The 53,821-nt window shown below is 34.4% G+C and overlaps 1 protein-coding gene, 1 long non-coding RNA gene and 2 pseudogenes across 2 annotated transcripts; 2 read left to right on the plus strand and 2 right to left on the minus strand.

Moving 5' to 3' along the window:
* Nucleotides 1–1,842: 1,842 nt before the first annotated feature.
* Nucleotides 1,843–18,033, minus strand: LOC134237062 (phosphoinositide 3-kinase regulatory subunit 4-like; annotated as a pseudogene).
* A 7,800-nt stretch (nt 18,034–25,833) lies between these two features.
* Nucleotides 25,834–28,365, plus strand: LOC134237064 (uncharacterized; annotated as a pseudogene).
* A 1,158-nt stretch (nt 28,366–29,523) lies between these two features.
* Nucleotides 29,524–34,861, minus strand: LOC134237065 (uncharacterized). Its single transcript, XR_009985753.1, has 6 exons — nt 34,776–34,861; nt 32,159–32,324; nt 31,826–31,940; nt 31,477–31,622; nt 30,500–30,637; nt 29,524–29,694 (listed from the first exon to the last, which is right to left on the minus strand). It is a non-coding gene; the product is annotated as an uncharacterized LOC134237065 (long non-coding RNA).
* Nucleotides 34,862–37,377: 2,516 nt separating this feature from the next.
* On the plus strand, nt 37,378–51,173 carry LOC134237063 (uncharacterized). The gene is made up of 2 exons (XM_062719146.1): nt 37,378–39,024; nt 49,476–51,173. The coding sequence occupies exons 1-2, from the start codon at nt 37,408–37,410 to the stop codon at nt 51,171–51,173; spliced, it is 3,315 nt and encodes a 1,104-aa protein (XP_062575130.1). The 5' UTR covers nt 37,378–37,407.
* The last annotated feature ends 2,648 nt before the right edge of the window (nt 51,174–53,821 follow it).

Raw genomic sequence — 53,821 nt, forward strand, 5'->3', positions numbered from 1 at the left:
TATACTTTATACTTCCAAGAACATTAGGAACAAACACACTCAGTATGGTGCCTAAAATATTAAATAAATATTATAAATTTTTAACTGAAAAAAAAAACTTTCAAGCTGTAACATTGAGAGGTTCTGTATTGTGACTTTATGACAGCTCTCTCATTGTATAGTTCTATAAAAACAATTTATATGCAACTTGTATAATACATTGTTGTATACAGATATTTTAATACAAATTTTCATTAAAAGTGCATCTGTGAAACAATAAGCAAAATCCATGAGAGTTTCATAACTGAGCAGGACAATTAAATTGCAATTATTATAATTATTCTGGGCTTTATAGAGAAATACTTCCATATTCAATGATAATTAGTAGTAGACAAGCATCCTCCTAATTAAATCAATTAACTTTAACAAAATATAGTAACAATCAAAGAACAAAACAAAAAGAGTATAAATTAAATACTGTACACACAATTGATAAGGCAAGTCATTATGAATTGAATCAATGTTGAATTAATATGAAGACAATTGAATCAAGACATGTAGAAATCAATATATAAAAATACCTGGAAAAGATTTACAAATTGATAATAAATCTGTCCACTAAATCTCAAAATAGCTCTCCGGTCTGTCAATATATAGCTACAGTTCTGCAGATAATATAGGCCTAAAATCTATAAAAATAGATCTCAAGTTAGTTTGTTTAAAATAAAATAAGAAGGGTTTAGGTTCATAAAGGCAATTAAGAATTTTGTGTCTCTGTAGGTGCTAAAAGCATATAAATCCTATGGACAAAGTGTAAAGTGTTAATTTTTATAAATAGTATATATTAAATGCTTAAAAATATTAAATAATTGAATATAATCAGAAAGGTCCTGTCACATAGGGTTGTCATAAGTTGAGGTTTAACATCAAAGTCAAGGGCTTAATTGATAGAATTTTTTGTTAACATTTAACAGAAAGTTAATGTACAATTGTATCTCAAAGATAAATGTTCACAGTTAGACTAGACCCAACTTGCAGTAATTTGAAAAAGAGAATTATTCAAAATTTTTGTTAAAAGGGAAGTCCAATGATGTTCTAGACTTATGAAAACATTGTTAATTATCCAAGTTCTCAACAACAAATGGATATCAAATAACCCAGTGGAAGCTTCAAATTCGGTATGACGTATAAAAAATTTAAATTAACACAATTGAGAACTTAAATTTAAGTTCATTTACAAAATAAGTTTACATACAAATAAAAGTGACCAGTTCCATTTACACTAGTTCTACATTTTACTGGTTTCCCTGCTCTTCATCTGGATCTCGTTCTAACAACTGACTCTTCAGAATCAGCGGTTCTAGTCCGTACTCCCGTGGTAACATCTGGTTCTAACAACTGACTCTTCAGACTCAGCGGTTCCAGTCAGTCCTCTGGTGGTAATATCTGGTTCTAACAACTGGCTCTTCAGACTCAGCGGTTCCAGTCGGTCCTCTGGTGGTAACATCTGGTTCTAACAACTGGCTCTTCAGACTCAGCGGTTCCAGTCTGTCCTGCGGTGGTAACATCTGGTTCTAACAACTGACTCTTCAGACTCAGCGGTTCCAGTCGGTCCTCGGGTGGTAACATCTGGTTCTAACAACTGACTCTTCAGACTCAGTGGTTCCAGTCGGTCCTCCGGTGGTAACATCTGGTTCTAACAACTGGCTCTTCAGACTCAGTGGTTCCAGTCTGTCCTACGGTGGTAACATCTGGTTCTAACAACTGACTCTTCAGACTCAGCGGTTCCAGTTGGTCCTCCGGTGGCAGCATCTGGTTCAAGCGCTCCATCTTGGGGACCAGGTTCTGCATGCTGTCCTTGACTCAGTTAAGAATGGAGAGCGTCTCCGAGATCCCCTGAAACTGGTCCGCTTGTTTGTTGTATTTCTTCTGCTTGTCCCGCATCACGCCCAGTAAATTAATTCCACAATCAATCTACAAACAGAGATCAGGGAGTGCAAATTTTCTTTTGACTTTCACAAAATTTGATACAGAAGGATTTGTTTTCATATAGGGTGAATTCACCATGCATCGGATACCCTTGTACTTCAACAAGTTCTAGCAATATCGCTACTGATGGAAAATTATCAAAATGGAATTTAAAATTTAGTTTGTGATTAAAATATCAATTTGGGACACAATTATATGCCCTTTATTGAGAAAATTTCCTCAAAAATCGAGTTTTTAGGAATAACTCAAAATTCACCATGGATCGGACATTGTTTACCATGCATCGGACAGACGGTATTTTGACCGGAAAAATTTCATACCTTAATCAAAGTGCTTTAAAATGCTTGATATGGATATATTTTTTTCTTTTATCTAAGAAATAACCCGCAACTTAAATTTAATTGACGATATCGTTGCACAAATGTAGAACGATTCAAGAGACCTCACTCTGCCTTAGAAATGCTTTAAAATGCTTATAATGCGGTAATTTGCGCCTTTTTTCATGGTTTATCATACTCTGGTTTGTAGAAACAAATTGAGTCAAATTCCAGATGTCATATATCGATAACGTATTTTGACTGAAAATATAGAGTTTTTATTTTCTTTTTCCGCAAAAAACAGCTATCAGCTGGGTTCTGTATGAAAATGGTAAAGCTTACCTTTGCATCGGAAAGTGTCCGATGCAAGGTTAATTTGTGTCCGATGTACGGAGAAACGAACATACTAGTGAAAACCAGCTCTAAAAAGAATTATACGAACATTGAAGTGAAATTTCTTTAAAATTTATGTAAAATACTAATCTTTAACTTTATTCACCAAAGTCTGACTCGTTCCGTTGAAGTCGAATTTTAAGAACGATAACTCTAAAAATCGCAAAATCATAAATTTCTGGTTATTCCCCTTTGATGATTTAAAATATGACGTAACTTCAAGGCCATTCTCGGGGTATTTTTATCACAACAAGATAATAATAATCGGTATCAACAAAAAAATTAAATCTTCAGATTTAAGACAGAAACAAATAAATACACGGAACTCTTAAGTTGAAAGAGAATTTATTGTCTAAAATTGTCCGAAGCAAGGTATGTGTCTATGTGCATGGTGAATTCACCCTATTCTCTGGCTAAGGAAATTTTGAAGTTTTAATTTTCCCCCAAAAAATATAGTAAAAAAGTGGACATAAAGTAGACCCATCTAAGATTTCTCTACAGGAATTCACTTTATGAATATCTTATTCTAAACAATTTTAACACACTGCTAAATATACATGTCCACTACTACTACATGCATCCTGTCAATAAAATTACCCAATTTAACTGTTGAAGTTGTGTACAATTATATTCTATAACTGTACTGAATGAAATAAACTCTTATTATATAAACTTTATAAAAATCTGTAATTAAAATAAGGCTTCACAAATACTTACATTTATTAAGGGTAGATGTGAAGAGAATACAAAGAATTGAGGTATTATAAATACATATGAATGTATTAAACAAAGTTCAGTAAAAAAATCAGTTCTAAACCCCTACCTCTTTAATCCTTACACACAGAGAATTCTGGGTCGGGGTCTTTCTCAATCAAGTCACAGGTCGGCAACGCCTATGATGTTATGTTTCTAAGTACTCGTTTCTGTCGATCTTTTTCTCTTGGAGTAAGTGGTCGATGACGATTGGACATTACGTGGTGATCTTTGACTCGGTCAGGATTTCGTGGCTGATGATGGAAAATTATGTGGTGAGAGTGTAGGAGAATCTATAATATCAAACCAAATTCATTTAAAAAATCAGTTCTATACCCTAGCTGCAGAACTGTAGCTCTTCGAAAAAACAAGAGGCCCATGGGCCACATCGCTCACCTGAGCATTGTGGCTAAAAAAAAATGAGAAATTGGTATAGTATTCATTAAAAAGTTTAAATCCAAGAGTAGTCCCATGACCAATCATGGCTTTGCTATTCTTGAAAAGATGATTTTTAAAGAATTTTTCTACATATGCACGTCTATGTAAAACTTTGGTCAGCCATTGTGGCTGCGAGGATTCTTCCATATGAATGATCAATTTTGGCTTTGCTTTTCTTGGAAAGAAGATTTTAAAAAAGTTTTCCTAAATATTTCTATATAAAACTTTGGTCGGGCATTTTGGCCCCACCCTACCCAGGGGGTCATGATTTGAACAAAATGGAATCTACACTACCGAAGATGCTTCCATATAAATATGATGAATTATGACTTTGCTATTCTTGAATTAAAGATTATTAAAGAATTTTCCTATATATTTCTATGTAAAACTTTGATAGGCCATTTTGGCCCCACCCTACCCCGGGGGATCATGATTTGAACAAACTTGAATCTACACTACATATTCCTGAGGATGCTTCCATAAAAATATGATGAATTATAGCTTTGTAATTCTTGAGAAGAAGATTTTTAAAGAATTTTCCTATATAGTTCTTAAAGTAAAACTTTGGATGGCCATTGTGCCCCCTCCTACCCCTGGGGGTCATGATTTGAACAAACTTGAATCTACACTACCTGAGGATGTTCATTTAAATATGATGAATTATGGCTTTGTCATTCTTGAGAAGAAGATTTTTAAACAATTTTCCTATATAGTTCTTAAGGTAAAACTTTGGTTCGCCATTGTGCCCCCCCCTACCCCTGGGGGTCATGATTTGAACAAACTTGAATCTACACTACCTGAGGATGCTTCCATATAAATAAGATGAATTATGGCTTTGTCATTCTTGAGAAGAATATTTTTAAAGAATTTTCCTATATATATCTATGTAAAACTTTGGTTGGCCATTGTGGCCCCGCCCTACCCCCAGGGGTCATGATTTTAAAAATAAGAATCTACACTACCTGAGGATGTTTCCCTATAAGTTTCATCTTTCCTGGCAAAGTGGTTCTTGAGAAGAAGATTTTTAAAACATCCCACCAAATTTTTCATTAACTCCCAATGATCTCCCCTTGAATGAGGGTGTGGCCCTTCATTTGAACAAACTTGAATCCCCTTCATCCAAGAATGCTTTGTGGCATGTTTGGTTGAAATTGGCCCAGTGGTTCTTGAGAAGAAGATGAAAATGTGAAAAGTTTACGACGACACTGAAGCGACGACGACCGACAACGGACAAATTTTGATCAGAAAAGCTCACTTGAGCCTTCGGCTCAGGTGAGCTAAAAATAAAAAAAAATAAAATGAGATTCTTTTCTTTTTGACTCTATAGCCATCTGATTCTTCTTAACTTAATGATTACATGTAATAAAACTTTCTTTGCGGTTTCCATGTGACCGATTCAAAATGTATATAGACACTGACCTGATTAAGACTAAGTGTGGGTGTAGGACTTGCCTACATGCTTTTTGTCTGGCCCCCGTCTCTACGTCCCATATGGACACCTCATTATTTCCCTGGGTGGCTGAGATCAGCCGGGACTGCTCCTGGAGTCGCATGATCAACCTCCTTACTCGGGCACCTGTCCATAGCAATATAAGTATCAATATAAAACCTTAGTAATACCAATAATACGGGCACCTGTCCATAGCAATATAAGTATTAATATAAAACCTTAGTAATACCAATAATACGGGCACCTGTCCTTAGCAATATAAGTATCAATATAAAACCTTAGTAATACCAATAATACGGGCACCTGTCCATAGCAATATAAGTATCAATATAAAACCTTAGTAATACCAATAATACGGGCACCTGTCCATAGCAATATAAGTATCAATATAAAACCTTAGTAATACCAATAATACGGGCACCTGTCCTTAGCAATATAAGTATCAATATAAAACCTTAGTAATACCAATAATACGGGCACCTGTCCATAGCAATATAAGTATCAATATAAAACCTTAGTAATACCAATAATACGGGCACCTGTCCATAGCAATATAAGTATCAATATAAAACCTTAGTAATACCAATAATACGGGCACCTGTCCATAGCAATATAATTATCAATATAAAACCTTAGTAATACCAATAATACGGGCACCTGTCCATAGCAATATAATTATCAATATAAAAACTTAACAATAATGAAGGGCATTTTTTTAATTATGAAAGACACATTGATCCCTACCTGTAGGATGGACTATGGAGTTGATGGGAAGCTGGAATCTCACGTCCCAACAGACATGTGTCCCACTGCTAGTCCCCACAGCTACCAAACACTGGGAGTGGTGTACAGCAAAGGAGGTGATCAACCCAGTAAAAGTCAACCAACACTGGGAGTGGTGTACAGCAAAGGAGGTGATCAACCCTATAAAAGTCAACCAACACTGGGAGTGGTGTACAGCAAAGGAGGTGATCAACCCTATAAAAGTCAACCATTAAACAGAATGCAGACAATTAGCTGTATGTTAAAATCTGGTATGATGGTTAAGTTGATTACCAACAACAAGAAATCTGTGAGCCAATGCTCACTAGTAATACCCCCGCTCTGATGTAATTAAGATTAAGCAGTATCATGTTAATATACACAAGTTCAATTATAGGCAGATGCACAAAAAATATGAAGTTGACATCAGATTCATATCAAAATTAATCCCACCATATGGCATGCCTCAACAAAGAGTGTAATATAATTTCAAGCATCTGCTATGAATAGCTAATGAGAAAACTATGACGAAGATTTGTTATGTACATGTATGATACTGACAGATGCACAGACAAACAGGAAGTTGACATCGGATGTGAACAAAAAGTGTATCCCAATGTATGGCATGCCTCAGAGAAGATTGTGTTAAAATATCAAGCATCTTTGATGAGTAGTTGCTGAGAAAACTGCGACAAAAAATTGTTATGTATGAAACAGACAGACACACAGACAAACAGGAAGTTTTTTTTTTTTTTTTTTTTTTTATTAAAAGCATATGCAATATACAACATAGTGGATATAAATTGTAACATACATCACAGTTAATGTTTTTTATGTTCATATCAGAGTAGTTATTTTACTTCTATAGAGAAGAAAAAAATATATATAAATATATCATACGTGTCATAGGTATATAACAAGCATTTTGTTTTCTTTTATAACATTCACAAATTTATCTGTTCAGTAGTTATATTACTTCTATAGAGAAGAAAAGAAAAATATATAAATATATCATACGTATCATAGGTATATAATAAGCATTTTGTTTTCTTTTATAACATTCACAAATTTATCTGTTCAATTTAATGCAATTATTCTAAGAGCGTATAAACATAGAATGTATAATACATAGGGAGAAATAAATAAATATTGAATCCAGGTAGCAAATGGAGTCCTATTCAACACCAGCACTGTCCATAATGAGGACCCCTAGCTACCACACATGAAGACTGGTTTCTTCTTGTGTTGGATATGTCATTGTCTACACCATAATTTTTTTTCATAAACAATTTGCTAAGTCATTGTACATGTTGTTTCTTATTTTACCAGTTTTTTTCACAATAGAATTTTGTAAAACAAGCCAATTTTTAACATAAGATTTCAAATTTTCTTCTGACATTCTTTCATTATTGAATCGACTCTTCATTTTATATTTATAGATGGTAAAGCAAATAAATGAGATAAGATTATTCAAAATACATGTTTTCTCTGATAAATCACCAAAAAATCCCAACATAACACGTTTCCATGAAACATTAAATTTTAAGAATATACTAATTTTCCTCCACAAATATGTTGTAATTGTACAAGAAAATAAAAGATGTTCACTATCTTCTGATACATTACATAACTCACACATTGGTGATACATCTTTATTCCATTTACTTCCACTTATATTAGTATTTAACAGACAGTTAATCAGTTTGTAATTGAATTCTGCAATCTTTTTGTCATACATATTACAAATTTTTGAAATGTATATATTCTTCCATAATGATTTATCTTCTATGTTGAAATACTTATTCCACTTATTCTCATATATTGAATTCTGAAATTTGGATTGAACTAAGGTCGAATAATAAAAATCACTTTTTAGAGATTTGATTGATTTAAAACAATTGTTTCTAAACAAAAACGAGTCATTATTATGAATGTTAATATAATTGGCATAGGCACAATCAAGCCTTGATTTAAAAGGTCTTAATGTCTTTTTTAGCATAATATATTCACAGTAAATATAGTTTTTACATTTTAATTTATCCCAAAAGTAATCTATTGCATGTATTTCACCATTTTCATCAAAAAGATCTTTTACATATAATATACCACTCTTGATCCATTGTTCAAAACATAATGTTTTAGAATCATATCGGAATAAATTATTGTGCCAGATAAATTGGGATAAAAATTCTTCCTTCAGAATTTTGTTGTTTTGTTTGATTTTTTTGCACTTATTAAACATTGAAAATACTTCCACATAAAACTGTGGGAAATTAGTCAATTCCCAGAATTTTTTATCATTCAAATTGCAACTCATTGTTTTAATGATATCATTTATAGATAAATTACTATTTTCCAATAGACTATTTAAAGTAAAGTGTGTGATTGTATCTTTATCCAATATTCTTCTTACCCACGAAGCTTTCGCAGCAGAAAATTTACTTTCAATATCAACGATTCCTATTCCTCCTTGTTCAATTTTACCAATCAATGTATTTCGTTTAATCCTCTCTCTCTTTTTCCACAGAAAGTTAAAAATGATTTTTGAAGCTCTTTTAAAGAATTCTTTATCTGGATTAGGTAAAATAAACGCATTGTAAACAAGCTTTGATACCGCTAAAGTATTTATTATTGTACATTTTCCAAATATTGTTAAGTTGCGTTTTCGCCAAACACTTAAGATTTTTTCAAGTTTTTCAAGTTTACTTAGCCAATTTTTTTCATAACACACGTCTTTATTATGACCTAAATATATTCCAAGAGATTTAACACTTTCAGTTGCAATTTTTACACCGTATAGGTCGTTATTATTGCAATACTCATCAATTAAGGAACCAGTTAAGATACATTCAGTTTTAGATAAATTAAGTTTCGGACCAGCAACTTTACTAATATGGTGAATAATATTAAGAGTAGTTGCCAATGAATTGGTGTCTTTTAAGGCATTTGTGCAGTCATCAGCATGTTGGACTATCTTAATATTTTTTGAGGCATCCTCATTAAATGATAGGCCATGTATATTTTCATTATTTCTAATTTGGATAGCAAGTATTTCTAATACGAAAATAAAGAGAAGCGCAGATACCGGACATCCTTGACGTATTCCCCTTTTCATTGAGCAAGATTTTGAAATCCAGCCGTTATTTTTAATTTTGAAGGTAGGATTATTATAAAGAGTTTTGATCATATCAATGAAGTCTTCTCCAAAGTTGAATTTTCGTAATGTTTTAAACATGAAGTTATACTCAACAGAGTCAAATGCTTTTTCGAAATCTAAGAATAACAATATGCCATCAAGATCGTGATTCATACAGTGCTCGTATATATCAAGTATCAGTCTCGCATTTTCTCCAATGTACCTTCCTTTGATATATGCACTTTGTTCTTTTCCTATCATTTTTTTAGCAACAGGCTGTAATCGTAAAGCTAAAATCTGTGCAAAAATTTTATAGTCCACATTTGTGAGACTTATAGGTCTGTAATTTTTTAATTTATCTTTTTCACCTTTTTTGTAAATAAGGGAGAGTATTGCGTCTCGTTGTGAGAATGGTAGAATTCCGATCTCAATACTTTTGATTAAACATGAGAAATATATATCTTTAATATCATTCCAAAATATTTTATAAAATTCTGCTGGAAGTCCATCAGAACCAGGAGATTTGTTATTTTTCATATGATGAATGGCGTCCTTACACTCAGACATGGTCGGTAATTTATCGCAGTTATTTCTATCATTTTCACTAACTTTAGGACATTCAATATTTTCAAGGTATTTTTCAATATCTTGATCACAGATTTTTCTACTCTCATATAATGCATTATAAAAATCGACTAAAGCTTTCATAATATCTCCATTTTCCATAAAGACAATATCGTCGTCATTAGTAACTTTATTGATCGTATTGTCGCCCTGTTGCTTTTTTTCTAAATTTAAGAAATATGCAGTACTTTTTTCGCCCTTTTCCATCCAGATAGCTCTTGATCTTATGTAAGCCCCTTTACATTTTTGTGCATATAATTCATCAATTTCATTTTCAAGCTGTCTTTTATATCTCATATTTATATGCGAGTAGGGTTTATTTTCCAATATTTTAATTTGATTCTCAATGAAATCAATTCGCTTTCTTTTGGATACAGCATTTTCTTTAGAATAGGCTATTGTGAAATTTTTAATTGATTTTTTCAAGCATTCCCATTTAGAAACCGGATCAGGATCATGAATTCTAGATATTTCTTGTTTAATAAAGTTTCTCATTTCATTGCAAAATTTTTCTTTGTTGAGAAGTGACGTATTCATTTTCCAATAACCACTCCCTCTAATATTTTCTGCGGTACAAAAATCAAAGTATAAACCTAAATGGTCACTAAATCTTGTCCCGTCATAATTAGGAGCTTTTCTTAATAAAATTTGATTAAATCTATAGCATAAACTTTCTGACGTAAATACGTAGTCAATTCTAGATTTTGGATTATTTTCCCAATCACACCACGTGTACCCCTGTTCGTTATTTTTATCACTAAAGGACCAACAGTCGATCAAATTTAATGATTTCACAAAGTTTCTAAGAGCCTTTACATTTCTATTATTTTCGATGATATCTATCTGACAGTTAAAATCTCCACAAACTATTAAGTTATCTAAGCTTTTAGCATATTTATTGACCCATTTCAACATTTTATTTAAAAATATGATTTTGTCATTTTCTTTATTTGGCACATAAAAATTGGCCAAACTTAAAATTTGTTCAGATAATTTAACATTTACCAATAATTTTCTACCGTCAATCGAAGAATGTTTATCTAGTATTTCGATATCAAGATTCTCTTTAAACAAAATAGATACACCTCTACTATATACTGAATCAGAAAAACTATGAATTTTATACCCAAACCAACGTGAATTATAAATTACTTCATTTGCTTCAATAAAATGTGTTTCTTGCAAGAAAATTATATCAAATTTTGCATCTTTAATCCATTCAAACAACAAAATCCTTTTACTATAAGTATTTAAACCACGAGCGTTTATAGAATAGAATGTTAGTAAGTTTGTACTCATTTACATAAAGCTATATTTGCTAAATTACCCCTGGTCCTTTACATTTCTCTTCCTGTTTGAGTTTCTCCTGGCCTCCCGAATGAAGCCGTCCAGATTTGTCTGATTTTCGTCTGGGTTCTTATTTTTCGGAAGTGAGGTACTTCTGAGTCTTTTTGTAAGTTTTGATGTTATCCTACCCAGAATCTGTCCTAGCCGGTTTTCGCCCGGCCATTTTTCCGGATTCGTATGGAGGGTAGCATCTGGATATAGCCCGGTTCCCCAGAATATATCGTTAGTTGCTTCGGCGAATAGTGTTTTAGCATCTGAATTTTCCAGTTTCTCGCGAATTAGTTCCGGTACCTGAGTAGCTTTAGCATGTATGATCTCCTCCATTACCGTTTCTTTTTGATCTTGCCACTTTTCTGGGATCTTCACTTTATCTCCTATTCTCTTTGCCTCAAGAGCTGTGGGAGCAACGAGGAAGTCACGTGACGGTCAGGTAGATGGACGCTCTTTTTACCTGCTCCGGTTTTTGACAATTCTATAGTTATTTGTGGGATTTTAAAACCTTATTTTGTGTACTAAACAACAGAAGAGGTATTGATAAACAAATTCAGCCAATTTCTATGCGATTTTCCGATGTGATTGTGAAATTTTGCATTTTGTATGTGTGTATACAATTGTTTACCGTGTCGCGGAGTTCACGAGTGAGAACTTCTCGGGTAAGCCTTTTGTTAACAATCATGACTTCAGACGTTCCAAACATAATGCTCAAGCCAATTTATCTGAAGAACAAGGATCTTCAATCTGATCAGAATAACAGGGTTACTGATTTTGATCTCTATGAGGCGATTCACGATAAGATCGGAGATAACATCCACTGTAATTCAGGCTTGGGGTCAATTACTTTGAAATGTAATTAATTACTTTCAAATACATTGATAATTTTGTCAATTACTTGCAATTACAATTACATTGATTTTATCAAATGTAATTAATTACTTTCAATTACTTTGACAAATGTAATTAAATACATATCAATTACTTGAGTTTTACTTTTAAAAAAAAAATATAAAGATTTTTTTAAATAAGATTTTTTATATAGTGAAGTTTTATTCAGTGTTTTTGTTTTCCTTGGGTATGATAGGGGTTCACACCTGGTCAAAATTAGGGCGCCTAGACCTTTACCTTTTGCCTTGGGCAGTGTGACACACTGTATAAACAAATTAAGTATTATGAGACCGTTAACTGTTTGATTATTGTACAAACACAAGCCCATGCCACACCAGTGTGGTGTATGACAAGATCTTTTTTATTACTTTCTCAAATCTATATTTTCTAAGAAAATAAATTATATTTCACACACAATCAATGAATAGAATACAGGTAAATCTAAAAGGGGATGCACTTATTATACAGTCTAATTACTGTGAAAACAAATTAGCTATCTAAACAATCATTGCTATTTAAAAAAGTATTTGCAATTGAGAATAGGTAGAATATTGAAATTTTTAAAAAGTAAAAATAGGTAATATAAACCCATTAGTATAAAAACTATGTACCAGTAAAAGATACTTTTTCTTTATAAACTTTCATTTTGAAAAAAGTAATTGAAATGTAATTGGAAAGTAATTGAAAATACATGACCTTTTTTGAAATGTATTTAAATACATTCAATTACTTGTAATTGAAGGCTAGCTCAAATACAAATTACTTCCAATTACTTTGAAAAATGTAATTAATTACACCAAATTACAATTACTTTATTCAGTTACCCCATCCCTGCACTGTATTCAGCGAGATAGAGACCTTTGGCGTGTGTATCTTAAGTGTATAGAGAGTAGGACAAAATTGACAATTGAAGGATTCGAGCTTCGTAACCTTTCTATACAGGTATATGTCTCAAATCCCTATACTACAGGGGCAAATAGCCCGAATGATCCAGTTCTTAAGGTCACAATCAGCGGCTTGCCATTATCTGTTGATGACAAACAGGAAGTTGATATTGGATTTTAGCAAAAATGAATCCCACCATATGGCATGCCTCAGAGAAGATGTTGTTAAAATTTAAAGCATCTACAATTAATAGTTTCTGAGAAAACTGCAACGAAAATTTGTTATGTATGAAAAGGACAGATGCACAAAAATGTATCCCACCATATGGCATGCCTCAGAGAAGATTGTTTTAAAATTTCAAGCATCTACGATGAGGAGTTGCTGATAAAACTGTGATGAAAATTTGTTACGGACAGACACACGGACACACAGACACATGGACAGACACACAAGGGTAAAACAGTATACCCCTCTTTCCTTTGGAGTGGGGGTATAAAAATGTAATCTGTTCCAAATATTAACATTTCAGATAGGATCTTATGTTTAAAATCTTTTCTAATTTAAAAGATGATAACACAGATAATTTCTCAAATTAAAAGTGATTTCAAATCCTTTTTAATTGACTACCGTGTGTATGACTTGATTGCTTTGCCTGATTTGGGATCCTTTCTGAGCTTCCAGACTTCCTTATTAGAGCGAAGTTAGTGTCCCACTAAGAACTCATTGACTGTAGCATAGGATAAAACAGACTGGGTACCTGTAACAGGTCAGAACCCTTCAAGAACTCATACACCAAGATATCCTACATTCAAAATTTGAAAAAAAAAAACTTTAAGACAACATTCTAATGCAATTGTTTTGTAAAACACTCTTTGATTGGCTAATGCACTGATGTTTGAAGCAGTAAAACGAGCATTAACAAGCGTGAAAGCTTTTTCATTGTGACGTCATAATAGAGCGACGCAAAAATACAATGCTCCGTGACGTATTTCATGTAACAAAATTCAACAAAATAAGACGTAAACAACAAACAAAATGCATGGATTGCATTAGAATGGGAATAACTAAACTTTTAATTTGGTATTTGCGACCGTTAATGCTGATTTAATGGTTGCAAACATCCGTTTTACTGGCTCCGCTTACGCGTCGCCGGTAAAACTCAGTTTGCGACCGTTAAATCAGCATTAACGGTCGCAAATACCAAATTAGAAGATATTTATTCCCTAATTTAAACGTTTTCTTTTGTTCTTCATAATTCTTTTCCCACTTCACACAATATATAAAATTGCCTATTTCATAATACATGTACATTTCTAAATAATCATGCATGTAAAGATACTTATATTTGTACAGTGCTGTACCTGTATCAAAGTATGTGAGATCTACAATGTTTCCATAGTCAGACTTGTCCACATTAATAGCTTTGTTCCAAGTGGTCTTTCCTGTCTCTATCCTGTTAAAAAAATCAAATCAATAAAAGAAACAATTCATTTATTTCTAACTTCAATATATATAAAAAACACTACTGACTTGTAAATGTTGATTGCCCCCATGTTGGTGAATGTGGCCAGAGAGAGAGAAGATCTAGGAGCTTCACAGAAAACTTAACCTTTCACTTCTCTACAGGTCAAACAAAGCAATAATCAGCACTTATAGGTATCTATATTCAAGTATAAATCAGATAATTTTAAAAAATCACATATTTTTCTTTCATCTTAAATTTTTTTTTTCTGACGATTTCAAGAAAATTGGATATTCATAAAAAAAAATCAATGACATAATACAGTGTATATCAAAGTAATTTGTTATTTTACCAGGTACAGAAGTATAGACCAATCCATAGACAAATTCACACTTTACAAAAGTTGCTTCCCTTTGTGGGGTCAACCAAAAGGTCAAAAGGGAAAGAAACAACATTTCTCCTCTTTATGCTACCAACATTTGGGTGGGCTATGATGAATCCACTGTGTTTCAACTGTTTTCTTTGGATGTGTGGGTAGCCCCAACATGGGGCAATCAGTGTACACTATGCAAAGATTCTTCCCAGTCAAATGACAAAGTTACAAACCTGAAAACTACAAAGGGTACTGTGAGGATTCTATGGGTTTATCCCCTAAGATGGCGGTCAAGGGATATTTATACTTTTGAAAAGTGTGGATTCAACTATTCTTGGTGGTCTGTTTAGGGCGGTTAGCAACACTGTTTCCCTCCAGTTTTTCAGACTCCCATAAATTGACTGTACCATCATTGGAGGTCGTGGCAAAGAATACATGGTCTTGAAAAACTTGAATCCTGCTAGTAGATAACACATTCTTTAATTATGTACATGAACTAGTATATAATAAAAAATCATTTGGCTAAGGCAGTTAAATTTCAATAAAGTCATTGCTGAATAGTATTACATAGAGAAGACAAATGTTAGTGCTTAGAAGAGTTATTCCCCTTGATGATGCACTTTTCTTTTTATACAGGTCATTAATCAGTACTTTCTGCCCCCCCCCCCTACCTGTTGACTGCGGCCCTGTGTTTCTGGAGGTGGGCCACCAGTACCCCCTTGGGTTTCCAGTTACTGGGTGGGGGTCTCCTCTCCCAGGGTTTCCAGTTACTGGGTGGGGGTCTCCTCTCCCAGGCTATCTCCAGTAAGTCTTTAGACTCGGTTGATTACAACTCCCGCTCCTTGTGGACAATGTTCCTCAGGACTATCTTACACTACAGGGATATTTTGCTGTAATTCGAAACATTGTATTTTTTTAGGATTAAATGTTTCAAATAGCAGTAGTATTTTAGCACTAAAACATACAATACAATACATCTACATGTATATCACATGTTTATCAGCACAGTAAATTAAAATTTTTCAAGCAAATGAGATACTTATACATGGAGATTCTTACTGGTGGGGTTTTTGTCTGTGCCTTTCTCTGTCAGAGATCATACTGACCCCTCAGATGGCCCCTGACTCTGTGACTGACCCCTCAGATGACCCCTGACTCTGTGACATCATTACAAAGCTTCCCAATGATGAAGATGATGCCTGACTTAGGGTCTGTGAAGTGTTTAGCTTCCTCTCCTGACTCTTGTCAGTTTTCTGTAGGGTCCGGGCTTTTGGAGACAAACCATTGGAGGAGGAATCTGATTCATTGGAGCCAAACATACTCTTCCACTCAGAGTTCTGAAATGCATACAATATCATTAATAATATTAAGTTACCATTAACAGAACCCTTAATTTATTTTTTCGTCAATTAAAATGTAGGCATTTTTTGTCTTTAAATAACTTTATCTGTAACAAAAAATTCATAAAAAATCCTTAATATCCACCTAGCTAAGCTGTGTTTTCAATCTCCTGTTCTTTGCTGAGGAATACTAAGAGTAACCTGGTAGCTTTAGTAATGAAGTTGATGGAAGTCTCCTTGAGCAACTTCGATTCATACTTGAGCATTAATTCTACAGTGTGGATACATTCAAATGATGATAGCTAGCCTACTACAGTGGGGTAGTGATTTATACTTTGTAATGATGACTGACCTCTTTGTCCACCTGAAGGATTGGTTTGTTGATACAGGGTTGTAGAGCAGGCAGGACATTACAGTGGATATCTGTGATGTTAAAGGTCCGTGTCAAGGCGGAGATAAATCCTACTGCTCCCTGCCGGATCCAGATTCCCTGTGTAAACGTATCATCATGTTACAGAAAATGTGGCATTGTGTTACAGAAAATGTTTTCTACAGCAATTACATGACTATACCAAAATTCAAGTTAAATTTTTTTTTTCAATGTATGATATTGAACTGTTACTTTAAGATAAAAGTATCTGCATAATATCAAAGTGAAGTTCTATCTACCTGTACTATATGTATAAATTATGCATGTATGAATATGAACACTTACATTTAAGACAGCTAATAGTACATTGCACTTGTTCATTTACTGCAATAAAAACTTGAAATATAACATTATAAATCTGTAATTTCTATTTTTGAAAAAGTATGGAGACTTTTTGTAACCGAGCAGAACAAGACCCAATCTATGCAGATCGAGTTGTTGTTTGTTCCTCTCTCAGACACCTCTGCAATGGGCTCACGTCAAGATTTTTGACATAACGTATAAAACATGATATTTGCAGGATTGTTTCAATTTAAATTAATAGTTCTGTATTGATTTAGTAAATATCTAACTCAAAACTCAGACATAATCATAGAAATTGAATTAAATAATGAATTAAAACAAACACACTATTTCTCATGTTTAACACTGTGTAATACGTGAGCCATTATACAACAGAGGTGAATGTATGGTACAGAGTGACCAGGTCATGTTTAAATCTTAAGTTTATTCAACAGCAATAAACGACAATGGCATGTGTCTATAAAAAGAATATACATAAATTATAACTTAAATTAGAATGAAAAATAACAAGTTATGAGAAAAAATAAGTTGTGAAAAAGAAAAGTTATTTCAAAAGCAAATACCTTTACAGACAGCACGGCCTCGAGAAGTTGTGACCTTGAAAACTGGCTGGCGGGACAAGATATTCAATCGAACATGAATATTTATATACCCAGACTTACTGCACAAGTGGATTGAGTTGATTTTAAAAAATACGCCAGTCAGGAATAAGATATTACAAAAGAGTGTTTGACAAAAGCCTTTACAAGATGGTAAAATTATACTCACTTGATTCAAATAATCGAATAACTACCTTTCTGCCTGCCAAAGAAGACACACGTACAGCTTTGTGATTGCGTTCTCCAGTAGGTTCTGTTTAACACTGTTGTCTGGGTCACTCAGCAGGGTCACGACCTTCTGTTGTCTGGGTCACTCAGCAGGGTCACAACCTTCTGTTGTCTGGTAATTATTATTTAATAAAACCTGAGTTATCTTACCTTGTCATGGAGGAAAGTAATCATGTGAGACAGAAACACCTCATTGGCTGAAAATTAAATACAGAAATTAACATTTCTAAAACTTCAAATCAACCATCCTAAACCACATTTACTCTATATCAGGCTAGAGAATAAGATTAAACTTCAAACAAATACCACAACTCAAACATGTTTTAACTTTACATCCGTACATCAGATTGAAGAATTAAATCTTGTTGAGAAAAGTATTTTTCAATGCCTGGTTTTGGTAAAGTGAGTACTTTTCTGCCTGCCAAAGAAGACACACAGCTTTGTGATTCCTTTCTCCAGTAGGGTCTGTTTAACACTGTTGTCTGGGTCACTCAGCAGGGTCAGGACCTTCTGTTGTCTGGGTCACTCAACAGGGTCATGACCTTCTGTTGTCTGGGTCACTCAGCAGGGTCACGAGCTTCTGTTGTCTGGGTCACTCAGCAGGGTCATGACCTTCTGTTGTCCAGGTCACTCAGCAGGGTCACGACCTTCTGTTGTCTGGGTCACTCAGCAGGGTCACGAGCTTCTATTGTCCATGTCACTCAGCAGGGTCACGACCTTCTGTTGTCTGGGTCACTCAGCAGGGTCACGACCTTCTGTTGTCTGGGTCACTCAGCAGGGTCACGACCTTCTGTTGTCCAGGTCACTCAGCAGGGTCACGACCTTCTGTTGTCTGGGTCACTCAGCAGGGTCACGAGCTTCTATTGTCCATGTCACTCAGCAGGGTCACGACCTTCTGTTGTCTGGGTCACTCAGCAGGGTCACGACCTTCTGTTGTCTGGGTCACTAAGCAGAGTCACGACCTTCTGTTGTATGTTCTGATGTAGAGACAGCAGCTCTATGTCATAATTTGCATTTTTAAACAACAAGAGGCCCATGGATCACATCACTCACCTGAGCAATGTGGCTTGGAAAAAAGCATAAATTAGTTTATTATTGAAAAGTTGAAACCTGATAGTGGTCCCAAACAATCTTTTAAAGGGAGAGGGTATGATTTGAACAAACTTGAATCTACACTAACTAAGGATGCTAGCATTTTTCTTTGACTACCTGTGGTTTTATTGCCCTTTACATTTGAACTTATATTGTGGCCCTGCCCTACCCCCAGAAGTCATGATTCAAAAATTGAATCTACACTACCTGAGAATGCTTCCATATGAATAGGACTAATCATGGTTTTGATATTTTTGAAAAAAAGATTTTTAAAGATTTTTTTTCTACATGTTTCTATGTAAAACTTGGATTCCATGTCGTGGCCCCACCCTACCCCCTGGGGTCATGATTTGAACAAACTTGAATGTCCACTACCTGAGGATGCTTCCATAAAAATATGATCATTCATGCATTTGCTATTCCAGAGAAGATTTTTAAAGAATTTTCCTATATATTTCATTGTGGCCCTGCCCTACCCCCGGAGGTCATGATTTGAAAAGAAATTGTATCTACAATACCTGAAGATGCTTCCCTTTGAGATTCATCTCTCCTTGCACAGTGGTTCTTGAGAAGAAGATGTTTAAAGATTTTTCTTATATATTTCTATGTAAAACTTTGATTGGCCATTGGGGGGGGGGGGGCATCTGCTGGAAATTGCTAAACACTATCATTTGCCCTCATTCTGCCTCTTCTCAGTTAGAACAACTACAGGACTGCTCAGCTGAAAAAAATTTTCTATTTCTTATAAACTTTGAATTAGCTTAGAATCTATTTATCATGTTAATTAAATTCAAGTTTACTTTTAGAGGATACATGTAAAGTCAGTGTATATTACATGCAGCTAGTCTAAAGTTGGTGTGTGTTTGGTGAAATTACTTGATTCTTGCTCTCAATAACTAATAACTTGTCTGCATGACACAGTGGGTAGAGAGTCTGCTCTAGAGTCACAGAGTAACAAAGGAGTTGATCCTTAATTTAAATTGCAGATTCAATTCCCAATGTGGGACATGAGTCACATGTAGACCAGTCCCTATGATAAGACAATTAAATGTAAACTGAGAATCCCTGTAGCAGTAGACAGCTAGCACAAAAGAGATCCCTTGCTGCTTGATTATACCTTGAGTGTTGAGCATAAGTCGAAATTTGCAGTCCCATTAGCAATTGGATAAACTTCAATTTTTTAAACCGAACAAGCTTCTAGGGACTTCCCACCATCCATGGGCCATAGTGCACTGACCTATATGTACCTGCTGGGTCCATATACTCTGGACACTGCCCTGTATGTACCTGCTGGGTCCATACTCTGGACACTGCCCTGTATGTACCTGCTGGGCCCATACTTTGAGCACTGCTCTGTATGGACCTGCTGGACTTATTTTATTTCAGCAATTGTATATAAAATTCAAATCATAATAAAAACTTGCTTATCGCAGGTATGCTTTGTAATATTACTTCCCGAACGTTACATAAGTATGGTAGTAATATTTGAGGAAAAACATGCTTATAGCAGATTAAAGTCACAGGTCCCTGGCAGGACTTTTCTATAACCAAGTTTTACTGTATAGCTATTAAATTGAATTCAGTTATAAAAGGAGAGGAGAAAATGTATGGCTGGACAAGGAATTGAGCCCTGCCCTACCCCCGGAGGTCATGATTTGAAAAGAAATTGTATCTACAATACCTGAAGATGCTTCCCTTTGAGATTCATCTCTCCTTGCACAGTGGTTCTTGAGAAGAAGATGTTTAAAGATTTTTCTTATATATTTCTATGTAAAACTTTGATTGGCCATTGGGGGGGGGGGGCATCTGCTGGAAATTGCTAAACACTATCATTTGCCCTCATTCTGCCTCTTCTCAGTTAGAACAACTACAGGACTGCTCAGCTGAAAAAAATTTTCTATTTCTTATAAACTTTGAATTAGCTTAGAATCTATTTATCATGTTAATTAAATTCAAGTTTACTTTTAGAGGATACATGTAAAGTCAGTGTATATTACATGCAGCTAGTCTAAAGTTGGTGAGTGTTTGGTGAAATTACTTGATTCTTGCTCTCAATAACTAATAACTTGTCTGCATGACACAGTGGGTAGAGAGTCTGCTCTAGAGTCACAGAGTAACAAAGGAGTTGATCCTTAATTTAAATTGCAGATTCAATTCCCAATGTGGGACATGAGTCACATGTAGACCAGTCCCTATGATAAGACAATTAAATGTAAACTGAGAATCCCTGTAGCAGTAGACAGCTAGCACAAAAGAGATCCCTTGCTGCTTGATTATACCTTGAGTGTTGAGCATAAGTCGAAATTTGCAGTCCCATTAGCAATTGGATAAACTTCAATTTTTTAAACCGAACAAGCTTCTAGGGACTTCCCACCATCCATGGGCCATAGTGCACTGACCTATATGTACCTGCTGGGTCCATATACTCTGGACACTGCCCTGTATGTACCTGCTGGGTCCATACTCTGGACACTGCCCTGTATGTACCTGCTGGGCCCATACTTTGAGCACTGCTCTGTATGGACCTGCTGGACTTATTTTATTTCAGCAATTGTATATAAAATTCAAATCATAATAAAAACTTGCTTATCGCAGGTATGCTTTGTAATATTACTTCCCGAACGTTACAGTATGGTAGTAATACCCCCAGGAAAAACATGCTTATAGCAGATTAAAGTCACAGGTCCCTGGCAGGACTTTTCTATAACCAAGTTTTACTGTATAGCTATTAAATTGAATTCAGTTATAAAAGGAGAGGAGAAAATGTATGGCTGGACAAGGAATTGAGCCCAGGATCTCAGTATCACTAGTCAGGTGCTCTACCAGTATTCAGGTTGATATCCATTACACAGTACTTATATGCGTATAAATCTATATCTCATTTATCAGTCAGGGGTGGTACTGAAATCAGTCATTTTTGAAAATGATGGATAATGGTCATTTCTTCTAAGTATATAATGTACACAATTTTCTGATTTTTGTAAATATGACGTCTTTTCATCATATTTCCATTCTCAAGTAAATTTTCCCATCCCATTTACTACAGTAATTAGATATAGTACACTATCCTGCCATAGACCCTTGTGTAGAGAAACATCTTGACAAGTAATTGAAACCAAAATAATTTAGTGCGCCCCGTAAAACTAATGAGATAATTAAGTGCGCCCAGACCTAACAATTTGATAAAAAATGATGAAAAACAGTCATTTTTAATATCAGAGATAACTCTATTTCTAAAATAAATTTCAAAATAGAAATGACTGTTTTTCATCATTTTACTAAAAAATGATGAATTTCCATCATTATTAAAAATCAATTTAATGACTGAAAATCATCATTTTTAAAAATGATGAATTTCAATCACACCCCTGACTGTTTATGCCCTGTTCACACGGCAAGTTTAATTCGCAGTAAATTAATGCGAAGTAAATGCCAAGTAAACTAATGCGAATTAAAATAATGCGAATTAAATTGCGTTCACACGACAGCTAATGCGAAGTAAACTAATGCAAATTAAAATTCTACTTTTACGGCCTGGCATCAGTAAGGCTATTATGACGTCATTTGCAAATCACGTCACCTTATGCAGGAGCAGATGCATTTGACATAATGTTACAGTGGCTGTACAAACACTTTAGTGATTAACACAATTTTCACTCAAAAATAGCACAAATACTTCAAGCTGACCACGACATGTGGCATTTGACCTAATTTTGCCATTACGCATGCCTCAAAATTTAATTCGAATTAGCTTCGCTAAGCGTTCACACGGAGCAAATGCGAAGTAATTTAATGCGCAGTAAACTAATTCGAATTAAACTAATTCGCATTAAATTCTCCGTGTGAACGCTAAGCGAAGCTAATTCGCAGTAACTTTACGTTTAATTTGAATTAAACTCTCCGTGTGAACAGGGCATTACATTGTACTTGTAGTGTATTAATATTTCTGTCCAGAATTAGTTGATGATTGTCAAAGATTTGCACAAATAGAACAATAAAAAGGCGTTCTGACAGTTTAAATTTATAAATAAAATTAAAAAGGGTAACCGATTCTTCATGTTCTTGCATCTTTTTCTGTCCATCTTTACACATAATTTTTTCAAACACTTTGCTTTTAGGATAACAGAAAACAGAACATTATGGATATAGCTTACCTACTTTTTCGTGTCACTATTAGAAGTCTTTGTCTAATATTATGGGCCCAGTGTACAACTGCCGACTGGCTACTTTGAGGACAATGAGGTTTTTTGATTTGACGCCAATATGAAACTAATATTTTTTCAATCTTGAACCCGATGCAAATTGAAATAAAAAGTGAATACAGCACATGAACAGGTTTTTTAAATTCAAATGAGACAATTTGAAAAGAAGATGATCTTGTGAAACACTGATTCAGTTGATGAAAGCTCTATATGGAACAAGATTAAAGTTTTCAAATATATTTCAAAGTCTAAGATCAAGAACTAGGATTAAAACAGGATAAAATTATTGCACCTTTACCCCCCACCCCCACCCCCCATCCCTTTTACCAGTAAAAAGTTATGGCGATCACGGTTTTCAGTTTTTCATTACTTAGTAGATCATACTCCAAGTTTTTAATTTAAAGAACTTAATTTAAAATTATTGGTACCAAAGGAAAGTTCTCAAAAGGAATACATATGATTCATGTGCAAGCACAGACACCTGACTTATTTTTTATTTACTTATTTTTTTCTTTAAATATTCTATTTACAGTGTATTGATTATGTATGTTGTAATCCCCAACTGCTGTAACATCATTTATCTTTTGTTAGTTACTGCTATCAATTTTGAATTTCTGCTTGTATAGTTTTTTTTTCTTTCTTATTACTTGTATGCCCTGATGGGCCCCAAATTGGTATTAATAAATCTTATCTTATCTAATAGGATCTATAACCCCTACCTAATAATTAATGTGTGAAAGCATCAATTAAATGTTCTTTAGAGCAATTTATGTTATGTAATAGCATACAGTTATAGATAAGATGTAGCTGCAGATCTGTAGCGTTATGGTTTTATATTTGTCTTTGACCATAACGCTACAGATCCTGTAATGCAAAAAAGATGCATTATTGTGACCCACTTTTCCCAAGGAATATAAATTTTATCTAGCAGTGATTTTTGAGATTCAGTGATTGAATCCGAATTTGTGTTTGTCTTAAAAATCATAATACTTGATAACAACTTATATAAATATTACGCAACTTAAATAATTTTTTTTTTATTAGAATTTCAAATGTATTTGTTTATAAAGCAAAATGTAATATGAATTCAACGTGATTTCAACCAAATATCAACGTTTGTACATCCGAAAAATTTCAATCAAATCTAAACCTAATTTCAACCAATGTTCACATTTGTTCAATGTTGATATTTGACGTTGAAACAATGTTGAAGCTTCAACGTTGCCTTAACTTTCATTTGCAACCAAAAATCAACCATAAATCAACCAAAAATTCAACCCATTTTCAACGTTTATTCAACGTTGAAAATTGACGTTGAAACAACGTTATGTCTCAAAGTTGCCACAACTTTCATATGCAACCAAAATTCAACGTTGATTCAACGTTGTAGTGCAACGTTGATTCAACGTTGAATCAACGTTGAAATGCCTGCTGGGCCCCCTAAAGTCAATGTTACATTACCAAGTTTTTCTCCTCATCAGATCAATACAGAACAGCTCCATCAAATGTTTGGTTCTCTGTCAGCATTATCCATTACAACAGAAGAACATGGCTACATAATGAAGACACCAGAAGCTGTATCCTGTCCTCCAGTCAAGCCACTGCTTGATGAACCAGAGCTCATCACCACCATAGACACTGGGTATAGATGTAGCTGCAGATCTGTAGCGTTATGGTTTTATATATTTGTCTTTGACCATAATTAACGCTACAGATCCTGTAATGCAAAAAAGATGCATGCAAATAACGGCGCAATATTTTTTGCGCGCTTTGGAGGGGAATTACCCACTTTCAAGTATTGGTCAATCAACCACCTTTCACTACCTAATTCTAGACACATTCTGTAGCCAATATGTATATTTTATACACCTCCCAACCCTTTATACTCGTCTCTACAAGTGATAAACTCGCTTGATTAAAATTATTAGTTATATACTTCTAACGACTTCTAACGACTTTATTGCCTGAAGAGACAACTATAAACGGTTGAAAGGTGGATAAAAAAGACAAATATATAAAATCATAACGCTACAGATCTGCAGCTAGATAAGATGTTGACCATTCGTGCAATTAAAAGAAAATGTCTGCTTTGAGAGTTTATTTTATCGCAATTTTCGCATATCCTTAATTGTACAGGGGCGTAGCAAGCGGGGGGGGGGGGGGCTGGTCCCCCACTTTTTTTTCCCAACCTTACTGTTACTATAGGAAATGTTAATTGAAAACCTGTGTATTGCCAACCCCCCTTTTTAGACTTTTTAAGTGATGTACCTAAAATGGAGCATTAGAATTGGTTACGTACTGAAAGTATTTGACACCGAGAAAAAGTTCACCTACACCCCCCCCCCCCCCTTCCGAAATAGGATTTCTGACTTTTGGCAAACTCTTTTTTTGCTTGTCAACTTTTTTCAGTTCAGGTAAGTACGCTACGCTCCATTCAATGTGCGAGGTACGAGTCCGATTGATGTTACGCCACTGCATGTTGCATGAAGTCACCCGTCGTTAAAACTTAGAAAAACTGATCTGAAAATACCAGGTACGCGTGTATAGTTCATATTATAATAAACGTCTACAAAATTAAGGAAGAAAATATTTCAAAGACTTTTCGTATAGACAAAAATATGATGATATATACAAAGCTGGAGTTACAAGATAGACAGGGTGATTCTAAAGTTCATTTTCATGGGTTTAATGACCATATACGGTAACTATTGTAAATAACACCCCTTAATTTTAATCTATTTTAATTTAAACGTACTCTCTACATAGAATGATATATAGATAACTGAGGCATTTAAATCATGTGACCTGGTAGCAGGTTAACATTTAGAATGAAGACAAGGAAGTAAATTGTGATGTACGGGATTACTAGTATCAGGGAGGCCATGTTGGATTTAGAGGTGATGCTAGATTATATTTAGAAAATTAAACTTGTTTAACTGAAAAACATTTCCAGATATCATTATTGATTTCAAGTCTAGTACATGTATAATACATTAGATAAATTGCATGAGAGGGCCACTTTAGATAGATTAGATAGATCATATTTATTTACTACATGAACTGTTTTGACTGTTATCTAACATTTTTTCATTTTTTTATCAAGCATAAGAAAAGTTTACACGCCAAATTAAAACTACAAATAGATCTATCCTTCCCGTTATTTCTAAACCGACACTGTCCTACAATTTTCTCTAACAAAACATAACTCTTACATTTTATTTATTTTAAAAATTGCTTAACATTTCTGTAGTCAGTGATCAATGCCTACATTTACTTTATACAGAGTCATCTGATTTTTGGCCAAAACCCCCAGTGATGGACCCCCTGGACAGAGCTCAAGTACTCCTCCTCTGTGACCTGTGTCAAAGAGCTGCATTACAGAGTCATTGTGAACTTTGTCAGATTAATCTGTGTAAGGCCTGTGTAGGGGAGCATCTCTCTGATTCATCTAAAGGACACAAAGTTGTACCATACAAACAAAGAAGTTCTACTCCTAATATTAACTACCCAAAATGTCCACAACACACCCAGAAACATTGTGAACTTTACTGTGAGAAATGTGACATTCCTGTCTGTTCTACCTGCATCTCCTCTGGGAAACATCATGGGCATAAATCAACAAATGTCTTACAGAATCCCAGCTTTATAAAAGAAATTTTAAACAATGATTTGAAAGAACTAGAAAAACAAATATATCCTACATATGAAGAAATTGCATCAGATTTAAACTCTGAAAAACTTAATTTGGCAAAACATTATGAGAAACTGACAACAGCTGTCACCAAACAAGGAGAAGACTGGCACAGAGATGTCAACAAACGAAAATCTGAAATTGATGAGATGAAATCTAAACACCTGGCTGCTCTAAATAAACAGGAAAATGAAATCAAACAGATTACTTCTGATGTTACACAGAGCATTTTTGATCTGAAGAAAAATTAGATTCCAATGACGTCTCCTTAACCTCTGCCTATAAATCAAAGAATGCTGAGTTCAGAAGTTTACCTCCTAAAGTCAATGTTTTATTACCAAGTTTCTCTCCTCATCAGATCAACACAGAACTGCTCGATCAAATGTTTGGTTCTTTATCATCATTATTCATTACAACAGAGGAACATGGCTACATAATGAAGACACCAGAAGCTGTATCCTGTCCTCCAGTTAAACCACTGCTTGATAAACCAGAGCTCATCACGACCATAGACACTGGTAAACTATCGCTATACAGTGTTACCTGTCTCAGTGATGAAGAAATCTGGACCCGTGGACTTGACAAAATCATGAAACTCTACAACCTCCAGGGAAAACTACTGAAGTCAATCCAAACTAAGTCTGGGTACACACCACGTGACATAGCAGTGACAAGGAGTGGAGATCTAGTTTATACTGACCCTGATACAAGAACTGTTAACATAGTGAAGAATAAACAGATACAGGAATTGATCAGACTAAAGGTGTGGATACCTTACTTTGTCTGTAGTACCTCCTCTGGTGACCTCCTGGTTATCATGGACAGTAATGATAATAAACAAACAAAAGTTGTCTGTTACTCTGGCTCCACAAAGAAACAAACTATCCAGTTTGATAGTGAAGGTAAACCTCTGTATTCAAGTTTTCTTAGTAAATACATCAGTGAGAACAGGAACCTGGATATCTGTGTGGCTGATCGTGGAGTCTGTGCAGTAGTGGTTGTTAATCAGGCTGGAAAACTCCGATTTAGATACACTGGTCATCCCTCTACCAAAAAAGAATCATTTAAACCAGCCGGCATCGCAACAGACAGCCAGAGTCAGATCCTGACATCAGGCTGGGAGAACAACTGTATCCACATCCTAGATCAGGATGGACAGTTCCTCCGTTACATTGATAACTGTGATCTACAGCGTCCACATGGTTTATGTGTAGACACCAGAGACAACCTCTTTGTGGCTGAGTGTCACAGTGGTAAAGTGAAGAAAATCAAATATATGTAATCAATGTATTTTAATTAAATCACGACAAGTTTGTGATAGAATATTTTTCCAGTAGCAAAAATCACAAGATGTAAGTTTAATTCACTTTCTTAAGTGTTGATGTGTGCGTGTGTGAAAATATTTTCAATATTATCAATAAGGTATAATATATATAAATAAAAAATTCAATTATTAATAACAATCTTTTCAGAATTCTACCCAAGATTGAAATGACTTCTCAATAATAACATTACATTGGAAGAAAACTTCAATATTTCAAAATGACCAAATGAATACCATGTATATTTGCAAGCATGAAGAAAGAAGTATGATGTACATTTTTCAAGTTGATCCTGTTTCAAGCACTGCATACTGAAGGGTTGTGATTATACTGTACTTTTGATGAAGTTAGAATAAAATGCCCTTAGATCTAAAATAAATGCGCATACTTTTTAATCTAAGTTATATGTAATTTATTTAAAAATCTTAATTGACCAAGAAAAATTAACCACTTAATTTCCTTGTTTCTTCATGGATTCATTAAAACTCATAGGGCCCAAGATAACAATTAAGGTTTGACTGTATAAATAACCCAAAACAAAGATGAAAAATCTGATTCAGGAAACTTTTTATTGTGGATGTTTTCATTTTAATTCACATACATCTTTAATACATGGTCAAAAATGATTTCAACAGATATTAACAGTCTAGTCGAACCCTCAAACGAGGGTATACCTTCATAAGAGGGTTTTCCTTCCCCAAATGCAACGCTCGAAAGCGGAAGAACGATAACTCTTCTTATTTAAAAAATAAATATTATTTTTAAAATCATAAACATACAAAAATAAATTGTCTACACCTTTGTTTTCAATTGTAAAAAAATAATAAAAATGTTTTCGTCTTTATTTACGTCATTTCTGAGGCACAAAAGTTTGTTTACAGGACAGAGGAAATACGAACATGCACAAAGAAAGTGTCGAAAAATAATAAATAACACGCTAATTACACAAGATTTTTAATACCGGGGAAGGGAATTATATGTAGTTCAACTTTAAACAAGCAATTGTTTGTTTATTAATCCGTTTTATTAAATTATGAATAAAAAATCAAGTTGTATCAAGCATGGAGGTCAAGGCACAGAATACGCTAACTTTGGGGGAGAAAAAGTCTCGATTTTTACAATAAACATATACTTTTTCACAATAAAATCTCTTTAAACATCTTTTATTAATCAAATTTGAGTACATACAGAGCTACGAAATAATCCATCACTTTGCACGAGCATATTTTGTGGACCACACGTTTTTCCGTGAAAACGGCATTTTTTGAGTTTCTGCGCATGCGCCGTACCCCCGTTTGAGGGTACGGATATCCAACATCCGTTTGCCCCCGTTTGACGGTTCGACTAGACTGATTAATGCACCAAGTTCCATTGGATATCAGCTCAATAAGGCCACTGTCAGTAGAACGTAAATATAGGATCTCTCATGGTTTGTGGTTTGATATGATTTTTATCCAACGAGTTGTGTGTTTTCTATCCCCGAGCCTTGGCGAGGGGATAGAAAACACACAACGAGTTGGATAAAAAGGTTATATCAAATTTTATAGACAACATTCAGATTATTTCACTATATGTAGCCACAGATATCTGTTTTTAAAACTCATCAGCTCAATCCCCGTGGTGAGCCCCAATTGTCTTCTTACTCTCCTTATGAGGGCCTCCACAAAGCTGTAGTGGGTCCTGGACTTATAGTATTCCTAAACAAACAAGCAAATAGTGGATTAATGGTTTATATAAATCCAAAGACATTTTTCATAGGTGATGAATTAAGCATTCACAATGCTCGTTTTACGGTACTTCAAACATCAGTGCATTAGCCAATCAAAATCTGTTTTACAACAATCGCATTGGAATTTAATTCCTATACATATATATCCCTCTGTAAAACTTTGATCGTCTATTTGATCGTCTATTGAACCTTAGGGCTCATGATTTGAACAAACTTGAATTTACACCACCTGAGAATGCTTTAATTTCACACAAACATGACCAATCACTGCTTTGCTGTTCTTAAAAAGCATTTTTATAGATTTTCCTAAAAAAAATCATTGGAAAACTTTGCTTGTCCATACACGATTGTGGCCCCACTCTACCCCCAGGGTTTCATGATTTGAAGAAACTTGAATCTACGCTAACTGACAATGATTCCAATCATATGAGTTTAATCTTTCCTGGCCCAGTGATTCGATCTTGAGAACGATTTTTTTTTAAATAATGCCAATAATTTTTCACTAATTCGTAATTATCTCCCCTTGAAAGAGGGTGTGGCCCTTCATTTGAGCAAACTTGAATCTTCTTTACCTAAGGATGCTTATAATGGCAAGTTTGGTTGAATTTGCCTGTGGTTTTTGAGAAGAAGATGAAAATGAGGATACATACATGTACATACTTTGAACATTTTTTAACTAAACTTTAGAAAAACAATACTACCATAAAAATGACATAATGAACAAAATCTGCTTCCACAAGTACAAAATTTAACATAAACATAATAGTATTTACCTCTTGAGTTAGCGTGAGTCAGTTAACCGCTGTAGCTAGAGCTAGTTCACGTAGAGCAGGGAGACTTACACTCCATGGCTGTCTGTCTCGTAGAATTCCGTGGAAAACTTCTCCGTGAGATAAGATAAACTGCATCACCTATAACAGCATACGACAGTAGGAAGTCACATTGGAGGACACTTCTAAAAATACCACTAGTTCCAAATGTCTTTCCCCACAGGATTTCGTGAGATCCAAACTTGAGTTGTTTTTACTTTCTCAGATATACAGTACTTTGGCATCAATGCCAACATTTGTCTCTCAATCCAACCTTTTGACCTTTTAATTACTCTAATTCCAATGGGTCAAGGTCATCAAATATCCGCATCTGGAATGCCTGTTTTGTACAACATTAGAAACAAAGATACATACATAGTTTGAACAATTTTTAAGGAACTTGTGATAAACAATAGTGCAAGTGAAAATTTCATAATGAACAGAATCAGCTTTGACAAACATAACAGTATTTACCTCTGGAGTTAGCTCGGGTCAGTACCGCTGTAGTTAAAGATAGTTCTCGTAGAGCTGGGAGACTTAAACTCCTGGACTGTCTGTCATCTTTAGAATTCTGTGGAAAACTTCTCCGTGTGAAAGATAAACTGCATCACCTATAAAAGCATGGAATGATGAACCACTGTAACATGTTTGTGGGGGTCTGATATTTCTGGATTCCGTGGGTCACTCTTACCCATAAAATTACATTCCCATGACAATATTTTTTTTAATGTATCAATTACTCGATTCTAATCTATTTTTAAGTATGCTATGAAATTATGTCTACAAGAATGTGTAAATTGATACTGATACCCATAAGTCAAATGCATGACAATATTCTAATTGATATGCAATACTGTTACTAGGGAACTTAATCTAAATAAAGCTTTGAGTCCATGAGGGGATCTGCATTAAAAAAAATCATAGCTGTACAAACTATTCACCTGATTGCCACAGTCCTGGTTTTCTATGGCCATTGAGGTCAGCATGGCCAGACAGAATTTGAGGGCGGCAAAGAGAAGTTGATGATAGCGGGCCATGGGGCTGCATGGGCAGGAAGTCCTCCTCTGTATCTACACCGGCTTCATCTCTGTAAAACGTACAATACGGTCAATAATCAATGCAAGTATGAATTGCTCGGGCAATACTTACAAAACTTTTAATCCTCATTCAGTATATATACAAACCTCCAAACTGTAAATCCTAAACTGCTATTAATAATTTTGTACCTTTTCATACGTACTTTGGCATGTTTGATTTCTATAAACATTCAGAAGACCCTGACACACCCACCTGTCCAAAGTCAGGTCGAAGGTCAAAGAAGACACATCCAGCCAGTCTCTGCATGACTCCATACTGTAACAAGGTGTGGGCCCCCACGGCTGACTCTGCCACCCGAGTCAACAAACTGAAACACAGTCACTTTGTTTTTATATGTTAGAGCCCTTAAATTTCATATAAATTTTGAAAATCAATGGACTACTGCATGCTAAATCAAAAATTTTGATTGAGTTACAGATAAAAATTTTATTATATGCAATATGACAAATGTGGGGGTAAAATAAGACAGTAATGGAAGACCTACAACTTTGGACAGATAGATCGATGTACAGCACTCCTCCTTACCCGTCCTACGTATATCATGTCCATCACACGCGTCGCGACACATATTGTCCATAAAGTTGTCGCCGTATGACAGAATGGTCGCCACATTTTCCCTGCTAGCTCAGCTGTTTCTACTCAGAGTGGGCGTCGGCCAAAATCCTCTTTCCAACCCCATCACCTCCTACCTCTGTCAGATAAAGGAAACATCATTATCAGCCTTTGTCATATAGTGTGGCAAATCAGTGGTTTTTAGTAAAAAAATAATTAATAAAGAATATTTATCTCAAATTGTTTTGTAGTTCTCATTGCCATTATTGCACTTTTCACTTTGCATGTTTAATGCTTATTCTGACTGGCTGACCTTGTCGACCTTTGACATTACGTGTAACGTACCGTATATTCTCGCCTATAAGTCGGTCCGCCTTGTATTTAATAAGCTTGTATTTCAGATGAAAAGACCTCATAAAATACCATTCTTTTTATAGCTCGCCTATAAGTCGGACACAGAGTTTTGGACCAGAGATTGACTCCCAAAAAACCGACTTATAGGTGAGTATATACGGTTGTTTTATTGGCCAGCGGTTTTGGTGGTACGTTTTCTATTGTTCAATGTGATGTGCGGGGGCACTTCCTTCTCACAGGGACAGCCAACGATACCGGCTGTGAGACTGTCAAGTCTGTCTCGACCTTTACATATTCAACAATATACATTATTTTGTGTTTTACAAGATTTCTATTCGAGTATAATTAGTATACAGACCACATTCAGTTCAGTATACATGTGTACATATAATATTTGAACAATTTGTTACCAGCTTCTTGTAGCAGTCAGCCTAATTCCATAAATTGGTACGCTATAGGAATTATTACTTGTTTTTTACATTTTTTATAAACTTTGATAAATTATTCAAACTTACGTACATTTCTATCTATAACACGATTTGGTAATTCTGTAAATCATAAGAGTTATTTCCCTTTTTACACATTCATGAAGAACTACGAACTCTAACTCTTGATTCCCGCCTACATTTTGCACTCATTAAATTCAATATTAATGGCAATCTGGCCATTAAATCTTTGTTAAATACAAAGAAAAGTTCTATGGTAATTGATTAATCATTTTAATTCCAGTGCTAGATAGTAAATTATCATAAATTCCAGTTCTTGAAAAAAGGGGGGTAGACGATATTTTCTAGTGAAATCGAACTTTCAAGGATCACCATATTTTGAAATAGTTTTAAATATGATAAAATGTATCTAATATCTTTTCTTATGTTTTACGCAAATAATTAAAACATATATTAATTAATAAAATACAATTATTTAGTTGTAAATAGCTTTAAAATTGGTGAAAAATCAGCATTTTTTCGTTTTTTGTCTATAAACATATGTTCCCCCCCCCCCCGTGAAACACCAAAAGCTTTGGCATAAATTTGTAAAATGACAGTCTATATTACCTGTAAAAAGGAATTTTTGTTTCATGGGGGGGGGGGGGAAGATGTTTTAAAAATATTTTCCGTTTTCCGTTGATTTCTATAGTAAAAAACACAAGTTTTGCCAAAATTATAGATTTATCTCTCTTTGATATCCCAAATAAGTAACGTTTTATTAAAATTCATATAATTATCTATAAAAATTTTGAAAATCATTCTAATATGTTAACTTTTGAAAATTGACTTAGAGGTAGGCGGGAGAACAATACTATCGTTCGTGGTTCTTTGGAACATTTATAACCTGTTAAATCTATTTTATTTAAATCCATGTCGATGTATGAGGACTGCATTAAACTGAATACAGTAAAACACGTTTAGTACGAACACGGATATAGCGAATTCATGGATATAACGAAGTTTTTCTACCTCCCCGGCAAAATTCTTAACAAATCTTTGTAAAACTTTACGGTTATAACGAACTCTAATATGACGAATTTACGGATATAGCGAACTGATTTTGAGTCCCGTAGAGGTTAAATATAATGCATTTTACCTCTTTTATAACGAACTTTCAAAGATTTCAAAATTTGAATAATTGAACTGACTTTATTTTCTCTCAGCATTTGTATATAAAATTCAATTCATAATTAAACCTTCGAAGGTATGTTTTGTAATATCTGCTACCCTAACATGTTTGATAGTAACACTTGAAGGAAAAACATGCATATTACGAATTCGCTATATATGGTTATACGAATTCGTTATACGGATATAACGAATTACGGATATAGCGAAATAGATTCATAGGTCCCCAGGACTTCGCTGTAACCGTGTTTTACTGTATACTGTTTGATGTCATTTACTTATTGTATTTTATTTCTTATAGGGCTGATATTTTCACTTTATTGATTGTTTATATGTGGAACAAGATTCCAGGCAATAAAGAATCAATACCCCAATACACTGTGTTCATCATTTATCAATATGACACAGTCACAATAGTCGTTTATGTTTTTATTTCATATAATATCTCACTTGAAGAGCATGACTGTATTTTATAAATTACATTCAATTTCACGTTGATCCATGAATGCTGCAAAGAAAAAGCAAAATCTGTGGAGTTTTGTTGACATTCAGGCTTTGACATCTTACTTTGAATTAGGCTATATTCTTAAACAAGACACATGACATCTACTTAGACATACCTGTATCTATGTGAGTCAGTGAATTGGGTTTCTGACGGCAGGGCCCATATAGATTGGCTCTTACCCTCTGCTGGCCACCACCTTAACAGAATTAGATATTGATTAAAATTTCTTAGTTTTGTACAAAGTTGTTTGAAATTATAGTTTTATAAACACGCACTTGAAAAAATTCTTTTCAGCGAAAAATTATGTACATAATTATACACTTCAGATATTTCAATGTTTTCTTACTTGAAAGCAGGATGTGATCTATCACTCTTCTAAGCACCAGTTGAAGGGAGGAAGAAATTTGGGTTCGTGGGTAAGTTACAGGAGTTACTTATGCCCATTGGTAAGGTCTTGTCGAAATAAAACCCACCTTCTACTCTTAAACCCAACAATTTGCGATCTAATGGATAGACTGGAATGATTTTAAAGGCATTTTTAATATCTGTCTTTGCAAAAAAGACTCCACTTCCAAGTTGTTTTAATAAATTATCGATGGTTTGATATTGAACCGAGAAAATATCCTGCGGAATCCCATCATTTAAAAATTGTTCCTCGGGATAAGATAAATGATGTATTACTCAAACTTCCCTTTCTTGTTTTTGGATACTAAACCTAATGGTGAACACTGAAAATTGTTGAATGGAGCATTTTTGAAAGGTCCCGCTGCTTGACCACTACGTACCTCATTATTTTTTTTTCTTGAAAATAGATAAATTTTAATCAGCTGATTTTAAGTTATTACAAAACCTCTGCACACGAACACTTTGAAAAGGAAAATTTAAATTTTAAGCCAGAGAAAGACCTAATGGAGATTAGTTCTTTCTATCACAGAATGGACAGTTTGAGGCCTTTCTCCTTTTTAAAAATGGAATCTCTTTTTCTGAAAATTTAACAAAAAATGTGTAAAACAGGTAGAGAACATACAATAAATTCTTTGTTTACGCGATGGACAGTTACAGGTAAGCTTGGGGTGCACAGCGATTAGTTGAATAACCATAATGATTGTGTTTCAAGTTGCAAATAACAAAATGCCTTTGTTTAAGGAATGGACAGTTACAGGTGGATTTCAGGGGATGCTAGTTTCTATATAAGAAATCAGTTTATATTTTGCGTTGTAAAGGCAAACATGTTTCCCTCCGATGAAGAGAATATATGACAGAATCGAAATCGAAAGCAAAAGATGCACACAGCCAGTGTTACTTTAACCTCAAAACAGAGAACAGTATCAGCGTAAAAAGAAAATATTAACCAATCTTTTATCCCCTCAAAACTTCAGCCACAAATACCGATATTTCGAATTTAAACCGGAAATCTGTTTAGGATATATTAATTGCAGCAATGTAATATAGTGAATGCAAATGTTCCGAATGTTGGATAGCCATGGGTCAAACTTCGACCTGAAAACGTATATCAAATCAAATTTGGCAATGTTTCAATTTTGATTATAAACATTTGCTACCGAAAAAATCACTGCAATAGTGTAGTTTTCATGGTGCTAACTGTTTTCTGGGTGATGGATTTAATATAAGACTACTTCAAGTTCAAAATGGATTCTTCTTGAGGGAATGATGCTTCCAAAATCTTAATCAAATGTGAAATGGTGTCATTTAAATTCAGGTTTTGTGAATTGGAATAATGTACATTACTCACGGATTTAAATGTGTAAAATCGAACATATCTGATGCAAACACTGTGTTCTTGATTAACTTATATCTCCAAGTTCTTTTTGGTATTCACATGTACATTAAATTGTATTTATTTAATATATTAATTTGTCATGTTTCTCACTTGTGCACATGCTAAAGTTTACGTGTAACTCTTCATTTTGTTTGTTTTAACTGTCCATTCTGTTTGTTTTTAAATGTCCATTCTTATTGAAAAAACTGTCCATTCTTAAAAGGAATGGACAGTTTTCCAAAAAGAACGGACACTTACAGGTGATTTAATGGATTGTTAGGGGAGTTAGCTCAACACTAAGCTATAGAATGGATAACACAAACAAAAGGTTTACGTCACAATCATGTTTTAACTGTGGATAAAGCAAGTTGAGTTTTATGGATTGATAGTATCATGGAACTTTATAGTAACGCTATTATATATACTTAGGTCCCTGGTATCAATCTCAACACGTGTGAAATAACTATATATAATATAATGATAACTTTATCTCTACATTGACAGAAAAAGATATGTCAGGTATTAAAATTACATGATGTGGTAACGGGGAAAAAAACTCGGATTAATAATACATTTTTGGGAGAATTTGTAGGATTATCAGTCAGGCAATTTTGGATCTTACGGTAAGACAAGATAATACATGTATTTAAGATCTAACACATTACTTAAACTGATTTGTTATTGATATAAAGTGTACATTAAGTGACGTATTAAAGAGGCACTTTTTGTCAAACTGTTCACAATCATATTACCTGTAAAATACTTTTTTCTTTTTGGATACAAAAATACAAACATAAGGTCACTTTATTAACGCAGCATTTATTTCATTCTAAAACTGATTTGTCATAAATTCACAAACAAAACTAGATTTCTCTATTGTGTTTGTTTGAATTTGATTAATATTTCATTTGTGTTGTCAGTGATCCAAGCGTATACTTCAAACTATTGTTTTCTCATACTCCCAGTGATGGAAGCCCTGGACAGAGCTCAGGCACTCCTCTTCTGTGACTTGTGTCAGAGAACTGCATTACAGAGTCATTGTGAACTTTGTCAGATTAACTTGTGTAAGGCCTGTGTAGGGGAGCATCTCTCTGATGCATCCAAAACACACAAAGTTGTACCATACAAACAAAAAACGTCTACCCCTAACTACACAAAATGTCCAAACCACACCAAGAAACATTGTGAACTTTACTGTGAGAAATGTGGCATTCCTGTCTGTTCTACCTGCATCTCCTCTAATAAACATGCTAGACATAAATTAAAAGATATTTTGGAAAGACCGTACTTGCTTAAAAAAACTTTGAACATGGATTTGATAGAACTGGAAAAAAGAATATATCCTACCTATTTAGAAATTGCATCAGATTTAAACTCTGAAAAAGTAAACTTGGAAACACATTACGAGAAACTGGCAACAGCTGTCATAAAACAAGGAGAATACTGGCACAGAGAAATTAACATCATTGTCAACAAACGGAAATCTGAAATTGATGAGATGAAAAATAAACACCTGGCTGCTCTAAATAAACAGGACAATAAAATCGAACAGATTGCTTCTAATGTTAAACGGAGTATTCTTGATCTAAAGAAATTATTAGAAACCAATGAAGTCCCCCTAGCCTCTACCTACAAATCCAAGAATGCTGAATTCAGAAATTTCCCTCCTAAAGTCAATGTCACATTACCAAGTTTCTCTCCTCAACAGATCAATACCGTACAGCTCCATCAAATATTTGGTTCTCTGTCAGCATTTTCCATTTTAACAGATGAACATGACTACACAATGAATACATCAGAAGCTGTTTGCTCTCCTTCAATCAACCTACTACTTGATGAACCGGAGCTCATCACCACCATAGACACTGGGTGTGATGATCTATACAGCGTTACCTGTCTCAGTAATGAAGAAATATGGACATGTGAAGATAACAAAAATATGAAACTTTACAATCTCCAGGGCAAACTACTTAAGTCAATACAAACGGGGTCAGGGGAAATACCAATCGACATAGCAGTGACAAAGAGTTTAGATCTTGTTTTTACTAACCCTAATACAAGAACTGTAAACATAGTTAAAAATGATATGATACAGGAAGTGCTCAGACTAGAGGGGTGGATACCTTACTATGTTTGTAGTACCTCCTCTGGTGACCTCCTGGTTATTATGAACAGTGATGATTACGAACAATCAAAAGTTGTCCGCTTCTCTGGCTCAACTGAGAAACAAACCATTCAGCTTGATAGTAAAGGTAAATCTCTGTATTCATCTGGTTACGTTAAATACATCAATGAAAACAGGAACTTGGATATCTGTGTCGCAGATTATGGCGTCTGTGCAGTAGTGGTGGTTAATCAGTCAGGAAATCTCAGATTTAGATACACTGGTCATCCTTCTTTTACCAAGGGAACATTTATTCCAGTCGGCATTACAACAGACAGCCAGAGTCAGATACTGACAGCAGACAGTAACAACCACTGTATCCACATCCTAGATCAGGATGGAAGGTTCCTCCGTTACATTGATAAATGTGATCTAAAGTATCCATGGGGTTTATGTGTAGACACCAGCGACAACCTCTTTGTTGCTGAGTTTAGCAGTGGTAAAGTAAAGAAAATCAAATACATGTAAACAATGTATTTTTAATAATGGCATATAATTGTGGAAGGATGTAGAAGGATTTTTTTAAAATCCATAATCACAAAAAGATTTAAATGTTTGATTCGAGTTCTCATTCTAGTACTCGTAAGGATGTGAGTGAGGGTGAGGGAGTGTGTGTGTGAGTGTTTGTAGGAGTAGAAGTATTTGGAAATATATTTTTAAAATAGCATAAATAAGGCAGAGAATGTACATCAATTTATCAATAATAGATGTATCATTTATTTTACCTAAGGTTGAAAACTTGATGATCATTTTATTATAGGGTTATGTAATTCATCCAATGATTTGATCAACCAAGATAAATCAATAAAACCCTTTCTTAGAAATTGTAAGAGGTCTGGACACTATATGCAGCACAATTATTGCATGGTATTGTGCTACTTGTAACGTGGTATCGTTACCAACCTCGATAATTTGATTTAAGACATTTGAATTTTGAGTGGTGTTGTTCACAATTACCATTTATACATGTGAGCTCATAATTTTGTTCTTTGAATCTGTATCAAATTCAGTAACCACAGACAGTGATCATGATATTTATTTAACAATTGGGACAGGATTTTTAATATTTTCACGAAGCACGAATAAAAATAACAAAATATCCTGTCTCACGAGTGAAATAAATAAATGTATTCAACTACAATACATTGAACTTTCTGTTTATAGCATTTAAAAAAATTCTTTGATTTTTCCTTTCCCTCTGTCTTTTTTAATACAGCCATATGTTCCTGACGTCATAGTTGAGCGGTTGAGGCGTGATATCTATATATTTACATTTGCAATTTTTCCCCTTATATAACACTATTTGAACAAGGAGTTTTTACATCTCCGTAAAACACGCATCTGACCATAAATTGATTGTTTATACATACGCGATCCACGTTGTTTAATAGTGACATCATAAGCGATGGACATTATTGACACATTCAATTTATACCGTTGAGTTTTGGAAAAAAAAGTTATGGGTTTCAAACTTTAGTTAGGTACGTTACTATTTTGTATTAAATAAGCCACTAATGTAAATATAAGTAATAAGGTATCATTTTTGAGTTTTATTAGGATGTAAAACACATCCCAATGAAACTAAAAAAAATGATACCTTATTTCTTAAGTGAAGTAAAAAAACAATGTAAACATGGATTTAGCAATTTATTTTTTGCAATTTTGACAGTTTTATTCGCTGTCGAAATGGTTAATTTATTTCCAACCTTATGATATGTTTTACGGTGTGACCGTTGGAGCGAACGCAATTATGCACTATTATAAACTTACACATGTACCGATTATCGTTCAAGAAAAAGACAGAAAAATTAAAAACAAAAAAAAATTACTTCCCAGCCATCGATCGGATCGAGATATTCCAAACTTCCGACAAAATCAGTAATACCGATACCTTAAACGTAAGAGTGACGAAAGTATGACGTCAGATTAAAAATCCTGTTGACTTGGGACGCAAACGATAGTTTTGTGGCATGGAGATTGCATTAAATAGTTGTTTGTAATTTATTTTTTAAAGTAAGTTGTTGCTATGATTTAGCCACTATTTTCCTATGCACCGCAAAGGATTATTGGGAGTTTGGAATTTTTAAACATGGACTCGATCATATAAATTTTTTGGAACAATGTGCAGATAGCATTCTGAATTTCCTCTGTTAGTACACGTTAGTGTATTGAGCTCGCCACGCGACTGGTGGCTTTGCGCCGTCTCGCTGCGTTCGCTATCAGGTCAAGAAAGATTTTTTACAGCAATCTTCGTTGAGGGAAGGGAAATCGAGAGTTTTCCCGCACTTCTGATATTCTTTCACACTGTTACAGGGTATCATTTTTATTCAATGAATAAATAACTGTTATGCACGGGTGAAAATGTTATAAGGCGTGCTATTATTATTAAACGAGGTTGGCCCCTGGTATTTAAAGTCTTAAACTTTAATTATCAAGTATATTTTTAGTTTCTAAACACATAGCTTAATTATTCAAAATCTTATCAAAAATGGGGGTTGATATACGTTTTAGGGGCTACAGTACATATAAAATGCCCTTTATGCAGTTTAGTTTGTGTCTTAATCAAAAATTACATCTTTAAAGTTTTCTCTCCAATATTTTTTCCCAATTTAAAGCATGGAACAAAATGACTTATGTTGACTTAAAAAAGACACTTTAAAATTTTGACATTTTATAAAGTTTCCAATTGCCTTGAATAATCAGTTATTTGACGTATTTCACAGCTAGGTTAAGGACTCCTAAAGGTAATTCACTCTATACAGAGCTTCGGGAAATCGATTATGACGTCAAGGTGAAACTGCACATACGAATCTCGGCGGTTAAATAATAATTAATCTTCTTTTCCATACACTTTTTATACAATGATTTCTCTTTATTATTGTCAGCATTAATTTATGTGTAACTTTTCTTGTCATTAAAACACTATTTGAATATAAAATTAAACCCAACTTGATCTCGCTGTACTGACAGATATTACGTCATAGACTAGTTTGACACGCAGTTTAGCTGCACTTGAGACGCAGATCGAACTTTTATTGAATATTGTTTTTAAGCATAAATTGGACATACATATACAAAGTTACATTCCTTCTGTGCTACATGATGGTCAAAAAATTTATTCCTTGGAAAAGCTCTAGTATTTATGGCTATCTTTACATCTGAATGCTGTAAACCAGCTTTTATTCGCGTTCGAGAAATTTTTGCAAAGTTCGCGAGAGTCTCGTCATCGCGAATATTTCTCGCCGCGAACCGGTCCTTATAGTATATTTGACTATTGAAAACAGATGCAAAAAGGCTTGATCGCAAAAATCAATCGTCGTAAACTAGTTTATCTTTAGTAAATCGCGAAATAAAGTCGTCGCGAATAAAATTTGTTTTACAGTATTCTGATAAAATTGTCCATGAATTATACTGCAACACCTTTAGAAGTATTTGCATATAAACATACTTCAGAACATGCTGCAATTTAACCAATTGAAATCCTATGAATTTGACTTCATGCTGATTTAGTTATTCCAGCATTTATTAACTTCTAGACGTCTTTGTAGCCAAATGTCTGTATTCATTTATGGCTTATGTTTTTGTCATTATACATGTATAATGCCATTCTATGAGTGAAATGATTTAAGCATTGCACCACCCACAAAGCTGTTTTTTTTTAATTAAATGATTTTTTACTTCGAAAAGTAAGAACTATAAAGTAATGTTTGTTTGTCCTCTCTGGATTCAGGGTAAAATTATTGGGTCGGTAGGTGAGAAAATCTTCAACATATACATATTTTAAGGGGATAAGAGGAATAAAAAGTATAAAATTACGGTCCTGCATTGAAAAAAAAGTTTTGAGTCTGGCCGTTTTAGTCAGAGGAGACTCTGGCACCCAAACAATTTTTTAAAGATGGCCTAACCTATTTCTACACTTTATGGACATTAGATCAATGATTGGGTTAGGTAATCTGAGAATCTAAATTGAAATGTCGGAAAGTAAGAACAAAATAAAGATGAATTAATATTTTAAGTGACAATAATTCATACTTTAATGAGTTTACAGAGTACTACTTATTTCAGAGAAAAGGCAATTGGTGAATAACAAACCATATTCAACACCAAAAGAGTCTATAATTGTATAATGTAAACAATGTCAAGATAAACTGCATGTATTTATGAAAGATTTTTATCTAGAAGAGTACTAAACTGTCTTATCATTCCTACTTAATGAACAACCTTACAACTTCCAAGTGTCATGTTTTAAATTGTTACAGTAGATAAAATTATACATGTACCTGTAACGTTATGTAAAAAAAACTTACCAGTTTTCCGAAATACGTATTTGAGCATATTAGGTACAGGTGATAACAAAATTAAATGAAACAAAAAATTAATTTTAATTGTTCATGTGTTAATTTCCTTGCAATTTTACAAACCCTTTACGAAACTTAACTTGTTAATTGTAGACAAAAGCAACCTTCAGTTAATACGGATGATGTATACATTCATTTTTATGAACACAAATTCTATTCCATAATCTTAAATCATATTTGTTCATTTTTACAATAATATTTGAGGAAGGAGAAAACTCAATAAAATGAATAAATTTCCAATATAATCAATGAAGAATCAATATGGAACTATTGTAAAATTTACAGATTGAATTAGTTGAATGCAAATGCTTAATAAAGAATGTATCTCTTTTTCATTAATTAGAAAATGAGATTTTAATAAAAATCAAACTTCGTGGCAGAAAAAAGGAAAGAACTGAACTCTGATTTGAAAAATACTATTGTGTCAATAAGGAATGAGGGATATACATTACAACATAATGCCGATACACTCAACGTTCGTCAAGGAACAGATTCCGATGTTATAATACGATTTCCAGAACTTCATACAGAAACTGGAGAAAAGCTTGAAAATGTTTAAGTTGAAAAACTCCTAGGTGTTCAGATAGATCAAAATCTTTAGTATAATTATCATGTAGATTTACTTTGTAAAAAGTTGGATTGCTCGATTTTCATATGGCGTCGTAAAGTCTCCCGAGTGCGTGTGCCCCCAAGCTCAACGAAAGGTCAGTGTTATGATTTGAGGGTGCATAACCTGGCATGGTGTGGAATTATAACAACTGTAGGTTTTACCACATTGTATTAAAAGCTAGACACAAGTATATCGAAATCTTGGAAAATAATTTATGGCCCGTTATAGCACGACACTTTCCAAATGGATTTTTTTAATTTCAGCATGACAATGCCCCAATACATAGAGTCAGGGATGTTGAAAATTATAAGGCTAAGAATAATATTAACTCTATCAGCTGTCCAGCACAGTCTCCCGATATTGAAAATGTGTTGTTGAAACTTTTAAAGACGATTACAATGTCGCGCTGAAAACATTCGGACTGCTGTGAACTTTCACATGCATAACACAGGAGTGGCAAGTTTGACGGTGGAAAACACAGGGCCTCTACAGATCTCTGCCAAGGCGTATGAGAAAAGTAATCAGGGTGAAAGGAGAAATGAAAAACACTAAACACAGGGATTTCATTTTATTATGTTTATTTTCCATTTAATCCATCCCGTAACACAACGTAAACAAACGCCGTGACGCCATTTTTGCCGGTGACTTATGGCACGAGACGGGAAAAAAATGTGTTCAGAAAAGCTCACTGGAGCTGAAGAGGTGACTTTAATTCATACAACTTAAGTTACAAAGAAGCTGGGAGGTTGGGGGTTTTAATGCGGATGAAGTGCCTATAGTGCAACAAATATGAATTGAAAAATTTTATCAATAATATATTAAAATTTTCTTTGATATTTCATCAAACATTAAAAAGTTTACTTCATGTTATATTTCTACAATTTGCAAAAATCAAAATGACAAAAAAAAATAGCAATACCACATAGGCTGATTTTTACCATTTAGATTTTCCTAATTAAATTCACCTGGCTTGGTATATTTTTCTTAAGTTTACATTACACTTTTAGCACCATTTTAACACATTCTGAAATTTGTTTTCACCTGTAAATCTTTACTGAATGTGATTTGTCTATATTTGCTTTTTCATTGAAATATTACTAATATTTTCCAAGTCTTTTTCATATTCCAGTTCTAAGGAGAAAAAATTCTAAGAACTATCCACTTTTCTAAACTTGTGACATGATATGAAATATTTTTCAAAGAAAAAAATTGTTTGTATCGTCTGTCCTTAAACCTAAGGTCATATTACAAATATCCTTTTAATTTCACTATATTCATTATGAGCCATTTGTATCGTAGTGGTTAGCACCTTAGTCTCAAAGTAATATGAGGATACTTAGGAATTTTTATTTCTAAAGATCGAATCCCTCGAATAGCATCTTATATATTTTTAATTAATTAATTAAAACATTTTTTTCTCCCAGAAAAGTTTTGATTCTCATTATGTCTAAATTTTAAAAACTTACAAATTGAATATGATTTCTTAATATTCGAAGCTATAGGCATTCTTCATGCCTTGCCCCCCCCCCCCCCTCTTCATTAAAGTGTTTTTAATCATTAGTTTTATTCAAGTCATGTGGACAATAGTAATATTAAAGTTGTAATAAGGATCTCCAAAAAACAGCAGGAGCTGCTGTTGGATTCTTTGTGTTGAGATTGTCGTTATCTGTTGGACTCTTTGAGTTTAGATTGTTGTTATCTGATGGAGTCTTTGTGTTGAGATTGTCGTTATCTGTTGGACACTTTGTTTGAGATTGCTGTTATCTGTTGGACTCTTTGTGTTGAGACTGTCGTTATTTGTTGGACTATTTGTTTTGAGATTGTCGATATCTGCTGGACTCTTTGTTTAAGATTGTCGTTATCTGTTGGACTCTTTGTGTTGAAGTTGTCGTTATCTGTGCGACTCTTTGAGTTGAGACTGTCGTTAGCTGCTGGACTCTTTGTTTGAGATTGTCGTTATCTGTTGGACTCTTTGTGTTCAGACTGTCGTTCTCTGATTGACTCTTTGTGTTGAGATTGTCGTTATCTGCTGGACTCTTTGTGTTGAGATTGTCGTCATCTGCTGGACTCTTTGTGTTGAGATTGTCGTAATCTATTGGACTCTTTGTGTTGAGGTTGTCGTTATCTACTGGACCCTTTGTGTTAAGATTGTCGTTATTTGTTAGACTCTTTGTGTTGAGATTGTCGTTATTTGTTAGATTCTTTGTGTTGAGATTGTCGTTATCTGTTGGACTCTTTGTGTTGAGATTGTCGTTATCTGCCGTACTCTTCGTGTTGACATTGTCGTTATCTGCCTGACTCTTTGTGTTGAGATTGTCGTATCTGCTGGCCTCTGTTTGTTACTCTTTGTGTTGAGATTGTCGTTATCTGTTGCACTCTTTGTGTTGAGATTGTCTTTATCTTCTGGACTCTCTTTGTTGTGCTAGTCATTATCTGCTGGACTCTTCGTATTAAGAATGTCGTTATCTGTTGGACTCTTTGTGTTGAGAATGTCGTTATCTGTTTACTTTTTGTGTTGAGATTGTCAAAATTCTGCTGGACTCTTTGTTTTGAGATTGTCGTTATCCATTAACTCCTTGTGTTGTTATTGTTGATATCTGCCGGGCTCTTTGTGTTCAGATTGTCTTTTGCGGTCATCAAACAAGCAGCCGGAAAAGTGAGTTTTTTGTGAATTTATAGGTAGAGGTAACTGTAATCACTTACTAAGATATATGTATTCAAAACTTACAATATTTTGGGGGGAAATGAATATGTTGGTACTATGTATACATGTTTATATCAAAAGTTGGTAATTTAAATGTAGTATTTTCTCTATTCTATTATTCTTAGTTCGATCTTTCCGATATAATCAAACTTCATCAAATGATCTCTAATGATTAAATGTAGTAGATTTGTGCTACTGTTTATAAATTCTGAAAAGCATAATTATTGACTTGATGTTTCGAAATGCCCCGGTATGTTAAATATCGAACGTGTTGAATTCCCAATACTAATAGGTAAGATTACTTGATGTTTCTAAAAAAAAAAAATACTCCTTTACGCTCACCTGAGTCAAATGCTTAATTTATCTTCTGATCGAATGTTTTCAATTGTCTGTCTGTCTTTTTGTCGTCGTTGTTGTTTTTGTTGTCGTCATAGATTTATCACATTTTCATCTTTTCCTCATTGAACCACCACCGTTCACGGTAGCTCAGTCGGTAGAGCGCTCGCTCCGTGATCGGGAGGTCGTGAGTTCGTACTCGGCCGCGACCGACCTAGTCGTTAAAATGCGTAGCAAGTGTTCCTTCGCCATGCGCTCGACACTTTGAAGTGAAATTTGCGGGTCCTTCGGATGAGACCTTAAAGGTCAAAATTTAAAGCCCTTCACTGGCATACGGTGTCGTCTCCATATGAGTGAAAAATTCTCGAGAGGGACGTTAAACAATATACAATCAATCAATCAATCATTGAACCACTAAACCAGTTTTAAACATTGGTGAAAGGGATTCAGATTTCTTAAAATAAAGACTATAAAGGGGAGATAATTATGAATTAGTGAAAATTAAATGGCATCTTTAAAAAATCTTCTCGAGAAACCATTGGGTCAGGAAAGATTGATTGAATAATTGTATATTGTGTAATTTAACATCTCGCTGGAGAATTTTTCACTATGGAGACGCCTGCCAGGAATGACGTCATTCCAGGAAAGACGAGCTTCATTTGGAATCATTCTCAGGTAGTATAGATTTAGATTTGTTTTAATTATGCTCACTTGAATAGGGTGGGCCACAATAGTTGATCAAAGGTTTACATAGGAATATATATTTTTTTCAAAAACCACTGCATTGAAACTCATGTTGATGTATTCAAATTAGATTGTTTATAATTCATTTTTCTTTTCAAATTATGACCCCCGGGGGTAGGGTGAGCCCAAAATGGATGATCAATCTTTTGCATAGGAATGTAAAGGAAAACATACTTTGAAAAACTTCAAATTTGTTTTTATCAGGGCCCTCTGGGGATAAGGTGGAGCCACAATGGGCGATCAAATGTTTTACATAGAAATATATAGGAAAAATATTTTAAAATAAATTCTTCGCAAGTTCTTCACAGTTTTAACACTAAAATTTTTAAAAGCATGACCTGGAACTGGGCTTTGTTTTCGCATTTTTACAGTGTAAAATGTAGGAGAAGAAAAAAATACCTTTTAAAATCGTTTTAAGGACGTCAGAGTTATACGTGTATGCTACATTGTCAATTAATATGTACGTGGCACCCTCAAGTAATATATAATTCAAGCCCCCTTCCCAAATAACCTAGCCTATGTGCTCTGGTGAGCAATTATCCCATGGACCTTTTTCATTGCCTGTCCTGAAAAGAAACCGCAGTTTTTTTTGCGGCCTTTACCACATTGTTCACGGGCATCTTCAATTGTAACTGTAACAAGATGTGAAAAGTCTCAATTGCAAATGATCATCAAGCATAGTGTCACCCTTTACATGTAGTTTACAAATGATGATTGGTCAAATATAAACGCTATTAAGAACAAACTTCTGCCTGATAGGGCGTGATATGATCGGAGTAAGGTCATTGCAGGTCTTCGAAGGATCTCAAGGAACGAAGGGAGATCGTAGTGAGAACTTAGTACAAACGTAGAGGGAGCGTTGTATGAGCGTGCTTGTTAATTTCCTACGCTCTTACGGCGCTTTTACTACGATAACAAAGATCTCTCTACGATGCTTTCGCGCTGCTTGTACGATTACGGCGCTTCTACTTCGCTCCTTTTACGGCTTAACCCCGATTCATGTTTGCCACGATCCCGCAACGCTTGTTTTGAACATGTTCAAAATAAGCGTGGTAGGAGCGTAGAGCTCTCCGATCATGAATACCCTATTGCGATCATATTACGCTTATGACGACGTTTCTCCTGCGATTTGTTACGATCGGATAAGCTTTCGACCAAGCTTTGATCGTAGAAGAAGCGGCGTCTATGAGTGAACGGGGGGTAAAGTGTATTCATTATTGACCTATATATACACTAGGAAAAAGGCCTAGTGAATACGTAAAATGTATTTACATGTACAGTGCTGTATGTACATATATGTTTCCGGTCTCTATGTTACAAACGATCGAGGTAAAGGCATGAACAATTCTTTAGAGGGACGTACACATATGTAAAACAATATACAATTAATCGATCATAAATTTAAGTCATGCTTAAGTTTAAAAGCTTACAATTAAAGAAAATGTTTGAATGTTTTATTAAGTTTGATGGGTTTATAACCCCACTTCAAGAAGTCAGCAAAAGTTGTGCTTTCCTTTCAAAGTTCATCCATTAATAATATATAGACTTAAATCAGTTGAAAAACAGACGCAGAACCAGGTTTTTTTCCAGGTAGGAGGCGGAGTCCACCCATGAAAAAAAATCCAACCAAGAGAAGCAAAACAAAAAAAATATTTTTTTTCTCAAAGAAGATGAACCTATTTTGTGTGAATATGTGTGGTAAGGATGCATGGGTTTAATAACCATAGGAAATGTCACACTTATTCTTCTCTACACCGGTTGATATAGATTTTTCGGGTATTTAAATCACGTGTCCTGGTAACAAGTAACGGTAAAGAACGAAGACGAGGAAGTAAATTGAGATGAACGGGATTATCAGGGAGGCCATGTTAAGATGTTGAGGTTAGACAAGTGTTTACATTTTTCCCAAATAATAATTTTTTTTCAAACATAAGGAAATTTTAATTCACGCGGGTTTGTTTTCAAACTGTAAAAAAAATTATCCTTCTTTTCTAAATCGAGTTGTCCAAAAATTTAACATAGGAAACACACATGAAACAAAACTACTATATTTTTAAAAATTTGAAACGGCGTATATTTTCTGTAATCAGTGACCCATACCTCCATTTACTTTATACAGAGCCATCTGATTTTTTATCCAAACCCCGTGATGGACCCCCTGGACAGAGCTCAAGTACTCCTCCTCTGTGACCTGTGTCATAAAGCTGCATTACAGAGTCATTGTGAACTTTGTGAGACTAACATGTGTGAGGCATGTGTAGGGGAGCATCTGTCTGATTCATCCAAAAGACATAAAGTTGTACCATACAAACACAGAACTTCAACTACTAACGTTAACTACCCAAAATGTCCAAAACACACCCAGAAACATTGTGAACTTTACTGTGAGAAATGTGACATTCCCGTCTGTTCTACCTGTCTCTCCTCTGATGAACATCATGGGCATAAATTAACAGATGTCTTACAGAATCCCAGCTTCATTAAAGAAATTTTGAACAAGGATTTGAAGGAACTAGAAAAAAGAATATATCCTACATATGAAGAAATAGCATCAGATTTAAAGTATGAAAAACTTAACTTGGAAAAACATTATGAAAAACTGACAACAGCTGTCACCAAACAAGGGGAAGTTTGGCACAGAGAAATTAACATCATTGTCAACAAACAGAAATCTGAAATTGATGATACGAAAACTAAACACCTGGCTGCCCTAAATAAACAGAAAAAAGAAATCAACCAGATTACATCTGAAGTAAAAGAGTGCATCCTTGATCTGAAAAAAATACTCGACTCCAATGATTTCTCCGTAACCTCTGCTGCTTACAAATCCAGAAATGCTGAATTCAGAAGTTTACCTCCTAAAGTGAATGTAACATTACCAAGTTTTTCTCCTAATCCGATCATTACAGAACAGCTCAAGCAAATGTTCGGTTTTCTGTCAGCATTTTCCCTAACAACAGAAGAACATGGCTACACAATGAAGACACCAGAAGCTGTATCCTGTCCTCCAGTTAAACCCCTGCTTGATGAACCAGAACTCATCACCGCCATAAACACAGGGTATGAATTTCTACGCAGTGTTACTACTTTCAATGATAAAAAAATCTGGACAAGTGGAGATGACAAAATTATGAAACTCTACAACCTCCAGGGCAAACTGCTGAAGTCAATCCAAACCAAATCTGGGAACAGATCCCATGATATAGCAGTGACAAGGAGTGGTTATCTAGTTTATACTGACCCTGATACAAGAACTGTAAATATACTGAAGAATAAACAGATACAGGAAGTGATCAGACTTCAAGGGTGGAAGCCTTTCTTTGTCTGTAGTACCTCCTCTGATGACCTCCTGGTTACCATGCACAGTGATGATTTTAAACAATCAAAAATCGTCTGCTACTGTGGCTCCACAGAGAAACAAACCATTCAGTTTGATAGTGAAGGTAAACCTCTGTATTCACCTGGTAACCTTAAATACATCAGTGAGAACAAGAACCTGGATATCTGTGTGACTGACTATAGAGCCAGTGCAGTAGTGGTGGTTAATCAGGCAGGCAAACTCCGATTTAGATACACTGGTCATCCCTCGACTACCAAGGGATCATTTGATCCATGTGGCATTACAACAGACAGCCAGAGTCAGATCCTGACAGCAGACAGTGACAATGACTGTATCCACATTCTTGATCAGGATGGACAGTTCCTCTGTTTCATCGATATCTGTGATCTACCATGTGGTTTATGTGTAGACACCAGAGACAACCTCTTCGTGGCAGAGTATCTCAGTGGTAAAGTGAAGAAAATAAGATACATGTAATCTTTTTGTTTGAATAACACTTGTTAAACTTCTATGCTCTGCAAACACTCTAATATATTTTTGATGCAGTTAGAGTGATTTGCCCTTATATCGTAAATACACGTATCATTTTCCATAGTCATATGCAATTTATCCATAGCTTTTTTAATGAAACAAGAAAAATAAATGTATCACTTAATTGGCATGTTTTAATGGTTTCACAGCGTGTGAGTTATTAAGGTTTGACTGTATATTTGATCCCAAAAGACATGAGAAATCCGATTCACAACTTTTTTTTTGTATTGTAGACGTTTTCATGTCAATTTAATTCACATATATCTTTTAATACATGGACAAAATCGTTTAAACCGATGTAAGTTATAATCCATGCAATATTAGCGCAGATTCTCCTCTGCTCAACTTATTATTGAACATAATATCAAATACTTCCTTGATGTGCAATACAATCTCTCTGAATGTCTTGATTTAATGTCATATTTAAAGACAGTATCACTGATATTTCACTATGGGTAGTCACTCATGTCTGTTGTAATCATCAGCTCCCCGTGTTGAGCCTCAGTAGTCTTCTTACTCTCCTTACATGTACATGTATGAGGCTGTATTGGGTCCTTGACTAACAGTGTTCCTTAACAAACAAACAAAATTAATGGTTTATGTAAATCCTAGGAAATTTTTCACAGTAAGATTATCAATTTGGTATAGCTTAAGAAAAACCCATTGAATCTTTTTATTTTAAAGTTTTTAGTGTCATATACTGAAAGGAAAAAGAAACGCAGGGTAAACATTTGAGTTTAATTAAATTTGTTTTTCTTAAAATATGTTTTAGTTTTCCTCTCTAACTTTTAAAATCGTCTTTCAAAAAAGATATAACCAAATTCTCATTTGATTTTGTCTAATAATTCATGAGATATTGAAGCTCAAATGACGATACCCCACACTAATGGTAATCTAACAACCAAGCTATATGATAAACGTGATGACTTTAACTTTTCTATCGTCAACTTCCCTTACTTATGCAGCAATATACCTTCATCACCTGCATACGGAGTATTTATCTCAGTTGATTCGATACGCAAAAGCATGCTTTACGTATGAACAATTTCTTAAACGAGGTAAATTATTGACAAGCAAGTTGATGAAACAAGAATATCAACAGTCTCGTTTAAAGTCATCATTTCGTAAATTCTATGGTCGATACAATGACCTTGTCAGCAAATACAATTTATCATTGAATGAAATGCTGACTGACGTTTTTCATACCAATTGTTAGTCCATTATTTATACACTGAATTGACCACGGATTTTTTCCGTTATTTCCTGATTATGACAACGAGCACACGGCGGGTGTGACCTGTCGGCAGGGGATGCTCACTCCTCCATGGCACTTGATCCCACCTCTGATGTTTCGGAGGTCCGTGTTTGCTCTGCTCTTATTTTGTATATTTGTTTAATGGACGTTGAAATTGAATACTGTTCGTTATTTCAACATCCTTCCCCTAAAAATGAAAATCAAAACTCGTTTTATCTTCAATGCCTTCCCCGTGCATCTGTCAGAGCCTTATTTCTCCTATGCATGGAATTTCATTAAAGTGTTTATCTTCAAACCATGGCTATATTTAGCATGGTTATCCACGCCAAAAAAATAAGTCAAACGGCGCGCGCATGCGCAAGTGAGAGGAATGCAACAGTACGTTGACTGGCTCAAAAAACCAAATTGCGGAATTGTTTTCTTTCAAATTTCGTATGAATGTAATGATTTTAATCGTCTACTGTATAAATGGCTGTTTTTGTGGTAGTAAGGCGGCGATTTAAGAGATGGCAGGACAAATAACCCACTCGTAACATGACTCTGTTTCGTTTTAACGTCATCGTCACGGTTGAGAAAAAACCCATTCCAGACCCTCTCTGACAATGAGTAACAAGTTTTATGGGGGAGAATTTACAAGAAACTGCTTAGTAAACCAACATTGCCCTTTTCATTTATTAGACAAATCGAAAACAAGACCCCATTGAACTTCCGTAAACTGTGCCAAATTGCAAGAAATTCACAATGTCTCTTAATATTGAAAAACGATGTGCATACCTCATATGCATCAAATAATGCAACAAGATTTTTTGACAAACTCGCCGTTATCAAATTGCACGTGTTTTGGGCTATTTAGCGTTTTCCCTACATGACGTCATAACGTTACGTTTGAGTAATTCTGAACACTGATTTTGGTGCACAGTACCTTAATTTCTCTTCCGACCAATTTTCGTAATTTTCGGTCAAGAGGTCAAATTTTTTTTCGAACATTATGCTACCCTGCGTTTCTTTTTCCTTTCAGTATATTTAGAAAAATTAATATTTAGACCTGTCCAGGTGTCATTAATGATCTAAAGTCTGGTATAATACGTTAAGCTGAAATACATGAGGGAGCAACTAAAGCATGCTGATTATATCCATTGTTTTGACATATATAAGACATTGAAATAAACAAAAATAAACGTTTAAACCCTAAGGGAAGTTTTCATGGCGTCTTAAAACTACCCATTCTGTTTATCTTAACTGACTTTGCATTACAATGTCACATAAAAACTCTTACATTGTATTTGTTTAAAATTTCGTTACGCATTGATTCATGTCTCTGTTTACTTTATAAAGAGTA

This window comes from Saccostrea cucullata, unplaced genomic scaffold (genome assembly GCF_032062105.1).
Source record: "Saccostrea cucullata isolate Sc308-1 unplaced genomic scaffold, CSIRO_AGI_Scuc_v1 ctg8219, whole genome shotgun sequence".
NCBI classification, from domain to species: Eukaryota; Metazoa; Mollusca; class Bivalvia; order Ostreida; family Ostreidae; genus Saccostrea; species Saccostrea cuccullata.

Bases quoted from the DNA above. Each gene is read 5' to 3' on its own strand.
- LOC134237063 (XM_062719146.1), top strand. From the start codon at position 37,408: ATGGAAGCCCTGGACAGAGCTCAGGCACTCCTCTTCTGTGACTTGTGT. The intron at 39,025-49,475 runs GTTGCTGAGTTT...TACTTTATACAG, and splicing joins ACACCAGCGACAACCTCTTT to AGCCATCTGATTTTTTATCC.